The sequence below is a fragment of the Pristiophorus japonicus genome, chromosome 9 (genome assembly GCF_044704955.1).
Source record: "Pristiophorus japonicus isolate sPriJap1 chromosome 9, sPriJap1.hap1, whole genome shotgun sequence".
NCBI classification, from domain to species: domain Eukaryota; kingdom Metazoa; phylum Chordata; class Chondrichthyes; family Pristiophoridae; genus Pristiophorus; species Pristiophorus japonicus.
In genome coordinates, this window is record NC_091985.1 from 158,057,389 (window position 1) to 158,129,477 (window position 72,089).

Genomic DNA, 72,089 nt, shown 5'->3' on the forward strand with positions numbered 1-72,089 from the left:
AGAGCGGGGCCTGGGTTACAGAGCAGGGCCTGGGTTATTGAGTGGGGCCTGGGTTCCGGAGCATTTGCTGGGTTACGGAGCGGAGCCTGGCTTCTGGAGCTGGGCCTGGGTTCTGGAGCGAGGCCTGGGTTCCGGAGCGAGGTCTGGGTTCAGGAGTGGGGCCTGGGTTCCAGCGCACGTGCTGGGTTACGGAGGAGGCCTGGGTTCCAGAGCGGGGCCTGGGTTAAAGAGCGGGGCCTGGGTTACAGAGCTGGGCCTGGGTTATAGAACGAGGCCTGGGTTACAGAGTGGGGCCTGGGTTCCAGAGCAGGGCCTGGGTTACAGAGCAGGGCCTGGGTCCGGAGCAGGGTCTGGGTCCGGAGCAGGGTCTGGGTTACAGAGCGGGGCCTGGGTTACGGAGCGGTGCCTGAGTTCCAGAGCAGGTCCTGGGTTCCAGAGCGGGGCCTGGGTTATGGAGCAGGGCCTGCGTTCCGGAGCGAGGTCTGGGTTCAGAAGTGGGGCCTGGGTTCCAGAGCATGTGCTGGGTTACGGAGCGGGGCACTGGGTTCCAGAGCGGGGCCTGGGTTATGGAGCAGGGCCTGGGTTCCGGAGCATGTGCTGGGTTACGGAGCTGAGTCTGGGTTCCGGAGCAGAGCCTGGGTTTGCCCCCCGTATCAGTACCCCACATGCTGCCTCGTGTCCCGATGGCCCAGTCTGCCACTGTACAGGTGCAGGTGGAGCAGTCTCTGGCGGGACCCTCATGGGCTCAAAAACCTAGGGAACGTCGGCCAAGAGCATCTCAGCAGTCAGGGCAGCATTGTGAGCAGCCTGTCTCTACCTCTGCTGGAGCCACAGGGATTGTATCAGGTCGCAGCAGCAGGAAAAGGAAGAGTAAAGCTTTGTAATTGTACAAGGGCATCTGAGAACATGTAATACCTTTACAATTCTGTTGTTATTTGTGATATATTCACAGAGCACAGCACACACAGCTTTCCATAATGGCAGACACCATCTCAGAAGTTCCAGAGGTTTCTGGTCAGCTGACTCATTTATTCACCTATAGTTGCGGTAACACAATACGTCACATCCACTGTGTGGGGCTACAACATTACAAGCTTACAGACATTACATTATCCTTTTGCACCACTTTCCCGTCTTGTCCTTTCTTGGGTGCTGGGTGGCAAGTCGCTTGTGAATTTGTGTGATGGTGAATGAGAAGCCAGGAACAGAATGGGGACCAATGGTGGGATGGTCAAGGGGTGGTTGGTTGTTTGCAGGACTGCTTTGTGTCAGTGGCATTGGGGAGGTGTGGGAAGAGTGGACGTTGCAAGTGCCTGTGACATGAGTCCACTGGAGCCACCTAAGTGAGCCTTCAGTAATAAGTGTGAGCAGCTGGGGGTGCATTGCCCTAATCACCCTCATCCTCGTCTTCCTCCTGCTGCTTCACAGGATCGTCCAAAGGTACTCTGTGCTCTGCGCTTTGTTCCTCCTGCATGTCCAAACCTCGTTGCTGCACCATGATGTGCAGGGCACACACACCACGTCTCCTGGGTTTTGGATCCCGTGAGGGTCCCGGCAAACACTGCTCCACCTGCTCCTGTACAGGGGCAGACTGGGCCATCGGGACACGAGGCAGCATGTGGGGTACTGTCTGGGGGGTGGGGCAATGGGTGAGAGGTGGAAGTGCCTTGAGTAGAGTCCCCACTTCCATGTCCCTTTTTGACACCATCCCTCTCATGGTCCCCGTCACTCCATCTTGGATGGCCAAGGAACACAAAGCTCCACTGATCAGCAGAGAATCACCTGCAAAGGCTTCTTTTCCTGCCCCCACATCATTACCTATGCTGTTCCCCAAGGATCTATCCTCGGCCCTCTCCTATTCCTCGTTTACATGTTGCCCCGTATTGAAGGGCATCTCCAGATCTGAATTGCATCTTCAGCATGCCGATGGTTTGTTCGATCACATGTCTGGTGGTGATATGGCATTCATTGTAGCACTGTTGGGCTTCATTGCTTGGGTTTCTAATGGTTGTCATGAGCTAAGTTTGCAGTGTGAATCCCTTGTCCTCTAGCATTCACCCCATAAATCTGCTTCCAGGTCCGAGGAGCTTGGAGATCTTAGATTGCTGCAGGACGAAAGCATCATGGCAGCTGTAATAGAGCTGCATCTAGTGGACTGCTGTGGAAATGCAACTAGTGCTGATGTAGATAATAAAAGCATCATGTGACAAGGTCACATGACAAGTTCCTGTAAAGCCATCTTATATGTGTGTGTTGGTGGTGTTGTAAAGAATATATCACATTGGCGACGTAGGATAGAATAATCAGATGCCCTAGCTGAAATATTTGTTGGCGGATGTTTCAGCCAACCAACAGAGAGACTTTGAGAGGTCCTTTGTTTTGCAGCACAGCTAAAAATCCAAGGTAAATTTCCAGCACAATGTTGATATTGCCAGAATCCAGATGGACACATCAATGGGAATAATAGGGCGCTTGGGGGAGTTCTGTCATGACTGAGAGACTTCCGGAGGGTATGTGGAGCAGCTAGGAATGCTTTTAGCCGCGAATAGTATCATCGATCTCCCCAATGATGAAAAATGTAACCGAGTGGTGTTAGAAAGAAAACGGGCTATTTTCTTGACTGAATCAGGACCCGAGGTGTATGAAACCCTGAAAAATGTGCTTGTTCCTGTCAAGCCAAAAGACACACCACTGACAGAGATTCTAACCAAGTTAGTACAGCACTACAGTCCTGAGCCCCTGGAAATTGCTCAACATTATTGTTTTGGAATACGAGATCACTTAACTGATGAGAGAAAGCTCTCCATTCACTCTCTTTTCCGAAACTTTCAGGACCGAGCTTTGCGTGACCGCTTTGTTTGTGGGATGAAAAATGAAGCAATCAAAAGAAAATTGTTGACAACCCCTAACTTGACTTTTGATTTAGTTTGTCAGACAACTATGTCGATGGATATGGCCGACCAATAGTCCCGAGAATTTTGTGCCATTTCCAGTCATCAGACAACCGAGGTGAATCACCTGCAGGTTAAAAGTAAAAAGTAGTTGGGCCCCAAGGCCTCAGCAACTGGCTAAGGTAACAGTGAATTGAAGTCGTGCTATCAGTGTCTGGGACAACACATTGTTCAAAGCTGTTCATATGTGAAGGCAGAGTGTTTCTACTGCAAGAAAACTGCTATCTTGCGAAGGCATGCCGACTGAAGAGTAAACTGGTGTACAAAGCTAGAAGTAGAAATCGCCAGACACTACATAGCATTGAAGAGAAGCCACGGGGGTTCTGGAGACTCACGTCAGCAGGAGCACAAGGTTATCTAACAAGATTCGCGAAGTATTGTCATCCAAATAGACATTGCAGGAACCAGGATACCCATGGAAATCAACACTGGTGCATCCGTGAGTATAGTATCAGAATCACTATACCTTGACAAGTTGAATGATTTCCCACTGGAGAAATTGAAGCTAGCACTGCAAGGCTACTCAGGAGAGCAAATCCCTGTGGTAGGATGTATCACCACACCAATGAAATACAAGGATCAGTTTCAGAGATTGACGCTCTTAGTAGTGTCAGGAGACAAGCCTGCCTTAATAGGTAGAAATTGGTTGATATCAGTGAAGCTGGATTAGAATGAGATTTTTCATGTGGAAACGAGATTTTACAAAGGATGATGTCATCAAGCAGGATCCAAAGGTGTTCTGCAAAACAGGCAGTCTGATCCAAGGCTTCAAGGTAAGTGTCAGGGTACAGAGCATGTTGGACCAGTTTACTGCAAACCACGTCCCATACCATACGCACTCAAGGAGAAAGTTGAGCAGGAACTCAAAAGAATAGAAATTAAGAACATTACCTCTAAGGTAGATCTAAGTAATTGGGCTGCAACCATTGTTGTTGTACCTAAGTCAGATGGTAAGGTTGTGCGGTGATTATAAAGTAACCGTAAACCAAGTTCTAAAGGGTAATCTGCCCAATATATTGCCAAATAAGAACATAAAAAAATAAGAATTAGGAGCAGGAGAAGGCCATACAGCCCCTCGAGTCTGCTCCACCATTTAATACGATCGTGGCTGATCCGATCATGGACTCAGCTCCACTTCCCTGCCTGCTCCCCATATCCCCTAATTCCCTTATTGTTTAAGAAACTGTCTATTTCTGTCTTGAATTTATTCAATGTCCCAGCTTCCACAGCTCTCTGAGGCAGCGAATTCCATAGATTTACAACCCTCTGAGAGAAGAAATTTCTCCTCATCTCAGTTTTAAATGGGCGGTCCCTTATTCTAAGATCATGCCCCCTAGTTCTAGTCTTCCCCCATCAGTGGAAACATCCTCTCTGCATCCACCTTGTCAAGCCCGCTCATAATCTTATACATTTCGATAAGATCACCTCTCATTCTTCTGAATTCCAATGAATAGAGGTCCAACCTACTCAATCTTTCCTCATAAATCAACCCCCTCATCTCTGGAATCAACCTTGTGAACCTTCTCTGAACTGCCTCCAAAGCAAGTATATCGTTTCGTAAATATGGAGATCAAAACTTCACGCAGTATTCCAGGTGTGGCCTCATAAATACCCTGTACAACTGTAGCAAGACTTCCCTGCTTTTATACTCCATCCCCTTTGCAATAAAGGCCAAGATACCATTGGCCTTCCTGATCACTTGCTATAACTGTATACTAACCTTTTGTGTTTCATGCACAAGTACTCGCAGGTCCCGCTGTACTGCAGCACTTTGCAATCTTTATTCATTGAAATAATAATTTGCTCTTTGACTTTTTTTCTGCCAAAGTGCATGACCTCACACTTTCCAACATTATACTCCAACTGCCAAATTTTTGCCCACTCATTTAACCTGTCTTTGACCTTTTGCAGATTTTATGTGTTCTCCTCACACATTGCTTTTCCTCCCATCTTTGTATCGTCAGCAAACTTGGCTACATTAGACTCAGTCCCTTCTTCCAAGTAGTTAATATAGATTGTAAATAGTTGGGGTCCCAGCACTGAACCCTGCAGCACCCCACTGGTTACTGATTGCCAACCTGAGAATGAACCATTTATCCCTACTCTCTGTTTTCTGTTAGTTAGCCAATCCTCTATCCATGCTAATATATTACCCGCAACTCCGTGAACTTTTATCTTGTGCAGTAACCTTTTATGTGGCACCTTGTCAAATGCCTTCTGGAAGTCCAAATACATCACATCCACTGGTTCCCCTTTATCCACGCTGTTTGTTACATCCTCAAAGAATTTTAGCGAATTTGTCAAACATGACTTCCCCTTCATAATTCCATGCTGACTCCGCCTGACCGAATTTTGCTTTACCAAATGTCCTGTAACTGTTGCTTTAATAATGGACTCCAACATCTTCCCAACCACAGATGTTAGGCTAAAAGGTTGATAGTTTCCTGCTTTTTGTCTGCCTCCTTTTTTAAATAGTAGCATTACATTTGCAGTTTTCCAATCTGCTGGGACCTCTCCAGAATCCAGGATCTTTTGGTAAATTACAACCAATGCATCCACTATCCCTGCCGTTATTTCTCTTAAGACCCTGGGATGCAAGCCATCAAGTCCAGGGGATTTATCCACTTTTAGTCCCATTATCTTACTGAATACCACCTCCTTAATGATTGTGATTGTGTTAAGTTCCTCCCCCGCTATAGTCCCTTGACTATCCACTGTTGGAATATTATTAGTGTCCTCTACTGTAAAGACAGATACAAAATATTTGTTAAGAGTTTCTGCCATCTCCATATAGAAGGTTTATTCACAACGCTGACAGGTGGCCAGATCTTCTCAAACTTAGATCTTACAAATCCCTAGATAAAACTTGAATAGATGAGGAGTCCAAGTCATGCTTGACTATAAATACTCATCTAGGCCTATATCGATTTAAGAGGCCACCATTTGAAATGCCTTCCACCCCTGCCATATTCCAAGGCGTGATGAACCAGATTTTTTAAGACATTGAAGGGGTAGTATGTTATTTAGATGACATGCTCATTTCAGCACCAAACAGGAAAATCCAGAATAACATATTGAATGAAGTGCTCAAATGGCTGGAGAAGCCAAGAGTACGAGTGACTGCTCGTAAGTGTGAGTTATTTCAAAACTCAGTGGAGTACTTAGGGTATGGAGTAGACAAAGCTGGATTACATCCAACCAAGTGAAAGCTAGATGCAATCAGAAATGCACCCACTCCCAAAAATGTCACTGAACCTCGATCATGTTTGGGTCTTTTGGACTAATATGGAAAGTTTCTACCAAATTTGGCTACTGTATTACATCCACTGAATGAACTATTGAGAAAACAGGTCCATTAGAAGTGATCAGAAGAATGTCATGTAGCATTCAAGAAGTATAAAAGCCAGTTGGTAGTGAGTACCATGTTAGTTCACTATGACGTATCTAAGGAGATCAAGCTAGCATGGGCAGTGATCTCTCATTTACTAGTTAGTGGGGAGAAGAGACCAATTGCTATTGCTTCACGCACTCTCAGTGCCAATGAGCGTAATTATGCGCAGATCGAAGGAAAAGCTTTGGCATTGATATTTGGGGTCAAGAAGTTCCAGAAATACTTGTATGGTCTCACGTTAACCATCGTTACGGTCCATAAGCCCCTGACAGCAATCCTCCATCCAAAGTTCCCAGTTCCAACATTAGATGCAGCCCGAATGCAGAGATCGGCTTTGATTTTGTCATCATATACGTATGACATTGAATACAGACGGTCAGCTGATCACAGTAATGCTGATGCTATGCCTAGGTTGCCTTCCCCATCACAAGGGAAGAAGTGTCCTATTTTTCATACATTGATGAACTGCCAATCACAGCTGAAGAGATTGGTAGAGCAACCAAACTCTTCAGCTTTGACGCAGTTATGTCAAAGGTGTATGATTACATAGCAAATGGCTGGCCAAAGCAGATATTAGGGAAAGGTATCCATCCATACTTCATTCGTAGGAATGAATTATCAGTGGAGAAAGATTGTATCATGTGGAGTGCAAGAGTAGTTATCACAACTAAGGTCAGGTCCAACTTTTAGCAGATATTCATCACAAGTAATTGGGAGTGTGCTTGGCCAAGAGTTTTGCACAGTTATTTATGGTGGCCAGGTCTTGATAAAGGTATAGAGTACATCATTAGTCAGTGTACAACATGTCAATCGGTGAACAAGAAACCACCATCAGTACCATTACAGCCATGGAAATGGCCTCCCATGGTGTGGCAAAGGTTACATGTAGACTTTCCTGAGCTAGAAGGACAGCAACTGTTCATTGTGATTGATAATCATTCAAAGGGGGTAGAGGTGTTGCTGATGCAGAAAATAACAAGTAAAACACTAGACAATTTGCGAAGATTGTTTTCTTCATCTGGCCTCCCAGCAGAAATTGTATCTGATAATGGGCCACAATTTTGTTCAGAAGAATTTGCCGTCCATGAGCAGAAATGGTGTGAAACATGTCACGTTCCCACCATACAACCCTGCTTCAAATGTTGCAGCAGGGTGCGCAGTACAATTTGTAAAACATGCCCTCGTCAAACAAATGTTGAATCCTATTCCACGGAACGGCACAAAAGCAAAATACTGCGGATGCTGGAATCTGGATCAAAACAGAAAATTGTGGAATTCTCAACAGGTCTGGCAGCATCTGTGGAGATAAAGCAGTGTTAACATTTCGGGTCGATGACGCTTTGTCAGAACTGGAGGGTGTTTGAAAAGAACAGATTCTTAACAAGCACTGAAAGGGGGAGGGGAAGAAAGAAGAAAAGGGAAGGTCTGATAGGGTGGAAGGCAGGCGAGATTAGAGAGACAAAAAGGATGAAATCCCAAATTGAAATGTTAATGCCAGGAGGTAGAAAAACATTTGGCAGGATAGGGTGTGCATGGCGGGATAATGACGAGCTGCCATTAGAGACAAGGAGAAAAAAAGAAAGAAAGAAACAGGCTCTGAGGGGGGTGGGGGTGGGTGGGGGGGCGGGGGCGTGGAGCGAGCCAAAGATTGGCAGCGGTTAAGCTCTAAAATTGTTGACCTCGATGTTGAGTCCAGAAGGTTGTAAAGTGCCGAAACGAAAGATGAGGTGCCGTTCCTCGAGCTTGCTTAAGCTTCATTGGAACAATGTAGGAGACCAAGGACGGAGAGGTCAGAGTGGGAGTGGAGGGGAGAATTACAGTGACAAGTGACTGGAAGCTCAGGGTCACACTTGCGGAGTGAATGGAGATGCTCAGTAAAGCATTCACCCAATCTACGTTTGGTATCCCCACTGTAGAGGAGACCACATCGTGAGCAGCGAATACAGTATACTAAATTGAGAGAAGTACAAGTAAATCGCTGTTTCACCTGGAAGGAGTATTTGAGACCCTGGATAGTGGGAAGGGAGGATGTTGCATCTCCTGCGCTTGTATAGGAAGATGCCGTGAGAAGGGGTGCTGTGGGTGACTGCGGAATCGACCAGGGTGTCGCACAAGTAGCGGTCCCTTTGGAACGCTGAGAGGGGAGGGGAGGGGAAGAAGTTATTGGTGGTGGGATCACGCTGGAGGTGGCTGAAATGGCGGAGGATGATCCGTTGAACGTGGGGTGAAAGTTGAGGGCAAGTGGAACCTTGTTGTGGTTCTGAGAGCGAGGGGAAGGGGTGAGAGCAGAGGTGTGGGAAATAGAACAGACACGGGTGAGGGCCATGTTAACCAGGGCAGAGGGGAATCCTCTGTTCAGAAAAAAGGAAGACATGTCAGAGGCACTAGTGTGATAGGTGGCGTCGTCAGAGCAGATGCCACGGAGATGGAGAAACTGGGAGAATGGAATAGAGTCCTTACAGGATGTGGGGTGGGAGGAAGTGTCGTCCAGGTAGCTGTGGGAGTCAGTGGGCTTATAGTGGATACTGGTCGAAAGCCTATCCCCAGAGATGGAGACAGAGAAGTCGAGAAATGTTCGGGAAGAGTCAGAGATGGACCATGTGAATGTGAGGGAAGGATGGAAATTGGATGCAAAGTGAATGAAATGTTCAACTTCAGGATGAGATGAGGAAACATAAGAATATAAAAAATAGGAGCAGGAATAGGCCATACAGCCCCTCGAGCCTGCTCTGCATTCAATAACATCGTGGCTGATCTGATCACGGACTCAGCTCCACTTCCCTGCCCGCTCCCCATAACCCTTTATCCCCTTATCACTTAAGAACCTGTCTATTTCTGTCTTAAATTTATTCAATGTCCCAACTTCTACAGCTCTCTGAGGCAGCGACTTCCATAGATTTACAACCCTCTGAGAGAAGAAATTTCTCCTCATCTATGTTTTCAATGGGCAGCCCCTTATTCTAAGATCATGCTCTCTAGTTCTAGTCTCCCCCATCAGTGGAAACATCCTCTCTGCATCCACCTTGTCAAGCCCCCTCATAATCTTATATGGTTCGATAAGATCACCTCTCATTCTTCTGAATTCCAATGAGTAGAGGCCCAACCTACTCAACCTTTCCTCATAAGTCAACCCCCTCATCTCCGGACTCAACCGAGTGAACCTTCTCTAAACTGCCTCCAAAGCAAGTATATCCTTTCATAAATATGGAAACCAAAACTGCATGCAGTATTCCAGGTGTGGCCTCACCAATACCCTGTATCGCTGTAGCAAGACTTCCCTGCTTTTATACTCCATCCCCTTTGCAATAAAGGCCAAGATTCCATTGGCCTTCCTGATCACTTGCTGTACCTGCATACTATCCTTATGTTTCATGCACAAGTACCCCCAGGTCCCGCTGTACTGCAGCACTTTGCAATCTTTCTCCATTTAAATAATAACTTGCTCTTTGATTTTTTTTTCTGCCAAAGTGCATGACCTCACACTTTCCAACATTATACTCCAATTGCCGAATTTTTGGCCACTCACTTAACCTGTCTATATCCTTTGCAGATTTTTTGTGTCCTCCTCACACATTGCTTTTCCTCCCATCTTTGTATTCTCAGCAAACTTGGTTACGTTACACTCAGTCCCTTCTTCCAAGTCGTTAATATAGATAGTAAATAGTTGGGGTCCCAGCACTGATCCTTGTGGCACCCACTAGTTACTGGTTGCCAACCAGAGAATGAACCATTTATTCCTACTCTCCGTTTTCTGTTCGTTAGCCAATCCTCTATCCATGCTAATATATTAACCCCAACCCCGTGAACTTTTATCTTGTGCAGTAACCATGTGGGTTCCCATAGCAACGCCTTTAATTTGGAAAAAGTGAGTGGAGTTAAAGGAGAGGTTGTTCAATGAGAGAAGAATTTCGGCCAGGTGGAGGTGGATGGTGGTGGATGGGTATTGGTTGGGCCTCTGCTCGAGGAAGAAGCGAAGCACCATCAGGCCATCCTGGTGGGGGATGCAAGTGTCGGAGAAGTCGCGGATGTAGGTGGGAAGAGAGTGGACAAGGGGAGAAAAAATAGAGTCGAGATAGGAAGAAATAAGTTCTGTGGGGCACGAACAGGATGAAACGATGAGTCTACCGGGGCAGTCCTGTTTGTGGATCTTGGGAAGGAGGTAGAAGTGGGCTGTGCGGGGTTGGGGAACTATGAGGTTGGTGGCTGTGGAGGGAAGATCTCCAGAGGAGATGAGGTCAGTGACGGTCTGGGAAATTATGGCTTGATAAAAGTAGAATGTGGGCTTGTTTTTTGTGTTCACCTAATTTTAAGAGCTGTGTAGGTAAGAGAAGGAATCAGCAGTGTGACTTTTCATTATATATAAAGCAAACTCAGAGTTGGACTTGAATGTTTTTCCATATGCATCTTCTCAGACTGTAACATTTAATCCACAGGTTTTCTTCAAGCTTTTCAAATAGTAATGAGGTCATGGTCCAGGGGGAGGTAGGAGGAGGTGTCAGAGAGCTAGCGATCACCCTTGCAAGGTAGAGATCGGTTTGCCTAAGAACAACAGCGCCACCCTTGCCACAGGTTTGATGACAAGGTTGGAGATGGATCTGAGCGAGCGGAGTGCTGCAAGAGAGAGGGAGGTTTGGGTGAGTGAGAGGAGCAGCAGTTGTCGTTGGATCACAAATTAGCAAATTTTTGAATTACTTATCGTAATACGTCTCACACAATTACTAGTAGAACAACAGCAGGGTTGTTTCTCAAACGACAGCCATGAGTCAAGTTCTCATTGTTAAAGCCAAACTTGGCAGTCAGTAGAAGAGGTACAATTAAGACAGAAAGAGAATCATGATGGAGGTAGAGTAAGAGAGAGAAGTGTGAAATTGAATCAGAAGGTTAGAGTAAAGAACCATCACCACAAATGGTTAATGTGCTTACCAGGAAGACTATTGAAGATATGTGGTCCTCGCACATATTCGGTCAAGATGTTTGATCATGGAAAGGTTAGGTTTGTTCACAGAGATCATATTTTACCAACAGATGTGGAAGGAGTTGAAAGTTGGAAAGATTCGATTATTTCTGATCAGTCAGATAGTCTTATTACAAGTAGAGTACCAGTAGCAAATCCTACATCAGATGTACTGGAAACAAGTCCAAGAGTTTAAGTCTGAGTCTGAGTCAGGCAGACAAACAGTCTGAAGTTGTAGAGAGTTCAAATGTAGATCAAGGGTTGCCCTGGGAGAAAAACTCTCCTCAGGCTCAGCCTAGAATGAGTCTAAGTTCGACACCCTGTTTGGGAAGTTCTGTTCAAGAGCAAAGGTATCCTCTTCAACTCCAATGAGTATAGGTCCAACCGACTCAACCTATCCTCATAAGTCATCATCTCTGGAATCAACCTAGTGAACCTTCTCTGAATAACCTCCAAAGCAATTACATCCTTCCTTAAATAAGGAGACCAAAACTGTATGCAGTACTCCAGGTGTGGCCTCACCAATATTCTGTACAGTTGTAGCAGGACTTCTCTGCTTGTATACTCTATCCCCCTTGCAATAAAGGCCAACATTCCATTTGCCTTCCTGATTACTTGCTGCACCTGCAAACAACCCATCAGTCACCTGACTTATGCTTTTGTGGGCTGTTGACAAGTTCTGTATCTGGCAACACCCTGGAAGGATAGGATTAGAAAGTTGAGGGTGGTCTTTGGAAGCCACTGGTAACACATGGTCACCAGGTCTAGCAGGGAGCAGGTCTTCTTCTGGGACATTTGCCACCACCTGCTGCAGCAATCTGAGCCTCGTGAAACACTGCTGTTTGGACATGTCAAGGAAACTCCGCCTCTGTTTGAAGATTTGTAGTTAGTGCCGCCTGCAAGCTACACCTCTATGCTGCCTCCTTTCTCGGATCCTCCTCTCTCCGCCCATCCCCCCTTCTGCTCCTCCCCTCTCTGCCCTTCCCCTCTCTGCCCCTCCTCTCTCTGCCCCTCCCCCTCTGCCCCACTTCACTGCCCCTTCCCCCTCTTTGTACCTCCCCTCTCTGCCCCTCCCTCTCACTGCCCCTTCCCTCTCTGCCCCTCCCCCTCACTGCCCCTTCCCTCTCTGCCCCTCCCTCTCACTGCCCCTCCCCTCTCTGCCCCTCCCACTCACTTCCCCTCCTCTCTCTGCCCCTCCCCTCCCTGCCCCTCCCATCTCTGCTCCTCCCCTCTCTGCCTTTACCTCTCTGCCCCTCCCCTCTCTGCCCCTCTCCTCTCTGCCCCTCCCCCTTACTGCCCCTCCCCTCCCTGCTCCTCCCCTCTCTGCCCTTTACCTCTCTGCCCCTCCCCTCTCTGCCCCTCTCCTCTCTGCCCCTCCCTCTCACTGCCCCTCCCCTCTCTGCCCCTCTCCTCTCTGCCCCCCCTCACTGCCCCTCTCCTCTCTGCCCTTTCCCTCTCTGCCCCTCCCCTCTCTACCCCTCCCCCTTTGCCCCTCCCCTCTCTGCCCCTCCTCGCATTGCCCCTCACCTCTCAGCCCCTCCCCTCCTCTGCCCCTCCCCTCTCTTCCCCTCTGCTCACTGCCCCTCCCCTCCTCTGCCCTTCCCCTCACTGCCCCTTCCCTCCTCTGCCCCTCCCCTCTCTGCCCCTCCCCTCCTCTGCCCTTCCCCTCACTGACCCTCCCCCCGCTGCCCCTCCCTTTTCTGCCCCTCCCCTCTCTGATACCTAGCTTCATGTCTTTGAGCATCAGGCTGGTGCAGGTGCTGGTCATATTGGTCCTGTCCGAGGTTCAATGTCAGACAGCCATAGTGCCACCCATCCTGATGTGATCGAGAAAACCTCCAAAGTGTGGAAAGTAACTTCTCTGCAAAAGCACTGTGAACAAACCCTTTCCCAGTAGCAGGTGAGACAGCCTCTGAAGCGTGCTGAGTATTTATTGCAGTATCTCCCTGACATTGACTCTGGACCCTCCATTTGCCACAGTGCTCTCACCGTGCTTTCATTGGCGAGGTTCAGGAAGCCCAGGGAAACCCATGGGTGCAACGTTAAACTTAAAAGTCAGTTGAAATATCACTGTAATTGTGCAATTAGCAGATAGGTAGCCTGCCTCTCCGGGGGAGGGGTGGGAGGGTGTGTGCAAGCAAATGTGGATGTCGATGGGTTGGAGCTGGCTTCCCAATGGGCTGATGCTTTTGCCAATGTTAATCCACCACCTGCACGCAAACCCACACCCTCCTCTGGGTTAAAACAATGCAGCTATCGAGGAGTAGCGTACTGACAGGAATCACAGTGTAAAAGTTGCTGTGGAAGTGCTGGCTGTGCAGCCTGCAGTGTTCTGTATCACTCTGGGTGCAAACTCATTTTCTTGCAACAACTATGTTTGACGCGACAAACCTCCCCATTAGAGTTTTCTGTGGACCCAAGGGTCATGGGTTGATTTTGTGGCCAATGCTGTGTTTTATTGGTGAGCGATTCCCCATTGATTTCCCTAATAAGGTGTTGTTGGAGGGCAAACTCACAGCAAGCATTTCTTTGTGCAAGGTAATGTTATTACGGAGGGGAACATGGTGCTGAATTGCAAGCCTGCCAGATCGTTTCCAGAAACAATTATTGAGCTGCCCATTGTAACTGTAGGCAAGATTAGCCTGCAACTTTGTGTAAAAGGAGCCTGACTATTTATGGGCCAGGCTGCACAAGCAAATAGTGCGCACACTGCTTTAAAATAGCTGAAGGCTGTTGCTAGATGCTACTCCTCAGAGAAAGGAGTTAAAGCTTAAGGGCAGATTCACCTTGGTTAACAGATTCACAATTCATTAAAGTTAGTGATGCAAGTTAACAAGGTCAAGAGAATTCAAACCAAGCACTGGGGTTTATTTCTAGAGGGATAGAATTGAAAAGCCATCATCATCATGTGAAGTCCCTCAAAATGGCAGAAGACTTGCTTCCACTCTAAAAGTGTGTTCTCAGGTGACTGAACAGTCCAATATGGGAATTACAGTCTCTGTCACAGGTAGGACAGACAGTGGTTGGAGGAAAGGATGGGTGGGGAGTCTGGTTTGCCGAACGCCCTTTCCTCTGCCTGCGCTTGTTTGCTGCATGCTTATATATGCAGACTATAGATATACTCTCTGTGTAGTCACTGTATAGTTGCATAAGATGGAGACTTGTTTACCTGATGTACTATCAATAAGGTTTACACTGTGTATATACTATGCTGGCACCACTAGAGGGTGCAACTGGTGGAGACCAGTGTTTCCTGCCCTGGTGGCAGGGGCTGTATAAAAGGCTGCCCACCATGCTGTGCCTCACTCTGGAGTTTGGAATAAAGGACCAAGGTCACTACAGTTTGAGTACAGCACATTGCCTCATGGAGTCATTCATAGGTACATTACAGACATAACAACTGACGACGAGAATACGGACTTTCACGCAATTATGGCTACCTTTGGCACACTAAAAGGCTTCGCAGAGGGTGATGATTGGGATGCCTTCACGGAAAGGCTCGAGCAATATTTCGTGGCAAGCAACCTGGCAGGAGAGACGGATGCATCAGCGGAGAAGCTCAAGGCTATACTGCTGTCCAGTTGTGGGCCCGAGGTCTACCGCCTCGTCAGGGACTTGCTGGCATCCACGAAGGCCAAGGATAAGACATACGATGAGCTGACTGAACTAATTCTCGACCAACTAAAACCAAAAGAGAGCATCCCCACAGCCAGGCACAGATTCTACACTCACCGCAGACCTGAGGGCCAGGAGATTGCAAAATATGCTGCCGACCTCAGGAGACTTGCGGCACCATGTGATTTCGGCACACACCTCAATGAAACATTGCGAGACATCTTCGTTATAGGAATTGGCCACGAGGGCCTCCTTCACAAGCTATTATCTGCTGACACCACAGTCAACCTGCACAAAGCCATCAGCATCAGTCAGGCGTTCATGACCTCGCAGCACCAAGCAAATTATTCATCCTGTTGACTCAAACCTGCCAAGTACTGTACGCAGAATGGCGCCTTTCACAGGCAAGACTGTAGAACGTGGGTCTGCCCAGGGCAGAGAGCACAGACCTCAGGGTTGCAGAACTCAGAGTCTGCCGAGAGGTGCTAATCGAGTAGCACCAAGCAAGCGTTGCGGAGGAAACCATAGAGCTCACCAGTGTCAGTTTGCTGAGTACGTATGCAAAGCCTGTAACACAAAGAGCCACCTCCAACGTATGTATAACAGAAACACGACTCACCGTCTAGCAGAGGAGTCGGTAGATGACTTTGAATCCAGCGGGGAGTATGATGGTTTGGGCAGAGAGGCAGCTCAGCCCCAAGAAGAAGTGTATGGAGTGTATACCTGCATCACCGATTGTCCTCCAGTGAACATGGAAGTCGAGATAAATGGCGTTCCAGTCTTCATGTAAGTGGACACAGGAGTGAGCCAGACAGTGATGAGCCAGGATGCCTTTGAGAGGCTATGGAATAAAAAACGACCCGAGCTGGTTCCAGTACAGGAAAAGTTGCGCACCTACACCAAGGAGCTGATCCCAGTCCTTGGTAGTGCGGATGTAAGTGTAATCCATAATGGCGTGGTGCACAAGTTACTCTGTGGATTGTTGCAGGTGATGGTCCAACGCTACTCGGAAGAAGGTGGATGGGGAAGATCCAGTGGAAATGGGAAGACCTCTTCACTCCAGCAATCGATGTCCCCCGTGCTCAGAGGTAGAGCAAAACCTTACCTTCGCTTGGGCCAGGCACCAGAAAACAGACCAGCGCAGCACCTGAGGCACAGACCGTCCATCAGGACTGTATGGCAATGATCCGACCGGAACAACCTAAAAGCACCTTCCCAGCTCCAGTGGCAGGACTCCTGGTGAGGAAGATCAAATTCACAGGCACTCTTCCAGCTTTTGTGGCAGAATCGCAGGAGAGAAAGATCAAGGCAGTCGACCTCGAGGACAGAGGCAAGATGGCGTCCCTGCTGCAGCGAGGTGCAGCGTGGCTGAAAAAAACGATGGCTACGGCCAGACCACGAGGTACAACGGTGAGGGACCAACACGTGATGCCTAACAAAGGATTTGATTGGGGTAAAGCCAGCAGAGTTCTCTTAAAGGAGACCTGCAACCAACTGAACTTAAAAAGACATTGTACGCATGGCAATCAATGTAACGAACCGATTAAGATTGTGAACAAAATGTTGTTGCGAGATGTCGATACTATTCCCAATGTAAAGAACAAAATGTTGTTGCGAGATGTCGGGAAAAGAATGTCCCCAAAAGTAGCAAGTGAGCAAATTCGGGAAGGTAAAGGCGCTGATCCTGATGCCCTGCCCCAGGTGTCCCCACAAGTTATAGGCCAGCGATCTTGGGAGGGTGAAGGCACTGATCCTGATACCCTGCCCCAGGTCTATCCCACGCTGCAGGCATCTGATGGCACTATTCGCCACAGACCTGGAAATGAAAACGGCGCCAATACGTGCAGTCGGCCACCGCTGCCCACCATCTGGGTGGAGACAGCGCAGCCCCCAGACCCAGTCGCTACCTCGGCCATGTCCGGGAGCAAAAGGTCAGAACCAACGAGTTCCCCAAACGGGACCTGGAACAGCCAGGTTCCCAACACTGTTAGAGAGCAGGCAGAAGATTCTGCAACCCTCAAAGGAGGACAGGGAGGCCACACACATCTGTGGCTCTGCCCACCACTAGGCAACAACAAAGGCCCTGAGTCCCGGCAAGGTGAGTGAACCAAGCCCACCCCACTAGCAGGGGGTGCAGCGCCGCTATCAGACAACTAGGACACCTCTGGTTGCTCTGGAACCAGCATCCTTGCAGACCTGTACTGCTACCTCAGTACTGACCATGACTGAACCATGAATGCAATCTACCCAATCCTGGCACATGACTGTAAAACGTAACGAATGTAAATCACTGAACCATGGTGTCACGATACAAACATTTTTTTTTCTTCCTTTCTTTATACTTGCACTTGTCTGATCCTGTATGTTAATGTAACGGGCCAGCTGCATGATCTCACTGTGGGATGGGGGAGAAATGGATGTATGTAGTCATGGACACACACATGGATCACACCCAGAAACCACTGGAATCTCCACTGCATCATCGAACCATCCAAAACTGGTAACCACTACCCAACGTTGTGGCAAAAGGACTTGGGGGTTAACAGGGAGAGAGCCAAGACAAAGCACAGCCAAGGTGCAAGGGCTATTGGGGAGAGCTAAGCCAGAGCACATAAAGCAAAGCTAATTGGCAGAAAGGACTTGGGGGAGAGTGATGTTATATATGCAGACTATAGATATACTCTCTGTGTAGTCACGGTATAGTTGCATAAGATGGAGACTTGTTTACCGGAGGTACTATCAATAAGGTTTACACGGTGTATATACTATGCTGGCACAACTAGAGGGTGCAACAGGTGGAGACCAGGGTTTCCTGCCCTGGTGGCAGGGGCTGTATAAAAGGGTAGCCACCATGCGGCTGCCTCAGTCTGGAGTTTGGAATAAAGGACCAAGGTCACTACAGTTTGAGTACAACACATTGCCTCGTGGAGTCATTCATAAGTACATTACAGACATAATAGTTTTTGCCAGTGTTAACCCTCCACCCGCACCCAAACCCACACCCTCCTCTGGGTTAAAACAATGCAGCTATCGAGGAGTAGCGTACTGACAGGAATCACAGTGTAAAAGTTGCTGTGGAAGTGCTGGCTGTGCAGCCTGCAGTGTTCTGTATCACTCTGGGTGCAAACTCATTTTCTTACAACAACTATGTTTGACGCGACAAACCTCCCCATTAGAGTTTTCTGTGGACCCAAGGGTCATGGGTTGATTTTGTGGCCAATGCTGTGTTTTATTGGTGAGCGATTCCCCATTGATTTCCCTAATAAGGTGTTGTTGGAGGGCAAACTCACAGCAAGCATTTCTTTGTGCAAGGTAATGTTATTACGGAGGGGAACATGGTGCTGAATTGCAAGCCTGCCAGATCGTTTCCAGAAATAATTATTGAGCTGCCCATTGTAACTGTAGGCAAGATTAGCCTGCAACTTTGTGTAAAAGGAGCCTGACTATTTATGGGCCAGGCTGCACAAGCAAATCGTGCGCACACTGCTCTAAAATAGCTGAAGGCTGTTGCTAGATGCTAATCCTCAGAGGAAGAAGAGGGGTTAAAGCTTAAGGGGGGATTCACCTTGGTTAACAGATTCACAAATCATTAAAATTAGTGATGCAAGCTAACAAGGTCAAGAGAATTCAAACCAAGCGCTGGGGTTTATTTCTAGAGGGATAGAATTGAAAAGCCATCATCATCATGTGCAGTCCCTCAAAATGGCAGAAGACTTGCTTCCACTCTAAAAGTGTGTTCTCAGGTGACTGAACAGTCCAATACGGGAATTACAGTCTCTGTCACAGGTGGGACAGACAACGGTTGAAGGAAAGGGAGGGTGGGACTGGTTTGCCGCACGCTCCTTCCGCTGCCTGCGCTTGTTTGTTGTATGCTCTCGGCGACGAGACTCGAGGTGCTCAGCGCCCTCCCGGATGCTCTTCCTCCACTTAGGGTGGTGTGTGGCCAGGGACTCCCAGGTGTCGGTGGGGATATTGCACTTAATCAACCTTGGTTAGACCACACTTAGAATACTGTGCACAGCTCTGTTCCCCACATTACAAAAAGGATACAGAGGGACTGTGGAAGGTGCAAAAATGATTCACAAGGATGATACCAGAACTGAGCTGTTATAGAAAATAAAAGAAAGACTTGCATTTATATAGCACCTTTCATGACCACCGAACGTCTCAAAGAGCTTTACAGCCAATGAAGTACTTTTGTCGTCACTGTTGTAATGTGGAAAATGCAGCAGCCAAATTGCGCACAGCAAGCTCCCACAAACATCATTGTGATAATTGTCATGTATGTAACCTCTATGTAACAACACTGCAATACTGTATATACTTAAGCAATGCACACCTTGACCACAGGGGGAGACACTCCTTACCTGGTCATCCAGGTATATAAAGGGAGGTCCCACGCAGGGTCATCACTTCTTGGTCCTGTGAATAAAGGTTCAGGTCATAGAGTGACCTTGTCCATAGAATGTGCCTCGTGTGGGTTTTGTGCCATTGAGTAAGGACTTTACATTGGCGACGAGAAACGGGAATCAACGACCCATGAGATGGCCACTGGGAGCACAGAGGAACGGTACTGTGTTGGTGAGGACTGGGACGATTTCATTGAGAGGCTCCAGCAAAGCTTTGTCACGAAAGAATGGCTGGGAGATGCAGCGGCCGACAAGCGAAGGGCCCATCTGCTGACCAGCTGCAGACCTAAGACTCACGCGCTCATGAAGGACCTACTAGCAGCCGAAAAGCCGGCGGACAAAACCTTTGAAGAGCTCAGCAAACTAATCGGTGAGCACCTCAAACCGGCGAGCAGCATACACATGGCCCGACACAGATTCTATACACACCGACGTTGGGAAGGATAGAGCATACCGGACTTCGTTGCTGACCTCCGGTGTTTGGCCAGCCTCTAAGTTCACAGATGCCTGCAAGAAGGAGATGTTAAGGGATTTCTTTATTGAGGGCATCGGGCATGCAGGGATTTTCCGAAAGTTAATCGAGTCCAAGGACTTGACTTTGGAAGCGGCGGCGTTGGTGGCTCAGACTTTCATGGCGGGGGAGGAGGAAACCAAAATAATATACGCGTGCAATTCTGCCTCCAATGCAGCGGGGGATCAGGGATTCAATATCATCAATGCGACTCAGAGCTCCGCAGGCAGGCAAGGGCAGTTTGACACACCCCAGGCAGCAATAGACCCCAGAGTAGGTTTTCAACAGAGACAATGGCAGGCTGAACGGACATTCACGCCATCACAGTGGACAATGCGGTCCGGGATGGGGCCATTGATACCCACTAACAGGGTACTCAAGGGTAGTCAAAGGGGCAATCAGTGAGGAATGCCGGGTCATAGCTCCTTTGTTCACAACAATGGGAATCTCAGCTCATGCTGGAGGTGTGGGGGCAAACACTCTGCCAGGACTTGCAGGTTTCAACAATTTGTCTGCAGAAATTGCAACCTCAGTGGCCATTTAGCTCGAATGTGCAGGAAGCCTGTGACCAGGCTAATTTACAAGGCGGATGGATCAGAAGAGGGGTCTGTAAGGCAGGATGACTCTTGGGGCAAATCAATGGATGCTAAAGTTCCGCGGGTTCATGTGGCAAACATTCACAGCTCATATATCAAAACGCCACCAATGATGATGAAGGTTTTATTAAACGGCATCCCTGTATGCATGGAGCTGGACACGGGGGCCAGCCAGTCACTCATGAGCGTTCAATAATTCGAAAAGCTATGGCCACTCAAAGCCAGTCGACCAAAACTAGAACGCGTTGAGACACAACTACGGACGTATACCAAAGAAATCATTCCAGTACTTGGCAGTGCAATGTTGGAGGTCACACACAATGGATCAGTGAATCGGCTGCCGCTCTGGATTGTCCCGGGCAATGATCCCGCACTGTTGGGGAGGAGCTGGTTAGCTGAGATGAACTGGAAATGGGGAGATGTGCACGCCATGTCATCTGTGGAGCGAAGTTCATGCTCACAAGTCCTACAACAATTTGAGTCACTATTCCAACCTGGCATCGGGACGTTCAAAGGTACCAAAGTAGTGATACGCATCACCCCGGATGCCAGACCAGTGCACCACAAAGCCAGAGCAGTGCCGTATGTGATGCGGGAGAAAATTGAGAGCGAATTGGACCGTTTGCTGAGAGAGAGCCCCATCGTTCCCGTCCTAAAAGCGGATGGTTCTGTCAGGATCTGTGGCGACTACAAGACTACTATCAATCAGGTGTCCCTACAAGACCAATACCCACTCCCGAGACCGGAGGATCTTTTCGCCATGCTGGCAGGCGGCAAGCTGTTTACCAAGTTGGACCTCACTTCCGCCTACATGACCCAAGAACTGGCCGACGAATCTAATCTACTGACCACCATCAGTGCGCACAAGGGACTGTTCGTTTACAACAGGTGTCCATTTGGCATTCGATCAGCGGCCGCAATTTTTCAAAGAAACGTGGAAAGCCTGCTCAAATCCATTCCTGGAACAATTGTATTTCAGGACGACATCCTCATCACAGGTCGTGACACCGAGGAACACCTCCACAACCTGGAGGAGGTGCTACGCCGACTGGACCGGGTAGGCCTGCGACTCAAAAAGTCTAAATGTGTGTTTTTGGCTCCTGAGGTTGAGTTCCTGGGCAGGAGGGTTGCTGCAGCTAGGATTCGGCCCACCGAATCCAAAACAGAGGCGATTCGACGAGCTCCCAGGCCCGGCAACACATCGGAGTTGCATTCATTTCTGGGACTCTTGAACTATTTCGGGAACTTTTTGCCAAACTTAAGCACGTTGTTAGAGCCGCTTCATGTGCTCCTGCGTAAGGGTTGTGATTGGTTTTGGGGGGATTGTCAGGAATGGGCTTTCAATTGTTCAAATAAGTTAATGACCCTGTATGACCCCTGTAAGAAATTGGTTCTGACATGTGATGCATCGTCCTATGGGGTTGGGTGCGTGTTGCAGCAGGGCAATGCTGAGCCAACTACAACCTGTGGCTTATGCCTCCAGGTCGCTCTCTCAAGCAGAACGGGGATATGGGATGGTTGAGAAGGAGTCACTCGCATGTGTCTATGGTGTAAAAAAAAATGCATCAGTACCTTGTTGGCAGGACCATGAATTAGAAACGGACGACAAGCCATTAACATCCCTGTTGTCAGACAGCAAGGCTGTCAATGCCAACGCATCAGCCCGCATACAAAGATGGGCCCTCACGCTGGCTGCTTATGACTACTCCATCCGGCACTGGCCCGGCACTGAAAATTGTGCTGACGCGCTCAGCAGGCTTCCACTGGCCACCACCGAAGGGGCAGCGGAACAAAGCGTGGAGATGGTCATGGCCGTTGATGCCTTTGACAGCGTAGGCTCCCCCATCACAGCCCGCCAGATCAAAATCTGGACAAACAGAGATCCCCTCCTATCTTTGATCAAGAAATGTGTCCTGACTGGGGATTGGGCGCCCGCACACGGAGCATGCCCTGAGGAGGTCAGACCGTTCCACAGACGGATGGATGAGTTCTCCATCCAAGCTGACTGCCTACTATGGGGCAGCCGGGTAGTCATGTCCCAGAGGGGCAGGGAGGCATTCATCAGGGAACTCCACAGCGAGCATCCAGGCATTGTGCTGATGAAGGCCATTGCCCGGTCACATGTTTGGTGGCCGGGAATTGATTCAGACCTGGAACACTATGTTCGCAGGTGCACGACATGTGCCCAGCTGGGTAATGGCCCCAGGGAGGCCCCACTCAGCTCGTGGCCCTGGCCCACCGGGCCATGGTCATGTATTCATGTAGACTACGTGGGCCCGTTCATGGGAAAAATGTTTCTCATTGTGGTAGATGCGTACTCGAAATGGATCGAGTGCATAATTTTGAAATCATGCACGACATCCACCACTGTGGAGAGTCTACGTGCGGTCTTTACAACCCACGGCTTGCTGGACATCCTTGTTAGCGATAATGGCCTATGTTTCATGAGCTTCGGAATTCCGGGAGTTCATGTCAGGCAATGGCATCAACCATGTCAGGACAGCACCGTTCAAGCCGGCCTCCAATGGCCAGACGGAATGTGCGGTCCTAATCATTAAACAAGGCATGCTCAGGATTCAAGGACGTCCCTTCAATACTGTCTTTCGCGCCTCCTGCTATCCTATAGATCCCAACCACACTCGCTCACAGGGGTCCTGCCCGCTGAGCTACTCATGAAACGAACACTCAAAACTCGGTTGTCCCTCATTCACCCAGTCCTGACCGACATAGTTGAGGGCAAGCGCCAGTCCCAAAATGAGTACCATGACCGAAACTCAAGGGGGAGATGTATAGAAATAAATGACCCCGTATTTGTCCTCAATCACGCCGTGGGGCCCAAATGTCTTGAGGGTACTGTAATAGACAAAGAGGGGAACAGGTTCATCGTGGTTAAACTTAACAATGGGCAGATATACTGTAAGCATCTGGACCAAGTAAAAAAAAGGTTCAGCATGGACACTGAGGAACCCATGGAAGATCATGAGATGGTGCTTACACCACCGCCAGTGAACGAGCAACAAGAACACTCAGCAGCATGCACAGTCCCGGCAGTCAGCCCGGACAGGCTGGAATCACCACAGGTGACAGACACTCACGCCAAGGCTCAACAACCAGAGCCCCAACTGCGGCGCTCTACGAGGGAGCGTAGACCACCTGAAAGACTTAACCTATGATTCCAATAAGATTTTGGGGGGGGAGGTGATGTCATGTATGTAACCTCTATGTAACACCACTGCAATACTGTATATACTTAAGCAATGCACACCTTGACCACAGGGGGTGAACTTGTGGGAGACACTCCTTACCTGGTCATCCAGGTATATAAAGGGAGGTCCCACGCAGGGTCATCACTTCTTGGTCCTGTGAATAAAGGTTCAGGTCATAGAATGACCTTGTCCATAGAATGTGCCTCGTGTGGGTTTTGTGCCATTGAGTAAGGACATTACAATAATGACCAGATAATCTGTTTTTTGTTATGTTGATTGAGGGATAAATATTGGCCAGGACACCAGGGAGAACTCCCTGGCTCTTCGAAATAGTGCCCTGGGATCTTTTACGTCCGTTTAACATCTCATCTGAAAGATGCACCTCCGACTAGCTAGAATAAGCTGGGGCTCTTTTCTTTACAAAAGAGAAGACTGAAGGGTGACCTGATGAAGATCTTTAAAATTATGAAGGAATTTGATAGGATAGATGTAAAGAAGATGTTTCCATTTGTTGGGGGGCACCTGAACTGGGGCCCATAAATATAAGGTAGTCACTAATAAACCCAATAGGGAATTCAAGAGAAAGCTCTTTACCAAGAGAGTGGTGAGAATGTGGAACTTGCTGCCACAGGGAGTGGTTGGGACCAATAGCATAGAAGCCTTTAAGGGGAAGCTCAATTAGTAGATGATGGACAATGAAATAGAAGCATATGTTGGCAGTGTTAGATGAAGTAGGGTGGGTGGAAGCTTGTGTGGACTGTAAACACCAACTTAGACTAGTTGGGCAGAATGGCCTGTATCTGTGCTGTAAATGTTATGTAATTCTATGTAATTGTTCTAATATTTAATAGCTTCCATATCACAATCTTTCTTACCTTTCCCTGTTTTATCATTATTAATACGCTCCATGTGCCTCCTAAACTCTAAATATGGCGTGCTAGATTGCTAGCCATGGCTCAGTGATAACACTCTCACATCTGAGGCTTCTGAAGGTTGTGGGTTCAAGTCCCACTCCGGAGAGCACAAATTCTAGGCCGACACTCCAGTGCAGTGCTGAGGGAGTGCTGTGCTGTCGGCGGTGCCGTCCTTCAGATGAGACGTTAAACCGAGGTGAATGTACAGCCAATTCTCAGATGAATGTAAATGATTCCATGGCACTATTGCAAAGAAGAGCCAGGGTGTTCTCCCAGTGTCCTGGTCAATATTTATCCATCAGCCAACATGACTAAATACAGATTATCACATCGCTGTGCATAAATTGGCTGCCGTGTTTCCTGCATTGAAACAGTCATTACACTTCTAAAGTACTTCATTGGCTGTAAAAAAATCTTTGGGACTTCCTGAGGTCATGGAAGGTTTCTTTCTTCATCCTCCCTGTGTTGAAATGAAGACACATCATGGCTTCCTGTTCTAACTCATTCTTACTCAGCACATCCTAACCGTGCAGATCCTTTCCTCAGACAGCCCTTCCTGTCTCCATGCAAGCCTGTGCTTTTAAACCCAAACCTGGTATCATCGAATCACCCAACACCTCTTAATGTATCTCAACAACTCTCCCACTGGTTTTCAGCGCTTAGTGACGTCTCACTAATGCAGTTGGGATGGGGGACTGGTAATCGGGTGGGGGTGGGGGAAACAGTAGCTGGAGCGGCAGCGGTTTGTGTTCTTTCAGTGTGGGGTTGGGAATAGCACTCCTGCTCTTCCCCGCTCCGCATTCAGATGGGTATTGTAATAGAGTGCTCCCTAGTGGACTACTGCTCCCCTAGTGTAATATTGTAATATAGCGCCCCCTAGTGGACTGCTGCTCCCCATAGTGTAATATTGTAATAGAGCGCCCCCTTGTGGACTACTGTTTCCCCTAGTGTAATATTGTAATAGAGCGCCCCCTAGTGGACTGCTGCTCCCCCTAGTGTAATATTGTAATAGAGCGCCCCCTAGTGAACTACTGCTCCCCCTAGTGTAATATTGTAATAGAGCACCCCCTAGTGATGTAAATAATAAAAGGAGCCACTGGCAACGTCACATGTTGATGGTTTCTGTATTAGGAGCCATCTTGTGTGTGTGTTTGTCACTGATGCAGTAAGAATATATCACAGGTATATTTTATAAACTTACCTTTGTGGTAGCGGGCTATGTATTTCTGGTTTTGCAGAGTGCAGCCAGAGGAGGAGTTGCAGCATTACCTCGCCCTCATTGTGTATGACTATGACAGTTATAAGGTAGAGGAGTTTATGAACCAGACCATGTACTTTGGTTCTGGACAAGGTGAACCAGCTTTTCATGGTCTACGTTATCCAGTCCCTTTAGAATCCTAAAAACAGCCATCATATCACCACTCAACCTTCTCTCCTCCAGTGAGAGCATGCCCAATTTACATAATCGCTCCTCACAATCCAATCCCTCCATCCCCTCAATCATTCTGGTTGCCTTCTTGTGTGTCTGTTCAATAACTGCAAGATCCTTGTGGGCTGGGTTTTCGGTTGTCTATAGCCTCAGTTAGTGATGTTAGAGCTTAGCGAACGGATACGCAGCTATTAGCGCCCCGACGGAAAATTCATTAGAGGCTCACCGGGGACACAAACCTGTAGCGCCTGGCTGCTGACGATCGCTCCGATCCTGACGTATTCCTGGTGCAACGCCCACGCTTGTGCCCCGGTCGGTAAATTCGGTGCGGCCGCCTCATTGAGCGCCCGCCAATAACAACGTCTGGAAAAACAGTGGGTCCAGGCTTGCAGAGTCACTAACTGGTGGTTACTTAAAGGGATGAGGAAACGCTTCCCTCGGAGGTCACAGTCAGTGCAACGTTTACACACAGCACGGTGCGGGAGCTCCGAGTTTGCAGCGGGAGACAGACATAACAGTGCGGGTTGAAAACAAATGTTTTTTGAAAACTTTAATGGATGCATTACAGTCCTTTAAGACTCGGCTTTTCCCGGGGTATGATTCGGAGTTCCGCGCATGCGCAGTGGGCCCGCAAAGTGTATCGACCCAACTTTCGCAAGCGCCCCCCCGCCCCCCCAGTTCTGATGTGCAATGGCTGATTTAGCGCCCCTGACAGCTCTTCGACCGATTCTGACGAATTTCTGGGCAAGAGGCGCAAACTCTTTCAAGGCGCTAAAAGTACCGCTCCGCCTGGGTTACCGCCCCAAATGAGGCGCGGCCGAGTTTCTTCCCCCTTATGTTCGGCAACGATCAGAACGGTGCATAGTATTCTGAGCGAGGCTGCACCAGTGATGGACAAAGTGACGGGGTTACCCCACTATCGCCGCTCAATACTGTCTTTTTAATATCTGATTTGATTTACTCACTCGCATCGAGTATTGTTGCAATAGCTTTAATTTATTGTCAATCAGGGCCCCAGATCTTTCGTTTTCCGAAGGCAGTATTTTATTTCCATTTATCTAATAGTCCCATTGTGGATATTTTGTCCCCATGTGAAGCGCGTCGTATTTCTCTGCATTGAATTACATCTGCTCGATTCCCAAGTACATTCAATATCCTGTTCAGCTCTGGAGTCTATCGCCTTCGTTGGATTTATATCATCTATAAATTTAGCCACTGTGCTTTTGACTTCTAGCTCCAGATCATTGATAAAGATATTGGACAAAAGAGGTTCCAAAGCTAAACCCTGCAAGACCCCAGTCATATCATTCTCCTACATAGTCCCTGCACTGCCACCCACTGGATTCTATCAGATCTAGGCAGTGGAACAGGACTTGAACACACAACCTTCTAACTCAGAGGCTCAGAGGCAAGTGTGCTACCCACTGGGCCACAGCTGAACGGCAGATGGCTGCATTTACACTTTACAGTGAAGTGTGGCGTGGTTGCTGAGCACTTCAGACAGAGTTTCCCTGCAGAGACATTTTACCCAAACTACCTATAAATCCAGCATCCCCCACTTGTGGTGAGGAGCCATACTTAAAGGACTGTTAAAGAATCAACGCCACAATTCTGTAACCCTGTGTCTGACCTGCACTCAATTTCCTGGCCAGGAGTACAGAATTGGTAAATTTATCCTCCAGTATGATTGTATGTGCCTCTGGACCAAGACCTTGCTCTGTCAAGCCCGTGTGGAGGCTGGTGTGCAACGGTCACCCCACGTTAAAATAATTCACGCACGGGCATCTGATCTGCCACCATTTAAAATGAGTTCCATCAGTCACCTGAGTACTCATTTTTAGTGTGGAAGGAAGTCATCCTCGACCCCGAGGGACTGCCGATGATGATGAAGATGAGAAGGCTCCATGAATGAGCGACGAAACTCTTAAAGGATGCAAGTCTTTTTATCCTTTTATAAAATTTCTAGCTTCTTGTTTGTTGGTATATAAGAACAGGGAGGTTATGCTTGAACTGTTTAAAACACCAGTTAGGCTACAGCTAGAGTACTGCATGCAGTTCTGCTCATCACATTACAGGAAGGATATGATTGCACGAGAGAGGGTACAGAGGAGATTTACCAGGATATTGCCTGGACTGGAGAATTTTAGCTATGAGGAAAGATTGGATAGGCTGGGTTTGTTTTCTTTGGAACAGAGGAGGCTCAGGGGAGACCTGATTGAAGTGTATAAAATTATGAATTGCCTCGATAAAGTGGATAGGACGGACCTATTTCCTTTAGCAGAGGGCTCAACAACCAGGGACCATAGATTTAAAAGTAATTTGTAGGAGGTCTAGAGGGGATTTGAGGGGACATTTCTTCATCCAGAGGGTGGTGGGGGTCTGGAACTCACTGCCTGAAAGGGTGGTAGAGGCAGAAACCCTCACCACATTTAAAAAGTACTTGAATGTGCACTTGAAGTGCCGTAACCTGCAGGGCTAAAGACCCAGAGCTGGAAAGTGGGATTAGGCTGGATAGCTCTTTGTCAGCCGGCGCGGACACGATGGACCAAAATGGCCCCCTTCCGTGCTGTAAATTTCTATGATTCTATGTATTTTTATGTTTTCTGAGCTTTTTTGTTGCTTTCTCCTAATGTACGTGATGTTTACGTGGAACCCAGTGTGGTTGGAGATATTCTGCTGATTCACCAGAAGCCAGCTGTAATGTTAACAGTGCAGGAGGAGTTGGGATAAAGAGGGGGCCATATCAGGGGGGGCTCTTACTATGTAAAATGTTGGTGGGAGCTCAGGGATAGATGAGAGCAGGGAAATCCCTCGGACCTGACCCTGGCCTTGCTCTGCTGCCATAACTTTGCGACCAGCTCTGAGGAACTTCCTAGCCGAGGTGCCTAAGAGTCCAATGGTAGACACCAAGTCAAGTTCATGGTAGGGGTTGCTGTTGGAGCACCACCAGTACCGTATTTCCTTTAGCAGAGGGCTCAGCAACCAGGGAGCATAGATTTAAAGTAATTGGTAGGAGGTTTAGAGGGGATTTAGGGGAAATTTGATGGGGTGGTCATCATAGGCAGTGCCTCGGAATCGATGGCTCTTAATACAGAAACCGTCATCATGTGACCTTGCCACAGGACCCTTTTTTTATTTACATCAGTAGTTGCATTGCCACAGTAGTCCAGTAGGGGGCGCTCTATTACAATATTACACTAGGGGGAGCAGTAGTCCACCAGGGGGAGCTCTATTCCAATATTCATCATCATAGGCAGTCCCTCGGAATCAAGGAAGACTTGCTTCCACTCCAAAAATGAGTCCTTAGGTGGCTGAACAGTCCAATACGAGAGCCACAATCCCTGTCACAGGTGGGATAGTCGTTGAAGGAAAGGGTGGGTGGGACTGGTTTGCCGCACGCTCTTTCCGCTGCCAGCACTTGATTTCTGCATGCTCTCGGCGATGCCCTCCTGGATGCACTTCCCCCACTTAGGGCGGTTTTTGGCCAGGGACTCCCAGGAGTCAGTAGGGATGTTGCACTTTATCAGGGAGGCTTTGAGGGTGTCCTTGTAACGTTTCCTCTGCCCACCTTTGGCTCGTTTGTCGTTAAGGAGTTCCGAGTAGAGCGCTTGCTTTGGGAGTCTCGTGTCTGGCATGCGGACAATGTGGCCTGCGATAGAAACCACCCCAGGGAGGTCAGCAGGCATCTGAACAAGACCGCCCACAGCCGCCAATCACATCCGCAGGCCCTTTGCTCACCTCACTGGAGAAATGCACCTTCGGGCTTTAGATTAGCAGCAAGCCAGCCGCAAGTCTGTGCAACCTGCTGCAACTATTTGAAGTAGAACTTTAAATTAAGTGCCCTTTTTTGGCAAGGGCACGAGAGCCCACAAATTTCCAAATAAAACTTTGCCAGAAACTTAGATCATCAATAGCTCTACAACTATTTTAGTAAAACTATAAATCAACTCCCCCCCTTAAAAGTGGCACCAGAACCAGAAAATTAACAATTAAACTTTGGACATTTCAACAGCTCTACAACTATTTTTAGTTGAACCAATAATCAAGTGCCCCTTGATTAAAGGGGGCACAGAAACTGACAAATTAAACTTTTGGGCGCCTCCAGCCAAGTGGTGGGAGGTGAGGTTGCGTCTTCCCTCAATGTTTCTGCCTCTGCCTCCTTCCAGGCCAGCAGATGGATTATCTCCAGCAGTGATCGCTCTGCTCACAGATGTATCAAGCACGAAACTGATGCCTAGACCCGTACGGACAGCACTTTCATCTCCTGAAGTGCCAGCTGTGTCTCAGTGGGTCGCACTCTCGCCTCTGAGTCAGAAGGCTGTGGGTTCAAGGCCCACTCCAGGAACTTGAGCAAAAAAAAATCCAGGCTGACACTCCCAGTGCAGTGCTGAGGGAGTGCTGCACTGTCAGAGATGCCGTCTTTCAGATGAGACATTAAACGAAGGCCCCGTCTGCTCTCTAAGGTGGACGTAAAAGATCCCATGGCACTATTTCGAAGAAGAATAGGGGAGTTATCCCCGGTGTCCTGGCCAATACTTATCCCTCAATCAATATAACAAAAACAGATTATCTGGTCATTATCACATTGCTGTTTGTGCGAGCTTGCTGTGCGCAAGTTGGCTGCCGTGTTTCCCACATTACAACATTGACTGCACTTCAAAAGTACTTCATTGGCTGTAAAGCGCTTTGAGACATCTGGTGGTCATGAAAGGCGCTATATAAATGCAAGTCTTTCTGTCTTTTTTTCCTTTCCCACTGACTGGTAACAGCAGCTTGACTTGGCTGCACGATATCACTGCACCTTTGCATTTACCAAACCACAGGGTCATTGCTGGCAGCCTTGTAACCATCCTGCAGCTCTGTGTCAGTGAGTGATGCAGCATCTTACGGATGGATTGTATTACATTGGCTTTATGACGTTGAAGCCCTTTGAAGATAGGCGTGTGCCAAGGCTGTGAGTTGTAAGCTGCACCTTGAGAGTGTCCTGCAGGAGTATGGGCATGTGAGATGGTCAATGAGAGGGCAGTGTGAAGGCATTGCATGGGCCTGCAATAGGCTGATGGACAAGGGGCTTTACGGTATGCATGCTTGGACCATCCAAATAATGAAAGAGTTGGCCACATCTAGCTTGGAAGAAAAAGAAAAAAGAAAGTGGGTCGGTAACCAAAGGTAACCATAGAAACATAGAAACATAGAAAATAGGTGCAGGAGTAGGCCATTCGGCCCTTCGAGCATGCACCACCATTCAATATGATCATGGCTGCTCATGCAACTTTAGTATCCCTTTCCTGCTTTCTCTCCATACCCCTTGATCCCTTTAGCCATAAGGGCCACATCTAACTCCCTTTTAAATATATCTAATGAACTGGCCTCAACAACTTTCTGTGGTAGAGAATTCCACAGGTTCACAATTCCCTGAGTGAAGAAGTTTCTCCTCATCTCGGTCCTAAATGGCTTAGGCGTTACCCTTAGACTGTGACCCCTGGTCCTGGATTTCCCCAACACCGGGAACATTCTTCCTGCATCTAACCTGTCCAATCCCATCAGAATTTTATATGTTTCTGTGGTGTATGCAGCACTCAAATCACTGACTCCACGCAGTCTGGTGTTGTAGTAACTGCTGTGACCTTGGTCCTTTATTGTGTAACTCCAGAGATACCTCTCAGGTGTGGTGGGCAGCCTTTTATACTCTATCTTGCAGGTACTTTCAGGTCTCCCATCACAGCGCCCTCTGTGGCGCACCATACTTAAATATTTAATGTACCTGGACAATACATAACATCTCACTCTCCGCCCAGGTTTCAGAAGCCATTGCCGGTCTTGTTCATCCTGGTTGATTTGTGAGTGTGAGTCCTTACTGTGGTGTTTGCAGTCCTTAAATGGGTGATGAAGTACACAGGCATAATCAACAGAAAACAGGTATACATAGACAGTACATTTGTATGGTACATATAATATGTGGTACAGATGTTACGTCAATGGGGTGCAGGTACACTGACAGTTGTTTAATCCCAGCTCCTCTGGGTAAAGCATGGTGGTAGTATACTGCCCCTTTTTGCCCGAGGTAATGGGCTGCGCTGAGACAGGGTATCACACTTGGTGCGTTGCCTCTGTTCTCAGAAAGTGATCGCCTTAGCGGCTCATCTGCAGCCGCTGAACCATTGCATGAATCACATAAAACAAGAATCGCATTGGTCCATTAATCATGTTAGTCACGGATCCATTTACCCTTTTACTTGTACCTTGTGGTATTAACTCTTTTCGTAATACACATCCCTTATTTTAAACACAGTACCCAACCAGCATAAAAATATTACTTCTATTCATAACTCACGTCATCATACAAATCACATTGCGCATTTAGACTCGCTCTTGCCTTACAACAGTCTCTTGGTGGGGCCCGCCATGGTGTAAAGCCCTTTTAAGACTCCCGGGTGCATTTCCCTTTTAAGACGCCATCTTGTGGTTTCCACGAGGCTTCCCTTGGGCGCCGCCATTTTAGTTGCTCTGCTTGCCTTTGTCTGCAGAGCTCTGCTGCCACGAGGCTCGCCACCATCTTGAGCTCGCTGGTATGATGTTTTACTCTCTGGAATAGAAGGAATAAAGAAGAAAGAAGGAAGGAAAACGGCCACGACAATCCGATCTTGAATCTGGCAGAAGTAGCTCTTTGGATTCGATCAGTCAAGGTCCCTGTGGTCAGCGTGATTGCTGCCGTATTCTCCGCTCTGACTCTGGCACCCATCCGAGTAGCTGTCGCGTTCTCCCGAGTCGTACCCGCCGCCGCCATAACCTCCGCCACCGCTGCAGCCTCCGCTCCTGCCGCTGTGCCAGCAACTGCCGCCTCTCCTACGGCCGCCGTAGCCGCCACCACCGCCGCCGCTGTCCCAGCCTCCACCGTAGCCGCGACCGCCGCTCGACTCGTTCTCCACGTGGGCCCCCCCCCCGGACTTGTCGGCCATCGATGGACCTCCCGTTCATCGCCCACAGCCGTCGCCGGCTCGCACCTCTGCGATCGGCCTGCACTTGAAAAACTGCTCTTCCAGGGTCTGCTCGTCTGTGTGGGGATTTGGACTGCCGAAGAACGGCTTCTTTCTCCTCCAGCTGCTCTTTGGGAACCCAGGGAACAGCAGTCTATAGAGGAATGAAGTCTTCTCAGCTCCCACAGACCTTCCCCATCCACCTCCTGCCGAGAAGCGTCGGCCCATCGCCTGCAATGACCCACAAAGTTAAACCGTGCGTCTCGCCCCCGTGAGGTACGTCCACTCTGCCAAGAACAGGTATCAGTTTACTGGTGTAGGTACGCAGCTTCGCTGTGACCGGGACCAGCTTGGGTCGTGCAGCTGGGTTGACCCACAGTTTATCAAAAGTTTCCTGGCTCATCAACGATGGACCCGATCCAGTGTCTACTTCCATACTCACAGGGACTCCGTTAATCTTGACCTCTATAATCACCAGGGCCGAACCGTCGGTACACGTATACAATCCCAGCACCTCTTCTTCTTCTGCCTGCTCCTCGCTGGATGGTGGATCCTCTACCATCTCCCCAGCCAGACGGTGAGTCAGGTTTCTTTTGCACATACGCTGAAGGTGGCCTTTCGTGTGGCAGGTATTGCACGTATACTCCGCAAACCTGCACCAGTGAGCCCCATGGCTTCCTCCACAGTGCCAGCATGGTGCTACTCGATTAGCCCCCCTCGGCGGACTCTGAGTTCCAGGACCCCGAGGTCCGTGCTCTCTGCCCTGGGCAGAACCACATTCTGCAGTTTTGTCCGTGGTGGGCGCTATCCTGTGGACAGTGCCTGCCGGGTTCGAGACTGTGTATCATCTGCTTGGTGCTGCAAGTCGAGGTCATAAATGCCTGCTGATGGTGATGGCTTGTTTCAGGGTGACTGTAGGTTCAGTGGCTAGCAGCTTGTGGAGGAGACCCTCATGTCTAATCCCCATAACAAAGACGTCTCGCAACGCCTCATCAAGGTATGTGCCAAAATCACACAGCACCGCGAGTCTCCTGATGTCCGCAGCATATTTGGTCACATCCTGACCCTCAGGTCTGCAGTGGTGGTAGAATTTGTGTCTGACCGTGAGGATGCTCTCCTTCGGTTTCAGTTGGTCACGAATGAGTTCGATCAGCTCCTCATATGACTTGTCCCTGGTGTTCGCGGGTGCCAGCAAATCCCTGACGAGACAGTAAACCTCATCACCACAGCCGGAAAGTAATATCGTCTTACGCTTCTCTCTCAGTGCGTCCGTGTTCCCCGACAGGTCATTTGCTGTAAAGCAGTATTCGAGCCTTTCCATAAAGGCCTCCCAATCATTGCCCACCGTAAAATCCTTTAACGAGCCCAGAGTAGCCATGGTTGCGTGAAGCTCGTCCGTGTCCTTGTCGCCAATGTTGTGTATGCAGCACTCAAATCACTGACTCCACACGGTCTCGTGTTGTAGTAACTGCTGTGACCTTAGTCCTTTATTGTGTAACTCCAGAGTGCCTCTCAGGTGTGGTGGGCAGCCTTTTATACTCTGTCTTGCAGGTACTTTCAGGTCTCCCACCACAGCGCCCTCTGTGGCGCACCATTGTATTTATACGTTTAATGTACCTGGACAATACATAACAGTTTCTATGAGATCCCCTCTCATTCTTCTAAATTCCAGTGAATACAGGCCCAGTCGATCCAGTCTTTCTTCGTATGTCAGTCTTGCCATCCCGGGAATCAGTCTGATGAATCTTCACTGCACTTGCTCAAAGCAAGAATGCCCTTCCTCAGGTTAAAGATAATTGGCAAAAGAACTAGAGAGAAAATGAGGAGAATTTTTCCACACTGAGGGTTGTTATGATCTGGAACACACTACCTGAAAGGGTGGAGGAAGCAGGTTCCACAGGAAGTTTCAAAAGGCAGTTGGACATGTGCTTGAAGAGGACTAATCCGCAGGGTTATGGAGAAAAGCTGGGGTGTGGGACTAAATTGGACAGCTCTTTCACAGACTCAGGATAGCAACAACGGGCTGAGGGGCCTCCTTGTGTGCTGTAAGATTCTATGATTCTATAACCATTCCATTTGTCAAGTCGCTTTAGTGCCAGCACCAGCAAATGCACTCTCTTAAGATAGGGTCAGTTCAGCACATCTTATACAATGCAAAATTAGCATTCCTGCCCTAACTTGGGTGTTTCATAATATAACTGGGTCTTCAACTTCGGTAGGACATTTTTGCACGACTTTAGTACATATCCTCAACAACAACAAACAGCAACTTGTATTTATATAGCGCCTTTAATGTAGTGAAACATCCCAAGGCGCTTCACAAGACAGATAAATTTGACACCGAGCCACATAAGAAGGAAGTACAGCAAAAGCTTGGTCAAAGAGGTAGGTTTTAAGGAGCATCGTAAAGGAGGAAGGAGAGGTAGAGAGGTGGAGAAGTTTAGGCAGGGAGTTCCAGAGCTTAGGGCCCAGGCAGCTGAAGGCACGGCCACCGATGGTTGAGCGATTATAATCAGGGATGCTCAAGAGGGCAGAATTTGAGGAGCACAGATATCTCGTGGGGTTGTGAGGCTGAAATAGATTCCAGAGATAGGGAGGGGTGAGGCCATGGAGAGATTTGTAAACAAGGATGGGAACTTTGAATTCGAGGCGTTGTTTAACCAGGAGCCAATGTAGGTCAGCGAGCACAGGGGTGATGGGTGATCGGGACTTGGTGCAAGTTAGGACATGGGCTGCTGAGTTTTGGATCACCTCAAGGTTACATAGTGTAGAATGTGGGAGGCCAGCCAGGAGTGCATTGGAGTAGTCAATTCTAGAGGTAACAAAGACATGGATAGATGAGAGTTTCAGCAGTGGATGATCTGAGGCAGGCGTGGAGGCAGGCAATGTTACGGGGTGGAAATAGGTGGTCTTAGTTATGCCGCGGATATGTGGCCGGAAGCTTATTTCAGGGTCAAATATGACGCCTAGTTCCGAACAGTCTGGTTTGGCCTCAGATAGATGCTAAGGAGAGGGACGGAGTCGGTGGCTAGGGGACGCAGTTTGTGGCGGGGACCAAAGACAATGGCTTCGGTCTTCCCTATATTTAATTGGAAGCATTTTTTGCTCATCCAGTACTGGATGTCGGACAAGCAGTCTGACAATTTAGAGGCCATGAACATAAGAACATAAGAAATAGGAGCAGGAGTCAGCCATTTGCCCTCGAGCCTGCTCTGCCATTCAATAAGATCAAGGCTGATCTGATCCTGGCCTCAACACCACTTCCCTGCCTGCTCCCCATAACCCTTCACTCCCTTATCACTCAAAAATCTGTCTCGCTCCTCCTTAAATATATTCAACTCTGGGGCAGAGAATTCCACAGATTCACGATCCTCTGAGAGAAGAAATTCCTCCTCATTTCTGTCTTAAATGGGTGACTCCTTATTCTGAAACTATGCCCCCTAGTTCGAGATTCCCCCACGAGGGGAAACATCCTCTTTGTATCTACCCTGTCAAGCCCCTCAGAATCTTATACGTTTCAACAAGATCACCTCTCATAAACTCCAATGAGTATAGGCCCAACTTGCTCAATCTTTCTTCATATGACAATCCCCTCATCTCAGGAATCAACCGAGTGAGCCTTCTCTGAACTGCCTCCAAAGCAAGTATATCCTTTCTTAAATACGGAGACCAAAACTGTATACTGTACTCTAGGTGTGACCTCACCAATACCCTGTACAGTTGTAGCGGGACTTCTCTGCTTTTATACTCTATCCCCCTTGCAATAAAGGTCAACAATCCATTTGCCTTCCTGATCACTTGCTAAACCTGCATACTAATCTTTTTGTGTTTCATGTACAAGAACCCCCAGGTCCCTCTGTACTGCAGCATTTTGTAATCTCTCCCCATTTAAATATTAATTAGCTTTTTTATTTTTCCTACCAAAGTGGATAACCTCACATTTTCCCATATTATACTCCATCTGCCAAATTTTTGCCCACTCACTGAGCCTGTCTATATCTCTTTGTAGATTTGTTACGGCCTCCTCACAACTTGCTTTCCCACCCATCTTTGTATCATCAGCAAATTTGGCTACATTACACTCGGTCCCTTCATCCAAGTCATTAATATAGATTGTAAATAGTTGAGGCCCCCAGCACCGATCCCTGTGGCACCCCACTAGTTACAGTTTGCCATCCGGAAAATTACCCATTTATCCCGACTCTCTGCTTTTTGTTAGTTAACCAATCCTCTATCCATACTGATATATTACCCCCAACCCCATGAGCTCTTATCTTGTGCAGTAACCTTTTACGTGGCACCTTATCGAATGCTTTCTGGAAATCCAAATACATCACATCTACTGGTTCCCCTTTATCTATCGTGCTTGTTACATCCTCAAAGAACTCCAGCAAATTTGTCAAACATGATTTCCCTTTCATAAAACCATGCTGACTCTGCTTGACTGCATTATGATTTTCTAACTATCCTGCTACTGCTTCCTTAATGATGGACTCCAGCATTTTCCCAATGACAGATGTTAAGCTAACTGGACTATAGTTCCCTGCTTTCTGTCTCCCAAATTATTCTAAAAGGGGCATTACATTTATGATTTTCCAATCCGTTGGGACCTCTCCAGAATCCAGGGAATTTTGTTAGATTACAACCAATGCATCCACTATTCCACTATCTCTGCAGCCACTTATTTTAAGACCCAAGGATGCAGGCCATTAGGCATAGGGGACTTGTCCGCCTTTAGTCCCATCAGTTTGCCTAGTACTTTATCTCTATTGATAGTGAGTGTTTTGCATCCGCCTACCCACCCCCCCCCCCCCCGCCACACACACACACTAGCTCCTTGATTATCAATTATTGAAATGTTTTTAGTGTCTTCAACTGTGAAGGCCGATACAAAATATTTGTTCAAAGTCTCTGCCATTTCCCTGTTCCCCATTATTACTTCCCCAGTCTCATCCTCCAAGGGACCAACATTTACTTTAGCTACTCAATTCCTTTTTATACACTTGTAGAAACTTTTACTGTCTGTTTTTATATGTCTTGCTAGTTTACTGTCATAATCTATCTTCTCTCTCTTTATTATTTTTTAGTCATCCTTGGCTGGTTTCTGAAAATTTCCCAATCCTCTGGCCTTCCATTGTTCTTGCAAAATTGTATGCCTTTGTTTTCAATTTGATACCATCCTTTACTTCCTTAGTTAGCCATCCTTCTCTTAGAGTCTTTCTTTCTCACTGGAATATATCTTTGCTGAAAGTTATGAAATATCTCCTTAAATGTTTGCCACTGCTTTTCTACAGTCTTACCCTTTAATATATTTTCCCAGTTTACTTTACCAGCTCTGCCTTCAAACCTTTGTAATTACCCTATTTAAGTTCAGGGCACTAGTTTGAGACCTAGCTTTCTCACCCTCAAACTGAATTTGAAATTCTACCATGCTATGATCACTCTTCCCAAGAAGATCCGTACTATGAGATAATTAATTAATCCTGTCTCATTACACAGTACCAGAGCTAAGATAGTCTGCTCCCTGGTTGGTTGCACCACATTTTGTTCCAAGGAACCATCCCGCATACACTCTATGAACTCTTCCTCAAGGCTACCTTGGCCAATTTGATTTTTCCAATCAATATGAAAATTAAAATCGCCCATGATTAGTGCTGTACCTTTCTTACAAGCCTCCAATATTGCTTGATTTATACTCTGTCCAACAGTGTAGCTACTGTTTGGGGTCCTATTGGCTACGCCCACCAGTGACTTTTTTCCCTTATTATTTCTTATCTCCGCCCAAACTGATTCTACATCTTGATCTTCTGAGCCAATATCATTTCTCACTACTGCCCTGATCTCATCCCTTATTAACAGAACTACCCCACCTCATTTTCCTTTCTGCCTATCCTTACAAAATGGCAGATATCCCTGCATATTCAATTTTCAGCCTTGGTCACCTTGCAACCACGCCTCTATAATGGCAATCAGATCATACACATTTAATATGTATTTGTGCTGTCAACTTATCTATCTTGTTATGAATGCTGCATGCATTCAGATAAAGAGCTTTGAATTTTGTCTTATGTGTGTGCACTCGGTTCCTTCCGGTCACACTCTGGTTGTCATTACCCCGATCACTACCCTGCACTTTTGCCTTCTCCTTTCTCGTTGAAAGGAGAAGGCAAATTTCTGCTCACCTGAACCCCCCTGAACTCCCTCTCTACCCTCCTCCCCCTCCCGCCCCCATCCATCCCCACTATTTGGTTTAAAGCCCTATCTACAGACCTAGTTTTTCAATTCGCCAGGACACTGGCCCAAGCCTGGTTCAAATGAAGCCCATCCCGCCAGAACAGCTCCCTCGTACCCCAGTACTGGTGCCAGTGTCCCATGAATTGAAACCCATTTCTCCCACACCAGTCTTTGAGCCACATGTTCATTTCTCTGATCTTATTTACCCTATGCAAATTTGTTTGTGGCTCAGGTAGTAATCCAGAGATTATTATCTTTGTGGTTCTGCTTTTTTATATTTGGCCCCTAACTGCTCATACTCTCTCAGCAGAACCTCTTTCTTTGTCCTTTCTATGTCATTGGTACCTACATGGACCATGACAACTGGATTTTCCCCTCCCACTCCAAGTTCCTCTCCAGCCCAGAGGAGATGTCCTTAACCCTGGCACCAGGCAGGCAACACAGCCTTCGGGACTCACGCTCTCAGCTGCAGAGAACAGTTTCTATCCCCCTAACGATACTGTCCCCTACCACTACAACATTTCTTTTTACTCCCCCCACTTGAATGGCCCCCTGTACCACGGTGCTGTGGTCAGTTTGCTCATCCTCCCTGCAGTCCCTGCTCTCGTCCACACAGGGAGTAAGAGCCTCGAACCTGTCGGACAAGAGCAAGGGCTGAGGCTGCTCCATCACTACATCCTGGGTCTCCATACTTGCCTCACTCGTAGTCACACCCTCCTGTCCCTGATCACGGACCAAATTTGAATTTTTTAATCTAAGATGTGTGACTACCTCCTGGAACACTGTGTGCAGGTAATTCTCCCCCTCCCTGATGTGTCGCAATGTTTGAAACTCAGACTCCAGCTCATCAACATGGAGCCGAAGTTCCTCGAGCTACAGACACTTGCTGCAGATATAGTCGCCGTGGATCACACTGGTGTCCACCAGCTCCCAAATGCTGCAGCTGCAACACATCGCTTCCCCCGCCATCTCGACATCTGGAGGGGTCGAGAGAAGTGGTGGGAGGTAGAGCTGGGTGTAATCGGCGTACATGTGGAAACTGACGCTGTGTTTTCAGATGATGTCATCAAAGGGCAGCATGTAGATGAGAAATAGGAGGGGGCCAAGGATAGATCCTTGGGAGACACCTGAGATAACGATGTGGGAGTGGGAAGAGAAGCCGTTGCAGGTGATTCTCTGGCTACAATTAGATAGATAGGAATGGAACCAGGCGAGTGTAGTCCCACCCAGCTGGACGACGGTGGAGAGGCATTGGAGGACGATGGAGTGCTCAACTGTGTCAAAGGCTGCAGACAGGTCCAGGAGGACGAGGGGGCATAGCTTACCTTTGTCACAGTCACAAAGAATGTACTGTGACAGGAGCGGAAACCAGATTGAAGGGATTCAAACATGGAGTTCTGGGATCGATGGGCACGGATTTGGGAGGCGACAACACATTCAAGTACATTGGAGAGGAAAGGGAGGTTGGAGATGGGGCAGTAGCTAGCAAGCAAAGTGGGGTCAAGGGCTGTTTTTTTGAGGAGAGGGTGATGATGGCAGATTTGAGGGAGAGGGAGACAGTACCTGAGGAGAGAGAACCGTTAACAATGTCAGCTAACATGGGAGTTCGAAAAAGGAAGTAGGGTGGTCAGCAGTTTGGTGGGGATAGGGTCAAGGGACCAGGAAGTGGGTCTCATGGACAAGATGAGCGTGGAGGGATCAAGAGGAGAGATCAGAGAGAAACTGGAGAGAGATGCGAGTTTAGGGCTGGGGCAGGTGGGAGCGTCAGATGAAGTTTGACCCTGTGGGCTAGGGGAAGGAAGGGAAGTGGCAGAGGCAGCTGCTCGGATGGTCTCAATCTTTGAGACAAAGGAGTCCATGAGCTCCTCACACTTGTTGTTGGACATGAGTGTGGTGGAGACAAGGGAGAGGGGTTTAAGAAGACGGTTAGCAGTAGACAATAGTAACCGGGGGTTATCTTTGCATTCCAGAATGATCCTGGAATAGTGAGCAGTTTTGGCAGACGAGAGCAGGACCCAATAATGCTTTATGTGGTCGAGCCAGATATGGCGGTGAATGGCTAAACCAGTTGTCCGCCATATCCATTCAAGTCTGCGCCCCTTGGACTTGAGGGAGTGAAGATGAGGGCTGTACTGGGGGGATCAGCCAGGGTGAGAGAGAGTAATGGTTTAATAGGGACTAGGGCATCAAAGGTAACATAGAAACATAGAAAATAGGTGAGGGAGTAGGCCATTCGGCCCTTCGAGCCTACACCACCATTCAATAAGATCATGGTTGATCATTCACCTCAGTACCCCTTTCCTGCTTTCTCTCCATACCTCTTGATCCCTTTAGCCATAAGGGCCATATCTAACTCCCTCTTGAACATATCCAATGAACTGGCATCAACAACTCTCTGTGGCAGAGAATTCCACAGGTTAACAACTCTCTGAGTGAAGAAGTTCCTCCTCATCTCAGTCCTAAATGGTCTACCCCTTATCCTAAGACTATGTCCCCTGGTTCTGGACTTCCCCAACATAGGGAACATTCTTCCCGCATCTAACCTGTCCAGTCCCGTCAGAATCTTATACGTTTCTATGAGATCCCCTCTCATCCTTCTAAACTCCAGTGAATACAGGCCCAGTTGATCCAGTCTCTCCTCATATGTCAGTCCAGCCATCCCTGGAATTAGTCTGGTGAACCTTCGCTGCACTCCCTCAATAGCAAGAACGTCCTTCCTCAGATTGGGAGAACAAAACTGAACACAATATTCCAGGGGAGGCCTCACCAAGTCCCTGTACAACTGCAGTAAGACCTCTCAGCTCCTACACTCAAATCCCTTAGCTATGAAGGCCAACATACCATTTGCCTTCTTCACCACCTGCTGTCAACTTTCAATGACTGATGAACCATGACACCCAGGTCTCATTGCACCTCCCCTTTTCCTAATCTGCCGCCATTCAGATAATATTCTGCCTTTGTGTTTTTGCCACCGAAGTGGATAACCTCACATTTATCCACATTATACTGCATCTGCCATGCATTTGTCCACTCACTTAACATGTCCAAGTCATCCTGCAGCCTCTTAGCATCCTCCTCACAGCTCACAGCACCACCCAGTTTAGTATCATCTGCAAACTTCGAGATATTACACCCAATTCCTTCATCTAAATTGTTAATGTATATTGTAAAGAGCTGGGGTCCCAGCACTGAGCCCTGCGGCACTCTACTAGTCACTGCCTGCCATTCTGAAAAGGACCCATTTATCCTGACTCTCTGCTTCCTGTCTGCCAACCAGTTCTCTATCCACGTCAGTACATTACCCCCAATACATGCGCTTTGATTTTGCACACCAATCTCTTGTGCGGGATCTTGTCAAAAGCCTTTTGAATGTCCAAATACACCACATCCACTGGTTCTCCCTTGTCCACTCTGCCAGTTACATTCTCAAAGTATTCCAGAAGATTCGTCAAGCATGATTTCCCTTTCATAAATCCATGCTGACTTGGACCGATCCTGTCACTGCTTTCCAAATGCACTGCTATTTCATCCTTAATGATTGATTCCAACATTTTCCCCATGACTGATGTCAGGCTAACCGGTCTATAATTACCTGTTTTCTCTCTCCCTCCTTTTTTAAAAAGTAGTGTTACATTAGCTACCCTCCAGTCCATAGGAACTGATCCAGAGTCGATAGACTGTTGGAAAATGATCACCAATGCATCCACTATTTCTAGGGCCACTTCCTTAAGGGCCCCCCTTTAGTACTCTGGGATGCAAACTATCAGGCCCCGGGAATTTATCGGCCTTCAAACCCATCAATTTCCCTAACACAATTTCCCGCTTTATAATGTTATCCTTCAGTTCCTCCTTCTCACTAGACCCACTGTCCCATAGTACATTCGAAAGGTTATTTGTGTCTTCCTTTGTGAATTGGTCTGCCATTTCCTTGTTCCCCATTATAAATTCACCTGAATCCAACTGCAAGGGACCTACGTTTGTCATCACTTATCTTTTTCTCTTCACATATTTATAAAAGCTTTTGCAGTCAGTTTTTATGTTCCCTGCAAGCTTCTTCTCATACTCTATTTTCCCCCTCTTAATTAAACCGTTAGTCCTCCTCTGTTGAATTCTAAATTTCTCCCAGTCCTCAGGTTTGTTGCTTTTTCGAGCCAATTTATATGCCTCTTCCTTGGTTTTAACATTATCCTTAATTTCCCTTGTTAGCCATGGTTGAGGTATCTTCCCCGTTTTATTTTTACTCCAGATAGGGATATACAATTGCTGAAGTTCATCCATGTGATCTTTAAATGTTTGCCATTGCCTATCCACCGTCAACCCTTTAAGTATCCTTTGCTCGTCTATTCTAGCCAATTCATGCCTCATACCGTCGAAGTTACCTTTCCTTAAGTTCAGGACCCTAGTTTCCGAATTAACTGTGTCACTCTCCATCTTACTAAAGAATTCTACCATATTATGGTCACTCTTCCCCAAGGGGCCTCGCACCACAAGATTGCTAATTAGTCCCTTCTCATTACACATCACCCAGTCTAGGATGGCCAGCTCTCTAGTTGGTTCCTCGACATATTGGTCGAGAAAACCATCCCTAATACACTCCAGGAAATCCCCCTCCACCGCATTACTACCAGTTTGGTTAGCCCAATCAATATGTAGATTAAAGGCGCCCATGATAACTGCTGTACCTTTATTGCACACATCCCTTATTTCTTGTTTGATGCTGTCCCCAACCTCACTACTACTGTTTGGTGGTCTGTACACAACTCCCACTAGTGTTTTCTGCCCTTTGGTACTCCTCAGCTCTACCCATACAGATTCCACATCATCCAGGCTAATGTCCTTCCTTACTATTGCATTAATTTCCTCTTTAACCAGCAGCGCCACCCCGCCTCCTTTTCCTTTCTGTCTATCCTTCCTAAATGTTGAATACCCCTGGATGTTGCGTTCCCAGCCTTGGTCACCTTGGAGCCATGTCTCCGTGATGCCAATTACATCATATCCGTTAACTGCTATCTGCGCAGTTAATTCATCCACCGTATTCCGAATACTCCTCACATTGAGGCACAGAGCCTTCAGGCTTGTCTTTTTAACATTTTAGAATTTTGCTGTAATGTGGCCCTTTTTGTCTTTTGCCTTAGGTTTCTCTGCCCTCCACTTTTATGATTCTCCTTTCTATCTTTTGCTTCTGACTCCATTTTATTTCCCTCTGTCCCCCTGCATAGCTTCCCATCCCCCTGCCATATTAGTTTAACCCCTCCCCAACAGCACTAGCAAACACTCCCACTAGGACACTGGTTCCTGCCCAGGTGCAGACCGTCCAGTTTGTACTGGTCCCACCTCCCCCAGAACCGGTTCCAATGTCCCAGGAATTTGAATCCCTCCCTTCTGCACCATTCCTCAAGCCACGTATTCATCTGAGCTATCCTGCGATTTCTACTCTGACTAGCACGTGGCACTGGTAGCAATCCTGAGATTACTACTTTTGCGGTCCTACTTTTTAATTTAGCTCCTAGCTCCCTAAATTCGTCTCGTAGGACCTGATCCCGTTTTTTACCTATGTTGTTGCTGAAGGTGTGATTGAGCAGATCGCTGGCTGCAGAAATGTCGTGGTGAATGGAGGGCTAAAGGCTGGACAGTTGGGAGTTGATGCTTCTTCCTCATCTCCTCACAGGGCATCTGGGTTTGTGAGCCAGTGCTGATCTTCTCAGCCATCTCTCTCCAGATAGCCAGACCCCTGAGCTTCATCAGCAGCTCATCCTGCGCACCCTAAAAAGGTGATTTCAGGGTTCACTGAGGGTGACATCACGGGCAGAAAACCATATTTGCACCCACCTCATGAAGCAGTATCCTGACTTCACCAACCCTGAAACAGAGGCTGCCATTCCTTGGTCCTCCTGATTTGCTCTTTGCTGTGTCCACATGTTTAGAGAAAGAAAGACTTGCAGTTATATGGTGTCTTTCACGACCACCGGACGTCTCAAAGTGCTTTACAGCCAATGAAGTACTTTTGGAGTGCAGTCACTGTTGTAATGTGGGAAACACGACAGCCAACTTGCGCGCAAGCAAGCTCCCACAAACAGCGATGTGATAATGACCAGATAATCTGTTTTTTTGTTATGTTGGTTGAGGGTTAAATATTGGCCAGGACACCAGGGATAATTCCCCTGCTCATTTTGGAAATAGTGCCATCGGATCTTTTACATCCACCTGAGAGAGCAGGTCTCTTTCAAAAGATGGCACCTTCGACAGTGCAGCACTCCCTCAGCACAGCACTGGGAGTGTCAGCCTAGGTTTTTGTGTTCAAGCATCTGGAGTGGGATTTGAACCCACATCCTCCTGTTGTTAGAGGCAAGATTGCTACCCACTGAGCCACGGCTGAACTGGAGAGGGAACTCCAAAGCTTAGGGCTTAGGCAGCTCGAGGCACGGCCACCAGTGGTGGAGGAAAGGAAATCGGGAATGCACAACCGGCCAGAATTGGAGGAACGCAGATATCTCGGGGAGTTGTGGGATTGGAGGAGATTACAGAGATAGAGACAGGGGCTAGGCCATGGAGGGATTTGAACACAAGGATGAGAATCTCCCAACAAGGAATGGGAGGCCTTTAGTACTTAATTTTCAATCAGCAAAATGTATTCTATTGCATGTCGAATAGAGGAGGGACCTGTATTAACTGGTGCAAGTCCTTCATTCATGCCCCGAATCTTTTATATCAATATTTTTATAGTCACTTGCTGCCATCTACTGGAAATACACCTTTATTATTTCACATTGGGAAAGACTACTTAGAGCACATGACACATCTCGATCGTCTTCAACCTTTGCACAGGGCGAATGAAGCCCATCTAACTCTTTATTCCTCGCCTTCTAAATGTCAACAACAGAAACCACGGGCCAGATTTTGAGGCCGGTGTGGTGTGGTAGCAACCCAAAAATGGTGACTTATCACCGCGTTCCTACCGACAGTGCAGCCAAGACTAACTTCCCCAGGGCCGACCCCTGGCCAATGACAGTGCCTGCCTGAGTCAGACGCTTGGCCCTTTAAATATGCAAATTAGGGTCCTTATCATAGAAACATAGAAACATAGAAAATAGGTGCAGGAGTAGGCCATTCGGCCCTTCTAGCCTGCACCGCCATTCAATGAGTTCATGGCTGAACATGCAACTTCAGTACCCCATTCCTGCTTTCTCACCATACTCATCATAGGCAGTCCCTCAAGGAAGACTTGCTTCCACATTAAAAGTGAGTTCTCAGGTGGCTGTACAGTCCAATACAGGAATTACAGTCTCTGTCACAGGTGGGGCAGATGGTGGTTGGAGGAAAGGAGGGGTGGGGAGTCTAGTTTGCCGCACGCTCCTTCCACTGTCACGCTTGATTTCTGCATGCTCTCGGCGATGAGACTCGAGGTGCTCAGCGCCCTCCCGGATGCTTTTCCTCCACTCAGGGCGGCCTTGGGCCAAGGACTCCCAGGTGTCAGTGGGGATGTTAAATTTGTTCAGGAAGGCTTTGAGGGTGTCCTTGTAACATTTCCTCTACCCACCTGGGGCTCGCTTGCCGTGTAGGAGTTCCGAGTGGAACGCTTGCTTTGGGAGTCTCGTGTTGGGCATGCAAACGATGTGCCCACCCAACGGAGCTGGTCGAGCGTGGTCAGTGCTTCAATGCTGGGGATGTTGGCCTGGTCGAGAACACTGACGTTGGTGTGCCTATCCTGCCAATGGATAGGCAGGATCTTGCAGTGGCAGCATTGGTGGTACTTCTCCAGTGCTTTGAGGTACCTACTTTTTCATGGTCCATGTCTCTGAGCCATATAGGAGGGTGGGAATCACTACTGCTCTGTAGACCATGAATTTGGTGCCAAGTTTGAGGTCCTGGTCTTTCAAACACTCTCTTCCTCAGGCGACCGAAGGCTGTGCTGGCACACTGGAGGTGGTGTTGGACCTCATCATCGATGTCTGCCCTTGTTGACAGTAGGCGCCCGAGGTTTGGAGTAGGGTCCTATGATGTAGATAGAAGCCTGGCTGCCATTTTATGGACTCAGCTGAGCAGCAATGTGATAATGGCCAGATAATCTGTTTTTTTGTTATGGTGATTGAGGGATAAATATTGGGCCAGGACAAAGGTGCAGTGACATCGTGCAGCTAAGTTAAGCTGCTGTTACTAGTTAGTGGGAGAGGAAAAGAAAGACAGAAAGACTTGCATTTATATAGCGCCTTTCACGACCACCAGATGTCTTAAAGCACTTTACAGCCAATGAAGTACTTTTGGAGTGTAGTCACTGTTGTAATGTGGGAAACGTGGCAACCAATTTGCGCACAGCAAGCTCCCACAAACAGCAATGTGATAATGACCAGATAATCTGTTTTTGTTATATTGATTGAGAGATAAATATTGGCCAGGACACTGGGGATAACTCACCTATTCTTCTTCGAAATAGTGCCATGGGATCTTTTACGTCCACCTGAGATAGCAGACGGGGCCTCGGTTTAACGTCTCATCCGAAAGACGGCACCTCTGACAGTGCAGCACGCCCTCAGCACTGCACTGGAGTGTCAACCAAGATTTTCTGTGCTACAAGTCCCTGGAGTGGGACTTGAATCCACAACCTTCCGACTCAGGGGCGAATGTGTGACTGAAGCACAGTTGAGTGTTTCAGTCGGGCAGAGTGTGGGCCGAGGATACCGCAGTTTCAGCCTGCATTCCAGCCGAACCTGAGCTCAGATGGTACGTTTCGAGGGGCCAGGAGGAGCAGAGGTCTCTGTGGGCTGCATGAAAACTACCAGGGCCCACTGCCACATCGGGTCCCGACCCATCCAGTGATGGGCCTCCTCCCGGACCGAGCTGTGTCCAGACCAGGGGCTGCTTGGGCCCCCCGAAATTGCAGCGGCCCAGAGCCTTGGGCCACTCGTTCTCTGCCTGCAACCTTCTGGGCGGCGGCCCGGCCTGGAAGTCGGCGTGGTCCCGGCCTGCAAGACCATCAGCAGGCCAGGGCCATTAGAGGGAGCAGCATGCGGCGGCATACCACTGCAGGGATCAGCGCGTGCTGCTGCAGGAGGGCGACGGCTGACTGCAGTGCGGGCAGGTACAGCAGGAACGACGAGGTCGGGGCGAAGGAGCGGCGAGAGTTCGTAGAGGGATGTGATCGGGGACCAGGAGAGGCGGGAGGTCGGGGCCCAGAAGAGACGAGGGCCCAGGGACAGCATGGGCCAGCCCACACTGCGATATGTGTGCGCACTTGGTCCGTGCAGCAGAACAGGTCTCCAGTCGTCTTGGTTAACCCTTGCCACTGGACCAAGACCTAGCTCTGTCAAGCCCGTGTGGTGGCTGGTGTGCAACGGTCACCACACGTTAAAAAAAATCCACGCACAGGCATCTTCCACCCTTCAGGATGTAGTTCGGGATCTGGAATATTAGTTCCTTCATTGAAACAAATGTGAACTTATCCCTTTTCAACGTGGAAGCAAGTCATCCTCGTTTCGAGGGACCGCCTATGACGATGATGCTGGGCGTATGTTAATGAGGCCCGGCCCCCAACATAGACCAGGGGCCTGCCTGTCAGTCAGCAGCTTGCAATTTCTCAGTGGGAAAATCTACCCGACAAGTGCTGCTGATGTCGGCTGTCGTCTGACTGTCTGTCTGGCAAAACTGAACACTTCAAATCAGAAAAATTCATGGGGGGAAAATTGCGGTTGGAGGCTTCCTCCGACCCGAAACAATGTTACGAAAATACCTGGTGGTCGCGGAGGAAGATAGACCTGTGCTTCGAGGCCTAGTTTCGCAGTCCAGCGTACGGGAACATGTTCTCCAGATAAGGGGATAAGGGGTTATGGAGAGCAGGCAGGGAAGTGGACCTGAGTCCATGATCGGATCAGCCATGATCGTATTAAATGGCGGAGCAGGCTCGAGGGGCCGTCTGGCCTGCTCCTGGTCCTATTTCTTATGTTCTTATGTTCTTATACGTATTCGTATCCTGTGATCACGTGGGCCTGGATCACCAATCACAATGTAATATTCTCATTGATAAAAATGGTGAGTTCTGTTTCTACGAGCTCCCATTACTATTAATGAGAAACCCCCTAAAACACCGAAACACAGCATAATAAATTAAAAAAAACACCTCACATATTTAAAATTAATTGAAATTGAATGTATTTAAATGTTTGAGAAAAAAAAATATTTTTGTAACTTTTTTTAATGTGTTTTAATAGGATTAAAAATAAACTTAAGGGACAGGGTTTTTAATGTAGAAATGAGTGATTAAGTTTAATTTTTCTATGTTTTAAAATTGTTATGCTGGTAAAAGTAGGCTATGCACCTGCTTTTACCAGGCATAAGAGTTCGAAGGACATTCGCTGAGCAAGAGTTGGGCAAATAGCCCAATCTGCCGCGCGGATATCCTTCCTGCGGGGATGCATAGAATATGTCAAAATCAGAAAAGACGGTTTCGCGCCCCGAGAACCGTCTTTTGTGAGGCCTCGCCGGGTCCGTGCGCACATCGTACACGCCCGAAGAGGCCGCAATTGTCGGCCCAATAAGAGTAACAGGTAAATGCACAGGTGTTCTGGGTGAGGAGAGATGGACGCAAAGGGGAACACAATAAAAACTGTCGGGCTAAAAATTCGATAACCCCCCCGAAAATGGGCTCGAGGATCACAATGCACAATTAACAAGCGCTCCTTCAAAGTAATGCAGGCAACACACAAACTTGGTGCTGCCTTGCTAATTTGATAGTGGTGTGCAGCCCAGCACCAAACGCCCTGCTGTGTGTCTCAATGCTCAGCGGGGGGGGAGGGGCGGTGGTGGGGGGCGGTGCAAGATTGTGTGAGGCTAGCACCAATGAAAACCAGCCTGCACCTCTTAAAGCCAGCCTGCACCTCTTAAAGGGGAAGTGCAGCTTGATGAGACCAGGTTCTCAGACGCAGCACTGGAGGCCTTAGTACAGGAGGTGGAGAGGAGGAGAGAGGTCCTGTATCCGCAGAGAGTCAGGAGGCTCCCAGAGACACACTGCGAAGGCAGTGGGAGCAGATAACTGTGGAGGTCAATGCCAATAATGTAGCTCCGAGGTCCTGGATGCAATGCTGGAAGAAGTTCAATGACCTCACAGGGGTGGTCAAAGTCAGTGAATTCATCTGCAAATGCCCTATCCCACCATCTGCATCACTAGCCTCACACAATGCTCAATGCACCACACCCCCATCACTCACCTACCAACAATCTCTAGCAATCACGACTCATACCTCACATTCACATGCTCCATCTCACCCTCACACACAGCTAATTCAGGGAGATCTGTAGCCTACCAGCACCATCAGAACTGCACTGCCCGTTAAGGTCAAGGTTACTGTGGCACTTTCCTTCTATGCATCGGACTCCTTTCAGGCCTCAGCTGGCGACATTTGCGGTATCTCTCAGCACGCCACACATTGCCGCATTCGACAGGTGACTGAAGCCCTTTACACACGCAGGATGGACTTTATAAACTTCCCTATGACCAGGGAGGCATAGAGTGAGAGGGCTTTGGGTTTCTCGAGAATAGCAAACTTCCCCAAGGTGCAGAGAGCAATAGACTGTACGCACATCACCCTGTGAGCACCTTTACAGGATGCGGAGATGTTTTGTAACCAAAAGGGATTCCGCTCTCTGAATGTGCAGCTCGTTGTCGACCACAAGCAAATACTCATGGCAGTAAATGCAAAATTTCTAGTTTAAGCCACAAGGTCACGGTTGGATGCTGGGGATTAAGGATCTGGCCTTGCCAGCTGGCTCATGACCCCCCTGCGTAAGCCCCAGATGGAAGCCGAGAAGCGCTACAACGAAAGCCATATAACCACACGCAATATCGTCGAAAAGACAATTGGAGTGCTTAAACAGCGCTTCAGATGGACCACTTAGGAGGCGACTTACAATACCACCCTGAGCAGGTCGCCCAGTTCATTGTGGTGTGCTGCATGTTGCATAACTTAGCTTTCAGGAGGGGACAAGAATTGCCAGATGGGACCGCCGGTCCACCTCAGAAGAGAGAGGGGAGGCAGAAGAAGAGGAGAGGAGGAGGATGAGGACCTTGGGGAGGACAATCAAGCTGGCGTTGAAGTCTTGCCCCCACCCCACCTTAGACCGCAGGAAAAGCCCCGTGGTAGTTACGCAGCTGCATAAATGAATGCTTTGCGTTGGTTACGTTGGTGACAGTTACAGTTGTGTTATGTTACGTTTCATCCTTGCCTGGCCTGACTTGTCCATTGTTTGCAAACTTTGTATTGATGCTTAACCTTTCTGTTATTGGAAGACAATGCGCAACAATGTTAAGTTAAATAAAATATTTAATGATTACAAAATTAATTTTTTTTTAGCAAACATACCTGTGAATATAAACACCCATCTACCCCCCACCCCCACCCCAACAGTGAATTTTTAAAAATAACAGGAACAACAGTAATATATAACAGTATAACAACAACAATTTTTCAGAAACAATTATAAATATAACACCCACACAACAGTCAACAAATTTATTAATAACAATAACTGAACAATACCAAATACAAAAAAATACTGTCCTCCCTCCCCCTCCCCTACTTGTGGCCTCGCCTCGCCTTGCCTTTACCCTCCGTGGTCTGAATCCCCCCCCCCCTCCCCTCCTACCCACACCAAGCCGCCGTGTAGCAGGGCACCTCGAGCACTGCTGCTGTGTGGGGGCTGACGGTGGCAGAGTCACAGTCGAGGTTGGAGAAGCTGGAGAGGACGTTTCCAAAAAACCAAACCGTCCTCTGAGTCAGAAGCAACTGCTTCCTCCTGACTCGCATCCGTCGACAAGGGCGGTGCAGAGCCGTGCCCCGAGACCACCACCTGCCGTCTGGCATCCATGGAATCGGCCATTCTCCGCATTGCCGCAACCATCTACCGTACCTCCTCCGAGATTAACGCAGTCAGAGCGGCAACGTGACCAGTTAACCCGCCCGTTGCCTGGAGGAGCTCTCGACCAATGTTGACGCTCATCCGAGACATGTCCAGGTTGACATCGGCCGGTCTGGGAGCAATCCGACCTTGGCGAACCAACCTCCGCGGGGTCGACGCAGACATTGGACCACTCAGGGTGGCCTCCTGCAAGGGGCTTGGCGCCGTTGCTTCCTCGGTGGAGGAGGACGTGGCCGCAGGAACATTAGAACAGCCTGCTAGAGGCTCATCATCCATCTCCTCGCTGTCCTCGGTGGACAACAGCACTTGAACCAGCAGTGGAGAAGCTCTTGCCTCATCGCCTGCTGATAGAGCCTGTGAAGCCTGAGGAGGCTGGGGATCCAGGGGAGCCTGCAAAGCCTAAAGCCTGGGGAGCCTGGAGAGCCTGGGGAGCCTGGGGACCTAGAAAATATAAATGAGGTTAGTAGAAGAGAAGGGTTGGCCAGGGTGACATGAGAATTCTTACACTACGCAGACATAGGTACGAGGAGCAACACTACTGTTATAAATATCACTGACAGTCACATATAATTAATATCATGATAGTACAGAATCTGCATTGCAGTACAATGATATTTCATGATACCATCGTTAATTACATAACATTACATCAATCATATATTGTACTGAAATGGCATTAAATTACTTTAAATCACCAATGGTTTATACATTACTCACGTGGCACAAGAACGGGTTCAGCACCACCACGGGTGGCTGAACGATTGTGGAGCCCCCTCTAATGCCAGCGGCCACTCTTCCAGATCAGTGAGCTGGCACAATTCTGCCGGTCCTCCTCCGGTCCGCCTCTGCTCTACGCTTTTTTTTGAAAGCTTCCTCTGCAAAGGTGACAAGTGCATGGCCCAGGTACTATTACAGATATTACAGATATTACTAGATACCATTACTATTACACAACACACACAACACACAGATAATCCACAATTAGTCATCGCCCTTGCTATTCATCGTTAACGTTATATGCTAATATGCTTTGTATGCAATTGAATGCATGGTTATATCTGTGGTCTGAGAATAAATTTAATAAGTTCGTGGTTAGGAACTAATGCATGACACCAAGATTACCAGCTTAATTACAATCCAGCAGATTTACATTTGAATTAATGAGCCATTGCATCATTACAATTATAATTATAAATTTAATAACTTTAATACTTAGTCTTCCGAAACCAACAAGGTCATTCCAGCGCTTGTGCACTGGTTTGGCTCACGGACATCGTGTGCCGCCGATGACATGACTTCCGCGATCTGTGCCCAAATTCTCTGATACACTTATGGTGGGAGTTTCCCCCAACCACCCTGAGTCAATTGGGTCCAACGAGTTTCCACCTCGTGGACCAGGACAGCATATGCCTCATCTGAAAATCTCTTGGCATCCATCTCTGCCACCTCACCAACACCACTCCCTTCACCCACCTCCGCCACCTCTCCAACATCACTCGACGTATTCCATTCTTTTTAAAAAAATTATTCTGTCAAAAATTATCGCCAGCTTTCCTCAATCGACTCTCTCTCTCTCTCTCTCTCTCTTTCAATTGTTCTGCGCATGTGCAGATGACCCCTGACCTCCCGGAAAAGTTAATCACCTAAAAAAAACCACGCATGCGTAAAATGGCCATTGCTGTGGACGCCAGTCTTGCATAACGGAATAAATTGCTAATGCCCATTTCACATCACTACGGTTACCGCCCAAATTAAAAAAGTGAAACTAGTGGTTTTTAAAATGGCCGATATTCCGGCGATCCCGAAAAATAATAAAACCACTAACGGCGGAAATAGCGCCCATTTTTGGGCGATATAGATGTCAATGGAAAGACTAGACCATTGCCTCTATTTATGGAGCCCAGGACCCCGTATGCTTTTTTAAATGCATTCTCAACATGCCCTGCCACCTTCAATGATTTGTGCACATATAATTCAGGTCTCTCTGTTCATGCACCCCCTTTAGGATTGTACCCTTTAGTTTATATTGCCTCTCTTCATTCTGCTACCAAAATGTATCATTTTGCTCTTTTCTTCATCTGCCATGTGTTCGCCCATTCCACCAGCCTGTCTATGTCCTCTTGAAGACTATCACTATCCTCCTCACTGTTCACTATACTTCAAAGTTTTGTGTCATCGACAAATTTTGAAATTATGCCCTGTACACCCAAATCTAAGTCATTAATATATGTCAAGAAATGCAGTGGTCCCAGTACCGACCCCTGGGGAACACCACTGTGTACCTTCCTCCAGTCCGAAAAACAACCGTTCACCACTACTCTCTGTTTCCTGTCACTGAGCCAATTTAGTATCCATGCTGCCACTGTCCCTTTTATTCCATGGGCTTCAATTCTGCTGGCAAGTCTATTATGTGGCACTTTGTCAAACGCCTTTTGGAAATCCATGTACACCATGGCAACCGCATTGCCCTCATCAACCCTCTCTGTTACCTCATCAAAAAACTCAATCAAGTTGGTTAAACATGATTTGCCTTTAACAAATCCGTGCTGGCTTTCCTTCATTAATCCACACTTGTCTAAGTGACTGTTAATTTTGTCCCCACTACCGAGGTTGAACTGATCGGCCTGTAGTTGCTGGGTTTATCTTTACACCCTTTTTTGAACAAGGGTGTAACATTTACAATTCTCCAGTCCTCTGGCACCACCCCTGTTTCAAAGAAGGGTTGGAAGATTATGGTCAGCACCTCTGCGATTTCTTTCTTCACTTCCCTCAGCGTCCTAGAATACATCCCATCCGGTCCTGGTGACTTATCTACTTTAAGTACAGCCAGCCTTTCTAGTACCTCATCTTTACCAATTCTTATCCCATCCAGTAACTCCACTACCTCCTCTTTCAATATGTCGATAGCAGCATCCTCTTCCTTGGTGAAGACAGATGCAAAGTACTCGTTTAGTACCTCAGCCATACCCTCTGCCTCCCTGCTTAGGTCTCCTTTTTGGTCCCTAATTGCCCCATCCCTCCTCTTACTACCCGGTTACTATTTATATGCCTGTAGAAGACTATTGGATTACCTTTTATGTTGGCTGCCATTCTAGTCTCATACCCTCTCTTTGCCCCTCTTATTTCCTTTTTCACTTCTCCTCTGAAATCGCTATATGATTCTCAGATGTATTCTCGACCTGACATCTGTCATAAGTGCTCTTTTTCTGCTTCGTCTTATTCTCTATCTCTTTCGTCATCCAGGGAGCTCTAATCTTAGTTGCCCTACCTTTCCCCCTCATGAGAATGTACCTCGACTGTACCTGAACCATCACCTCTTTAAAGGCAGCCCACTGTTCCGCTACACTTTTGTCTGACAATCTTTGATTACAATTTACCGGGGCCAGATCCATTCTCATCCCACTGAGATTTGCCTTCCTCCAATTAAGTGTTTTTACTCTAGATTGCTCCGTGACCTTTTCCATAGCTAATCAAACCGTATGATACTATGATCACTGTTCCCTAAATGTTCACTTACTGACACTTGGTCCACTTGACCTACCTCGTTCCCCAGAACCAGATCCAGCAATGCCTCCTTCACTATCACTGAAGAAGTCGTACTCGGTAAAATAATGGGACTAAAAGCAGACAAATCCCCTGGACCTGATGACTGACATCCTCGGGTCTTAAAAGAAGTGACTGCGGAGATAGTGGATGCATTGGTTGTAATCTATCAAAATTCCCTGGATTCTGGGGCAGTCCCAGCGGATTGGAAAACCACAAATGTAACGCCCCTATTTAAAAAAGGAGGCAGACAAAAAGCAGGAAACTATAGACCAGTTAGCATAACATCTGTTGTTGGGAAAATGCTGGAGTCCATTATTAAGGAAGCAGCAGCAGGAAATTTGAAAAACGCATAATTCAATTAAGCAGAGTTAGCATGGTTTTATGAAAGGGAAATCATGTTTGACAAGTTTTCTGGAATTCTTTCAGGATGTAACGAGCAGGGTGAATAAGGGAAACCCAGTGGATGTGGTGTACTTGATTTCCAAAAGGCACTCGATAAGGTGCCACATAAAAGATTACTGCACAAGACAAAAGTTCACGGGGTTGGGGGTAATATATTAGCATGGATAGAGGATTGGTTAACTAACAGAAAACAGAGAGTCGGGATAAATAGGTCATTTTCCGGTTGGCAAGCAATAACTAGTGGGGTGTCGCAGGGATCAGTGCTGGGGCCTCAATTATTTACAATCTATATTAATGGCGTAGATGAAGGGACCGAATGTAATGTAGCCAAGTTTGCTGATGATACAAAGATGGGTGGGAAAGCAAATTGTCAGGAGGACACAAAAAATCTGCAAAGGGATATAGACAGGCGAAGTGAGTGGGCAAAAATTTGGCAGATGGAGTATAATGTTGGAAAGTGTGAGGTTATTCACTATTGGCAGAAAAAATAGCAAAGCAAATTATAATTTAAATGGAGAAAAATTGCAAAGTGCTACAGTACAGAGGGACCTGGGGGTCCTTGTGCAAGAAACACAAAAAGTTAGTATGCAGGTATAACAAGTAATCAGGAAGCCAAATGGAATGTTGGTCTTTATTGCAAGGGGAATAGAGTATAAAAGCAGAGAAGTCCTGCTACAACTGTACAGGGTATTGGTGAGGCCACAACTGGAGTACTGTGTACAGTTTTAGTCTCCGCATTTAAGGAAGGATATACTTGCATTGGAGGCAGTCCAGAGAAGGTTCTCTAGGTTGATTCCGGAGATGAGGGGATTGACTTATGAAGATAGGTTGAATAGGTTGGGCCTATACACACTGGAGTTCAGAAGAATGAGAGGTGATCTTACCAAAACATATAAGATAATGAGGGGGCTAGTTGAGATGGATGCAGAGAGGATATTTAATACGATCATGGACTCAGGTCCACTTCCCTGCCCACTCCCCATAACCCTTTATTCCCTTATCGCTCAAAAATCTCTCTATCTCCACCTTAAATATGGAAACTAAAACTAGGGGACATAGTCTCAGAAAAAGGGGCCGCCCATTTAAAACTGAGATGAGCAGGAATTTCTTCTCTCAGAGGGTTGTAAATCTTTGGAATTCTCTGCCCCAGAGAGCTGTGGAGGCTGGGTCATTGAATATATTTAAGGTGGAGATAGACAGATTTTTGAGCGATAAGGGAATAAAGGGTTATGGGAAGTGGGCAGGGAAGTGGACCTGAGTCCATGATCGTATTAAATGGCGGAGCAGGCTCGAGGGGCCGTATGGCCTACTCCTGCTCCTATTTCTTATGTTCTTATGTTCTTTCCTCGTTGAGCCAGAAACGTACTGATCAAGAAAGTTCTCCTGAACACACTTCAGAAATTTTTCCCCCTCTCTGCCCTTTACACTATTACTATCCCAGTGTATATTAGGATAGTTGAAGTACCCCATCATCACTATAGTTCTTGCACCTCTCGGTAATTTCTCTACAAATTTTCTCCTCCATATCTTTCCCATTATTTGATGATCTATAGAATACAACTAGTAATGTAATGGCACCTCTATTATTCTGGTATTGACCCCTCCAGGATATCCTCCCTCTCCAGCACTGTAACTTTCTCCTTAACCAATACTGCCCCACCACCTCCTTTCTTTCCTTCCCTGTCTTTCCTGAACATCTTATATCCAGGAATATTTAATACCCAACCCTGCCCTATTTTGACCCAGGTCTCCGTTATTGCCACAACATCAGATTCTCAAGTGGCTATTTGTGCCTGCAGCTCACCAACATTATTTTCCACACTTCGTGCATTCACGTACATACACTGAAAACCTACCTTAAACCATTATGTATTCTTTCTTAGTCTGACCCCACCTAATAATGTAATATTTCTTACTCTAGTGCTGTCTGTCTCTCCCAATCCTTTATGTACCTTGTTTCATCCTGGTGCATATCCCTCTGACAAATTAGTTATATCCTCCCCAACAGCACCAGCAGACCCATCCACAAGGATATTGGTTCCGGCCCTGTTTAATGTTTTTTTTAATTCATTCCTCGGATGTGGGGATCACTGGCAAGGCTGACATTTATTGCCCATCACTAATTGCCCTTGAGAAGGTGGTGGTGAGCTGCCTTCTTGAACCGCTGCAGTCCGTGCGGTGAAGGTACTCCCACAGTGCTGTTAGGGAGGGAGTTCCAGGATTTTGACCCAGCGACGATGAAGGAACGGCGATATATTTCCAAGTCAGGATGGTGTGTGAGTTGGTGGGGAACGTGGAGGTGATGATGTTCCCATGTGCCTGCTGCCCTTGTCCTTCTAGGTGGTAGAAGTCACGGGTTTGTGAGGTGCTGCCGAAGAAGCCTTGGTGGCCTGCTTTCTCCTGGATGCTGTCGAGCTTCTTGAGTGTTGTTGGAGCTGCAAGTGGCAAGTGGAGAGTATTCCATCACACTCCTGACTTGTGCCTTGTATATGGTGGAAAGGCTTTGGGGAGTCAGGAGGTGAGACACTCACCACAGAATACCCAGCCTCTGATCCGGTCTTGTTGCCACGATGTTTATGTGGCTGGTCCTCGGTTGAGGTGCAACACGTCTGGCCTGTACAGGACCCACTTCCCCCAGAACCGGCCCCAATGTTCCAGGAATCTGAAGCCCTCCATCCTGCACCATCCCTCCATCCACGCATCCCCCTGTTCCGTGTCTTGCAATTCCAAAAAATAGAAATCAAGCCTACGCACCATCGAAAAGTAATGCACCGATGTGAATGCAGATAAGCAACATAATGAGCAAAGGAAAATGCTAACATTCCATCCAATTTTCCACATACTTTTCACAGAACTATGGCCACAGATACATCAGTTCTGACAGTAACTATTAATCATGAGGAAAAATTGGCAGCAGTTCCTGAAACAATATTCTGCTCCTCCCCCCTTCAACAAGTTATTCATACTTTCCGAACTCATTGTAAACATACAGGACTGTTGCTAAATATGCTATAAAGGTTCAAACTGAGTACTGTTTAACTAAGCAAGGTACAACCTTGGCTCTGCTTTATTTAGGCCCAAAGTGCCTGATTCTCAAAATGGCTGGCCTTTTATACCTGAGCAGCACCATGTGAGTGTTGCTCAGTGGCCTCCAACAATGCCACCATCTGGTGGCTACAAACAGAATGTACATACATGACAATACCACCCTCTGAGATCTTATCACAGTCTTTCACAGCTTGAGATGGTCCGGTGCTTTGCGCTCCTGGGTTGACCGTCTCAGTTCGAGTCCAGCTTTGGGTGAATGTGCAGAGTCTGTTGTGGCTTGTGGTTGGCTGAGTGACTTGTTGGGGATGGCAGTGGCCATATCAGGAATTGCAAGTCCATTTTTATTGAACAGGTCCGTGATGGAAATTCCCGGTTCACTGATGACCCTTGAGTCCTCTGAAGACTGCTGGTAGGTTGGTTGGTTTTCGATGGTTTCTTCGTCCGACTGTTCTGGCTCATCTGTGTGCTTCAGCTTTGTCTGATCCATGTGTTTCCTGCAAGTTTGCCCATTCTTGAGCTTACTAACGAATACTCTGTTGCCCTCCTTGACCATGACCGTACCAGCAATCCATTTGGGACCCTGACCAGAGTTCAACACATATACAGGATCATTAACAGAAATCTCGTATGACACAGTTGCGCGATCATGGTACCCTTGTTGACTTTGTCTTCAATATTCAACATGATTATTTAAATCTGGGTGTACCAGAGATAACTTGGTCTTAAGACTTCTTTTCATCATGAGTTCAGCAGGCGAGACCCCTGTGAGTGTGTGGGGTCTTGTCCTGCAACTCAGCAGTATGCAGCACAAGCGGCTCTGCAGTGACCCTTGGGTTACTCCCCTCATGCTTTGCTTGATAATTTGTACTGCACATTTTGCTTGCCCATTGGACACAGGCTTGAACGGTGCTGACCTTACATGTTTTATGCCATTAAGTTTCACAAACTCCTGAAACTCCTGACTGATGAAGCACGATCCATTGTCGCTCACCACTTTGTCAGGCAGACCATGTGTCGCGAACATGACCTACATAAGAACATAAGAATTAGGAACAGGAGTAGGCCATCTAGCTCCTCGAGCCTGCTCTGCCATTCAACAAGATCATGGCTGATCTGGCCGTGGACTCAGCTCCATTTACCCGCCCGCTCCCCGTAACCCTTAATTCCCTTATTGGTTAAAAATCTATTAATCTGTGATTTGAATACATTCAATGAGCTAGCCTCAACTGCTTCCTTGGGCAGAGAATTCCACAGATTCACAACCCTCTGGGAGAAGAAATTCCTTCTCAACTCGGTTTTAAATTGGCTCCCCCGTATTTTGAGGCTGTGCCCCCTAGTTCTAGTCTCTCCGACCAGTGGAAACAACCTCTCTGCCTCGATCTTGTCTATCCCTTTCATTATTTTAAATGTTTCTATAAGATCACCCCTCATCCATCTGAACTCCAACGAGTAAAGACCCAGTCTGCTCAATCTATCATCATAAGGTAACCCTCTCATCTCCGGAATCAGCCGAGTGAATCGTCTCTGTATCCCCTCCAAAGCTAGTATATCCTTCCTTAAGTAAGGTGACAAAAACTGCACGCAGTACTCCAGGTGCGGCCTCACTAATACCCTGTACACTTGCAGCAGGACCTCCCTGCTTTTGTACTCCATCCCTCTCGCAATGAAGGCCAACATTCCATTCGTCTTCCTGATTACCTGCTGCACCTGCAAACTAACTTTTTGGGAGTCATGCACAGGGACCCCCAGGTCCCTCTGCACCGCAGCATGTTGTAATTTCTCCCCATTCAAATAATATTCCCTTTTACTTCTTTTTTTTCCAAGGTGGATGACCTCACATTTTCCAACATTGTATTCCATCTGCCAAACCTTAGCCCATTCGCTTAACCTATCTAAATCTCTTTGCAGCCTCTCTGTGTTCTCTACACAACCCGCTTTCCCACTAATCTTTGTGTCATCTGCAAATTTTGTTACACTACACTCTGTCCCCTCTTCCAGGTCATCTATATGTATATTGTAAACAGTTGTGGTCCCAGCACCAATCCCTGTGGCACACCACTAACCACCGATTTCCAAACTGAAAAGGACCCATTTATCCCGACTCTCTGCTTTCTGTTAGCCAGCCAATTCTCGATCCATGCTAATACATTTCCTCTGACTCCGCGTACTTTTATCTTCTGCAGTAACCTTTTATGTGGCACCTTATCGAATGCCTTTTGGAAATCTAAATACACCACATCCATCGGTACACCTCTATCCACCATGCTCGTTATATCCTCAAAGAATTCCAGTAAATTGAGATTTTCTATGGTTGCCGTGGATGTGCTGGATGACATGATTATGCATTCTATCCACTTCAAATAAGCGTCCACCACCACTAAAAACATCTTGCCCAGGAAGGGACCTGCAAAATCTATATGGTTTGGATGGCCACCACCACAGACTCAGCGGCGATTCCGCTGGTGCTTTGCTGAGCTGCACGTAAGTAATCACTGATGCATGCATGCTTCCAGCTCAGAATCAATTCCTGGCCGCCATACATGGGACCTGGCGATGGCCTTCATCATCACTAGACCCAGATGTGTGCTGTCTAACTCACGCACGAACTTCTCTCTCCCTTTCTTGGGCATTACAACGCGATTGCCGCACAATATGCAATCTGCTTGAATAGACAGTTCGTCCTTGCGATGAATGGACAGCTTGGCCTCCTCGCACATTTGCTTAGGTATGGCAGACCAATCCCCTTTGAGGATGCAACCCTTTACCACTGATAATATCGGGTCCTGGCTGATCCAGGTCTTAACTTGTTGAGCCGTGACAGGGGTACCTTCACACTCAAAAGCATCCATGATTAACATTAGAGCCGCCGGTTGTGACGTTTCCACCTCTGGTGTGGGCAACGGAAACCAGCTCAAAGCTCTGTACCAGGTCTGTGGCGAATGACATAATCATAGGCAGATAATGTCAGTGCCCACCTTTGGATGCGGGATGAAACCTTGGCTTTCGGATAACAATGAAATGAGTGGCTTGTAATCAGTCTCTAATTCGAACTTCAGAGCGAACAGGTATTGATGCATCTTTTTAACACTGTACACACATGCTAAAGGTTCTTTTTCTACCATGCTGTCGGCTCTTTCCGCTTTAGACAAACTTTTGGATGCATACGCGACAGATTGAAGTTTCCCCGACTCATTGGCTTGTTTTAACACGCAACCAATTCCATATGACGAAGCATCACTGGCCAAAAATAATGGGTCATAATGTATCAGCAGCTTGTTCGAGCAAAACAGATTGGTGGCTTTCTCGAAAGCTCTGTCTTGTGATGCGCCCCACACCCAGTTGTTGCCTTTTCTCAATAGCATGTGCAGTGGTTCTAGTAAGGTGCTCAATTTAGGTAGGAAGTTACCAAAGTAGACCCAGGAACGAATGCAGTTCCGTCACGTTCTGTGGCTTGGATGCATTCTTGATGGTTTTGGTTTTCACATCAGTAGATCAGATGCCATCAGCGGCGATTTTCTTCCGAGGAATTCGACCTCCGGTGTCATGAAGACGCACTTCGAGCGTTTGAGTCTGAGTCCCACTCTATCCAAACGCAGTAGAACTTGTTCCAGGTTGTTCAGATGTTCCTTGGAGCCACGACTGGTGATCAGGATGTTATCTTGGAACACGACGGTTCTGGGAGCGGACCTCAGTAGACTTTCCATATTCCTCTGGAATATTGCTCCAGCCGAGTGAATTCCGAAAGGGCAACTGTCGTTAATAAACTGTCCTTTGTGTGTGTTAATGCACGTAAGTCTCTTCAACATCATGACTAACTCCTGTGTCATATAGGCCAATGTCAAGTCTAGTTTTGTGAATGATTTCCCTCCGGCTAGTGTCACAAACAAGTCATCAGCCTTCGATAACGGGTACTGTTGATCGTAGCCTTGTAGTGTCCACAGATTCTGACAGTGCCATCACTTTTCAGCACAGGAATAATGGGGCTGGCCCATTCATTAAATTCGACTGGTGATATGATCCCTTCATGCTGGAGTCTGTCCAGTTCAATTTCGACCTTCTCCCTCATCATATACGGCACTGCCCGAGCTTTATGATGGACGGGTCTTGCATCTGAGTACATGTGGATCTGCACCTTGGCTCCCGTGAAGTTGTCGCTACCCGGTTCGAACAGAGATGGGAACTTGCTCAATACTTGGGCACATGTATCTTCCTCCGATGACAACATCTTTATGTCATTCCAGTCGCATCTGATTTTCTCCAACCAGCTCCTGCCGAGCAGCGTTGGGCCATTGCCTGGAACACTCCACAGCGGTGACTCGAGAACTGCACCGTTATATGACACATTAATTTGTGCACTGCCAATCACCTTTATCAGTTCTTTGGTGTACGTGTGCAGCTTGGCATTAACAGGGCTCAGCCGAGGCCTCACAGTCTTAGTATCCCACAGCTTATAAAATGCCCTCTCATTCATGATCGATTGACTCGCCCCTGTGTCCAGTTCCATCAATACCGGTATCCCGTTAAACTTCACATTCATCAAAATTGGTTTACTCTCGGTTATGAAGGAGTACAATCCTTACACTTCCTCCTCTGGCATCTAGGATTGCACATCCGGATCCGCGCTAGTCTGACTCTCATCCTCCACGTGGTGTGTCGCAGCTCGCTTGCTCATTTGCGGACACTTGCGCTGGAGATGCCCCACTCTCAGACAGCCTTTGCAACTATATTGCTTAAATCGGCACTGCTGATGCCGGTGATTTCCCCACAACGCCCACACAGAGAAGTCGGATACATTCCCGCTGGCGGACTTTGGGCAACCACAGGTTTCGTAAAGACATCTGGATAGGCCCTGCCATGTGCCGCTCTGCTGAACGGCAAATCAATCGCATTTACTGTACTTGTCGAGGTTCGGTTCTTCACCGATATTTGTTTTAAACTCCTGTCCGTCATCATACATGATTGAGCGACCTGGATGGCCCTTTTTAAATCCAACTCCTCCACCGCCAGAAGTTTGCGCAGGATCACCTCGTGGTTGATACCGATAACAAAGAAGTCCCGCAGCATGTCTGCCAACATTGTCCCGAACTTGCGCAATCCCGCTGGACATCTCAGGTCAGCAATGAATTCCGCTGCGCTCTGGCCCTCCGATCGAACGTGTGTATAAAACCTGTATCTCGAGATGATGATGCCGTTGTCTGGCTTGAGGTGCTCCCGAACCAATGTACACAACTCCTCGTACGTTTTCTCTGTTGGATCACTAGGCATGAGTAGATTCTTTATCAAACCGTAGATCTTTGAACCGCACACAGTGAGGAACACGGCCCGGCGTCGATCTGCATCGTCGACCCCCTTCATTTCTTTGGCCAAGAAGTCCTGGTTCAAACGGCTCACAAAGTCTGCCAATCTTCTCCCTCCACGAATCGCTCTAAAAATCCAATCGTGCTCATATTGCAAACAGAGGTTCTTGTATTCTCGTCGCCAAATGTTATGTATGCAATAAAGGTTCAAATTGAGTACTGTTTAATTAAGCAAGGTACAACCTTGGCTCTGCTTTATTTAGGCCCAAAATGGCTGGCCTTTTATACCTGAGCAGCACCATGTGCGTGCTGCGCATTGGCCTCCAACAATGACGCCATCTGGTGGCTACACATGGAATGCACATACATGACAACTACATTAAATGGGAACTTCAAACAGAAACGTGTGAGGGATTACTTCGCGCTGGAACAGAGCACCAATGTGTGAGTCAGCCCGAACATTTTATTACATTCTTCCTGCTGCACACCCAACGTATTGTCGTAAAGGGCTCTGTGAAGTAGACTGCAGGAATCAGAAGTTGAAAAATATTTGTTGCAACTCTCAAAAACTTGCATTTATATAGTGCCCTTTCATAAGCTCAGGACGTCCCAAAAAAATACTTTTAACGTGTAGTCACTGTTGTAATATAGGGACACGTAAGCCAGGGAGTCCCTGGCCAAAGACCGCTCTAAGAAACATAGAAACATAGAAAATAGGTGCAGGAGTAGGCCATTCGGCCTTTTGAGCCTGCACCGCCATTCAATATGATCATGGCTGATCATTCACCTCAGTACCCCTTTCCTGCTTTCTCTCCATACCCCTTGATCCCTTTAGCCGTAAGGGCCATATCTAATTCCCTCTTGAATATATCCAATGAACTGGCATCAACAACTCTCTGCGGTAGGGAATTCCACAGGTTAACAACCCTTTGAGTGAAGAAGTTTCTCCTCATCTCAATCCTAAATGGCTTACCCCTTATCCTTAGACTATGTCCCCTGGTTCTGGACTTCCCCAACATCGGGAACATTCTTCCTACATTTAACCCGTCCAGTCCTGTCAGAATTTTCTATGTTTCTATGAGATCCCCTCTCATCCTTCTCAACTCCACTGAATAAAGGCCCAGTCGATCCAGTCTCTCCTCATATGTCAGTCCTGCCATCCCGGGAATCAGTCTGGTGAACCTTCGCTGCACTCCCTTAATAGCAAGAATGTCCTTCCACAGATTAGGAGACCAAACCTGAACACAATATTCCAGGTGAGGCCTCACCAAGGCCCTGTACAACTGCAATAAGACCTCCCTGCTCCTATACTCAAATCCCCTAGCTATGAAGGCCAACATACCATTTGCCTTCTTCACCGCCTGCTGTACCTACATGCCAACTTTCAATGACTGATGAACCATGATACCCAGGTCTCGTTGCACCTTCCCTTTTCCTAATCTGCCGCCATTCAGATAATATTCTGCCTTTGTGTTTTTGCCATCGAAGTGGATAACTTCACATTTATCCACATAATACGACATCTGCCATGCATTTGCCCATTCACCTAACCTGTCCAAGTCACCCTGCAGCCTCTTAGCATCCTGCTCACAGCTCACACCGCCACCCAGCTCATCTGCAAATTTGAAGATATTATACTCAATTCCTTCATCTAAATCATTAATATATATTGTAAATAGCTGGGATCCAGCACTGAGCCCTGCGGCACCCCACTAGTCACTGCCAATCTGAAAAGGACCCGTTTATCCCGACTGTCTGCTTCCTGTCTGCCAACCAGTTCTCTATCCACGTCAGTACATTACCCCCAGTACCATGTGCTTTAATTTTGCACACTGATCTCTTGCGTGGAACCGTGTCAAAAGCATTTTCAAAGTCCAAATACACCACATCCACTGGTTCTCCCTTCCCCACTCTACTAGTTACATTCTCAAAAAATTCTAGAAGATTTGTCAAGCATGATTTCCCTTTCATAAATCCATCCTGACTTGGACCGATCCTGTCACTGCTTTCCAAATGCGCTGCTATTTCATCTTTAATAATTGATTCCAACATTTTCCCCACTACTGATGTCAGGCTAACCGGTCTATAATTACCCATTTTCTCTCTCCCTCCTTTCTTAAAAAGTGGTGTTACATTAGCTACCCTACAGTCCATAGGAACTGATCTGGAGTCGATAGGCTTTGGAAAATGATCACCAATGCACCACTATTTCTAGGGCCACTTCCTTAAGTACTCTGGGATGCAGACTATCAGGCCCGGGGATTTATCGGTCTTCAATCCCATCAATTTCCCTAAAACAATTTCCCGCCTAATAAGGATTTCCTTCAGTTCCTCCTTCTCACTAGACCCTCGGTCCCCTAGTATTTCCAGAAGGTTATTTGTGTCTTCCTTCATGAAGACAAAACCAAAATATTTGTTTAACTGGTCCGCCATTTCTTTGTTCCCCACTATAAGTGCAGGAAGTGCAAATGGGAGAGCGTTGAGCACCTCGAGTCTCGTCGCCAAGAGCATGCAGAAATCAAGCGCAGGCAGCGGAAGGAGTGTGCGGCAAACCTGTTCGACCCACCCTTCCCTCAACGACTATCTGTCCCACCTGTGACAGGGACTGTGGTTCTCGTATTGGGTTGTTCAGCCACCTAAGAACTCACGTTAAGAGTAGAAGCCAATCTTCCTTGATTCTGAGGGACTGTCTATAATGATGATGATAGAGAAATGTGCTCCAGCTCTAATACTCCCGACCTGCGGTGGTGTCCTCTCGCAGGTCAGGGTAGGCCCACAATGTTGCAGGGGCCCGGCACCCCAGCTCTTACCAGTACGAGCCTCTCCAAGTGTGCGACGACTTTGAGGTGGGCGACTGGGTGACGTCATCAAGGCCCAGGTCGCCGATTACAGCGTGGGCTGGAACATCGGTGGGGCCTAGGTACAGCGGAGGAGCCACGAGAGATCGTGGCAGAGATGCGGCAAATGAGGGCGCGGGGCCCAGAAGAGCCGAGGGCCCTGGGGCAACACGGGCCAGCCCACACTGCGATATGTGTGCACACTAGGTCCGTGCAGCAGAGCAGGTCTCCAGTCGTCTTGGTTAATACTTGTCACTGGACCAAGGCCTAGCTCTGTCAAGTCTGTGTGGTGGCTGGTGTGCAATGGCCACCACACGTTAAAAAAATCCATGCACAGGCATCTTCCACCCCTGGAGTTCAGGACTGAAATATGGGGTCCTTCATTAAAATATCGGCAAACTCATCCCTTTTGGTGTGGAAGCAAATCATCCTCATTTGAGGGACCACCTATGATGATGATAGGGAAATGCAGCAGCCAATTTGCGCACGGCATGCTCCCACAAACAACAATGTGATAATGACCAGATAATCTGTTTTTTTTTGTTATGTTGATTGAGGGATACATTTTGGCCAGGAGAACACCCCTGCTCTTCTTCGAAATTGTGCCATGGAATCTTTAACGTCCACCGGTAGGACAGACGGACCTCAGTTTATCACCTTATTTGAATGACCGCACCTCCGACAGTGCTGCGCTCCCTCAGCACTGCACTGTACTGTCAGCCCTAGGATTTCTGTGCTCAAGTCTTTGGAGTGGGGCTTGAACCCACAACCTTCTGACTCAGAGGTGAGAGTGCTGCCCACTGAGCCCCACCTGACACCCGTCTTAGGGCAGTTAAGACTTATGTCAGAGCTGCTAAGGAGCATTAATCACCGGCTTGTAATGCTTTCTGTGTATTGCGAATCCAGCCTCTGTTTAAAACTGGTTTGTTATGACTTATGATTCAGTTTGGTACCTTCACCAGCGATGACCGAACATTACAGGGGGCAGTGCCCCTTTTAAAAGGGACCTTTCCACCTTCAGTAATGGAAGTAAAAAGAAAAGCATTGGTCAATGGGCCAGAATTGACTGCAGTCAGCAAGCACACAGCACCCACGGTTGGCTAGACTTGTCCTTGCCGGTTTAATTTCCACGAGACTTTGCACTGAGGGTTGCTGTCAGCATGAGGTGGAAATGGCGTGGCGCAGGGCATCGGGGACCTGTGTGAACAGGCGGAGCAACTGTGCGCATCCTTAACCAATCAGATTGAAGGACTGAGGGTACATAAGAACATAAGAAATAGGAGCAGGAGTAGGCCATTTGACCCCTCGAGCCTGTTCTGTCATTCAATAAGATCACGGCTGATCTGATCATGGACTCAGCTCCACTTCCCTGCCCGTTCCCCCTAACCCTTTATTCCCTTATCGCTCAAAAATCTGTCTATCTCCACCTTAAATATATTCAATGACCCAGTCTCCACAGCTCTCTCAGGTAGAGAATTCCACAGATTTATAACCCTTGAGAGAAGAAATTTCTTCTCATCTCAGTTTTAAATGGTTGACCCCTTATTCTGAAACTATGCCCCCTAGTTCTAGATTCCCCCATGAGGGGAAACATCCTCTCTGCATCTACCTTGTCAAGCCTCCTTACAATCTTATATGTTTCAATAAGATCCCCTCTCATTCTTCTAAACTCCAATGAGTATAGGCCCAACCTGCTCAACCTTTCCTCATAAGTCAACCCCTTCATCTCAGGAATTGACTTTGTGAACCTTCTCTGAACTGCCTCCAATGCAAGTATATCCCTCCTTAAATAAGGATTGGCCAGCTCAGAGTCTAAACCAGGATGTGTCCATTAGAATGGTGATTCAATGTCAAATCAGGTACAGAAAGAGAAATAAAGAGAGGGAAAGAAAGATTGGATTAAGAGAGAGAGTAAAAAAGAGACCGAAAGAAACAGTTAAAAAAAATTTAAATCTCCAACAATTAAAATGAGAAGCAATGAGACTGTACGCTTGCAATCATCATCATAGGCAGTCTCTTGAAATCGAGGAAGACTTGCTTCCACTCTAAGACTGAGTTCTCAGGTGACTGAACAGTCCAATATGGGAATTACAGTCTCTGTCACAGGTGGGACAGACACTGGTTGGGGGAAAGGGTGGGTGAGGAGTCTGGTTTGCCGCACGCTCCTTCCGCTGTCTGCGCTTGGTTTCTACAAGCTCTTGGCGATGAGACCTGTAATAGTTTGCAGTAGTTACATTTCAGTGTCAGAGGGGTTGTTTGGCAGTAATTATCACACCATTGAAAAGGGTACTAAGACTGGAATGGACAAGCCCTAACTTTCTGTGGCGCGTTTAGTCCGTATCTATGACGTCAGTACAGGAAATTCGCCCTGTTCAATACACTGACTGGGGATCCAGACGGTGAGATACCCCTTTCACACAGCTTATGGAGGAGCGGCACGTCTCAGGCAGCAATGTCTGCATTTTGCCATTTAAATGCGCATCTGTACTCACCTGAAGTCGTTATCCGATTTGCGCATAAATAGTGGTGAGCACCATTAGCCTCGCTGTTAGTTTTACAATCATTTCTGGCCCACGATCTCAGCAACTCGAGGAAATATTCAGCTTTGATGTTTCAAACATTGGTAGAAATGCATGGAAGTTATCATCATCATCACAGGCGATCCCTCGAACGAGGATGACTTGCTTCCACATGAGTTCACAGATGTTTCAATGAAGGACCCGATGTTCCAGTCGTGAACTCCAGTTGAGGGGGTGGAAGATGTCTGTGGGTGGATTTTTTTAACGTGTGGTGACCGTTGCACACCAGCCACCACACGGGCTTGACAGAGCTAGGTCTTGGTCCAGTGGCAAGGATTAACCAGGACAACTGGAGACCTGCTCTGCTGCACGGACCTAATGCGCGCACATGTCGCAGTGTGGGCTGGCCCATGCTGTCCCTGGGCCCTCGCCTCTTCTGGGCCCCGTACCCTCATTCGCCGCACCTCCGCCACAATGTTCCAGGGCACAGCGCTCCAGCTCTGTTTATACCCCCGACCTGCGGTGGTGTTCTCACACAGGTCGGGGCGGCCCATGATGGAAGTTATAAAATGCAGTTGAAGAGCCGATCAGAGGGTGAAGCCTTCCTCATGCTGACTCCATAATTGGCGGTGCAGATTAGCTGATTGAAGGGAAAATAAACGCGTGGCATTTCGAGAGCACATTTCTGTTTGACAGGAGATGGCAAAGGGCTGTCCCTGAACACTGTCAACGTTCAGTAATAGTTACACCCACGCACTTGAATTCCGTTTCTTCTCCATCGTCTCTCATTGGATCTGGATGAGGTGCACCAACTTCAAACACCAGATTACCGACTAAAGTGTGTCCCTTGTTTTCAGTACATATTGTACCTCCTGCTTCTGATAAGATGCAAAGACTTCAGCCGTTGAGTTGGACCATGTGCAATTTTTCCCTGCAGCTGTTGTTATAGGCTGGGTGCGGGCGCCAGCATTACCACACTCAAACAGCCAAGGGCTGTGTTGCCTTCACAGGTGAGCCAGGGTCTGGTCCTCACCCTGGGCTGAATGTTACCGCCCATTTTGGCGAGGATTAATGCCGCTAAACTGCGCCACCTGGGCCTCGAGTCTGCCCCGAAAACATTTCACCCACGTGATCCTCTGAGGAACCTGCTACTCTGATGTACGAGCGACTGGCTGCCCATCCATCCCATTTCCGCTGGCTTCTGCCCCGAGGTATTTCTGCCACCCGATAAGTGCAGTTACCAGCTGTGAGTGCTAACTTTCTCGACGGAAGAAGACAAGCAAATAGAGAAAGCTCGTCCAATTTTCCGGACTGGAAGGGTTCCCAAAGGCACCAAAGCAATTGACGGAATGCATAAGAACATAAGAAATAGGAGCAGGAGTAGGCCATCTAGCCCCTCGAGCCTGCTCCACCATTCAATACGATCATGGCTGATCTGATCCTGGACTCAACTCCACTTCCCTGCCGCTCCCCGTAACCCTTGACTCCCTTATCGCTCAAAAATCTTTCTATCTCCACCTTAATTATATTCAATGACCCAGCCTCCACAGCTCTCAGGAGCAGAGAATTCCATTGATTCACAACCCCCTGAGAGAAGAAATTCCTCCTTGTAATATATATATCTCTACCTGTGGACTCCTGTGGCACCATAGCCAGTGCTGTGTACAAATAAAGAGGGAACAGGTCATCTGACAGAGTTCCGGAGTGTTCTGCCATCTTAAGGCTGTGTGTGTCTTTGTGAATTGTTCTGAAGATATAACAATGGTGATGAGGATGGGATAAAGCGGATAAAAAAAGTTGCAATTTTTGTTGGTGGAGGATTCAGCCAACCAACAGAGTGACTTTGAGAGCTTCTTGTTTTTGATTAACAGCTACAAATCCAAAGTAAATTACAAGCACACTTGTCTGAACTGCCAGAGTCCAGATGGCCACGTCTATGGGGGAAATAGGGCGTTTGGGGGAATTTCACGCAACTGTGAAAGTTTCAGAGCATATGTGGAGCGGCTAGAAATGTTTTTCACCGCAAATAATATAATCGAAGTCCCCAATGATGAAAACCAGAACCAGGTGGTGTTGAAATGACAAAGGGCTATTTTCTTAACTGAAGCAGGGCTCGAGGTGTATGAAACCCTGAAAAATGTGCTTGGGCCTGTCAAGCCAAAGGACACAACTCTTTTCTTGTGAACAAAATAAAACATTAAATCAAGTGCCCAGCCCTGAGCCCCTGGAAATTGCTGAAAGCTATTATTTCAGAATACGAGATCAGTTAACTGAAGAAAATATCAATGAGTACATTGCAGCAATAAAAAAGCTATCTATTCACTGTAATTGTGGAAATTTTCAGGAC